General features: G+C 33.8%; 2 protein-coding genes and 1 long non-coding RNA gene across 3 annotated transcripts; all 3 read right to left on the reverse strand.

The window, feature by feature from the left end:
- Positions 1-18,396: 18,396 nt before the first annotated feature.
- Positions 18,397-20,052, reverse strand: LOC120284120. Its single transcript, XM_039290922.1, has 3 exons — positions 19,772-20,052; positions 19,504-19,648; positions 18,397-19,272 (listed from the first exon to the last, which is right to left on the reverse strand). The coding sequence occupies exons 1-3, from the start codon at positions 20,050-20,052 to the stop codon at positions 18,397-18,399; spliced, it is 1,302 nt and encodes a 433-aa protein (XP_039146856.1).
- A 3,721-nt stretch (positions 20,053-23,773) lies between these two features.
- LOC120250595 lies at positions 23,774-25,083 on the reverse strand. The gene is made up of 2 exons (XR_005533044.1): positions 24,999-25,083; positions 23,774-24,179 (listed from the first exon to the last, which is right to left on the reverse strand). It is a non-coding gene; the product is annotated as an uncharacterized LOC120250595 (long non-coding RNA).
- Positions 25,084-27,052: 1,969 nt separating this feature from the next.
- LOC120249714 (RNA polymerase II C-terminal domain phosphatase-like 1) lies at positions 27,053-37,162 on the reverse strand. Its single transcript, XM_039258321.1, is given in 18 exon segments — positions 27,053-27,401; positions 28,223-28,302; positions 28,679-28,744; positions 29,392-29,478; positions 29,566-29,798; positions 30,122-30,218; positions 30,826-30,879; positions 30,955-31,082; positions 31,767-31,830; positions 31,918-32,484; positions 32,646-32,705; positions 32,796-32,898; positions 33,064-33,134; positions 33,231-33,388; positions 33,603-33,813; positions 34,541-34,572; positions 34,575-34,998; positions 36,616-37,162. Coding segments are annotated over 18 exon segments (2,748 nt in total). The 5' UTR covers positions 36,880-37,162; the 3' UTR covers positions 27,053-27,352.
- Positions 37,163-72,089: the final 34,927 nt, after the last annotated feature.

Below are 72,089 nucleotides of genomic sequence, written 5' to 3' on the forward strand. Positions count from 1 at the left end.
CAAAAGTCCATGTAACAAAGATGAAAGTGTTGTATTTCTTTGTAGTTTTGAGCCAAACCAAGATAAGTGCCACGAGGTTTTCATTGTGTTTATTAACTTTATGTGCAAATTGGTGTACTTTTGGACTCTATTATTAGACAAGCTCATAAATGAGGCCATGACCTTTTTCATCATATAGTTACAAATTTAACCTCTAATGATTTATGCAGACATGAAAAATTAAATCACATGTGAAGTTATATATATTTTTGGTTGTCCTCATGACACTTGTATATTAAAGCATAATTAAAATTTTTATTTGGGTTTTTTCAATAAGTAGATTCTCCAGTTAGTTTACGTAATTTTTTATTTTGACTGTTAGTTTTTCTCAATTTGCAAAGGTGTTTTTATTTTATAAATATGATTTTTTTTTTACATACAATATGCAATTTTTACATTTAATTGCTAAATGTTTTATTATTAATATTTTTGAAGTATTACATGAGATTGAAAAATAGAAAAACATGCATATAAATTTTTATCTACTTGGAAAAATGCAAGTTAATGAGAGAAATAGACTAGTTTCATATGGATGTTTAAAAAAATAAAAAGTAAAAAAACCTAAAAATCCAATCTATGGTTATTGAAGCCATGCCATTGTTAATTCATTTTTCAGATTTAATTAAAAACTGCATTAAAAAAGATCTTCAATTTATAATTAAGCACCAATTGGCCTCATATGAAATGGTTGCATTATGGACACTTACCATCCTGCTTGTTATCATCTTTAGTTAATACCTAGCAGTAAGTATATAATGGTGTACATACAATTGAAGAAAATAAAATAATTTTGCTATTTTTTAACCTTTATGATATACTTAAAAGTTAATAATGTTATATAAATTCATTTTTTTTATAATTGAACAGCATTACCTGAGTGTTTATTCTAACTTTAACTTAAAATATTTTTCATAAACCTATAATTATTAAGCATTTTAAACTTATTTAAGTTACTTGTACCCATCTTATGCAGAACAAGGGAATGGCGTTCAAAGAAAAGCGATCAAATCACATTAGAATCATGTTCTTATTGTTTTAACTCGGTGTCATTGCTGACCAATCATTAGATCAGGGATATATATTTATGTATTTCAAAAATTAATTCCCTAAAATATATATAACTATACTCAGGATGTAAGGCTTTCATCTGCCATATAGTTCTTTGTTCTTTTTCAATTAGTTATGAGAGCCTTGGAGACACAGTGAGGAGATAACTCAAAAGTTGTTGCTATGGAAGATAATGGAATTGTTTAGCCTGCCATCGCGTCCTAAAGACATGATTGAAGCACAGAAAGTCCAAGCAAAGATGCTTGATTCTGGCAAAACATGCAAGACGTGTCCTCTAGAGAACACCCTCCACCTCCCTCATAGTCAGACATCACCGGCGCCGCTCAAAACCGCCTGGGCCCATCAACTCTGATGGATGATGCAACCCTTGCAAGACTGAAAGCCACTGTCTCTGACACAGTGCGAGTAGATGCAGACATTAAACTGAGAGCTCAAATACGTTTCCAACTTGCCCTCTACGGCAAACTGTTTGGAAAATCTTCACCGTTTGAAATGGTGAAAACCATTTTACTGGGTCTTTGGAAAACACTGGGGGTGGTTCACATCTCGGACATGTCTAATGGATATCTGCTAATAAGATGCGAAACGGAGGCGGCCAAACAACATCTGCTCTTTGGAGGACCCTGGTCGGTCAATGGTCTCACTCTACAGCTTGTCCCTTGGCAACCATACTTCGAACCAGCATTCACCAAACTCACAAAGGCCATGGTGTGGCTTCAGCTACACAACCTCCCAGTGGAACTGTGGGATGGAGAGTCCTTAGAAACTATTACTGAACCCATTGGTAGACTATTAAAAGTGGATGAGTTCACCTCATTTCCCTGAAGAGCTTGTTTTGCGAGAGTTTGTCTAAAAATAGATCTTACTCGGCCGTTGAAAAGAGGTTTCTGGTTGGAAGATGGAGAGATTAGAGTGTTTGTGGTGATACTATATGAAAGGTTGCTGACGTTTTGCTTCAATTATGGCTTGGTAGGTCATGGTGCCTCTAATTGCAATCGCCGACCCGGAGGCTCACCGGAGGACCAGACAATGGGGAAAGTGTCCGATGGAGGTAACCTGTCCAAAAGTTCTTGGTCTAATCCGAAGAGCTCACAGGTCAGGCTGGTAGCAACTAGGCCATCGGAGGACTGGGCCCCATGTGTGGATGTAGAAGATGGTAAGGAATATGATTTTGGATCTTGGATTCTTGCCACTCGCAGGAGAAATAGAGAGTGTGGCCGTGGAGGCGCCGGACTGTCGTCGTCACGTGGATCTCACGTGTGTCAAGCTAGAAGGGATGAGAGTTTTCCAACCGTTGGATCGATTCGAGAGGATGTTAATCTGACCGTTGGTTTGAATGGTAGGCACATGGAAAGCAACAGCCGTTTTAGTGGGCCACGTGGAGGGAGTAGGTCATGCGATGGAGGCCGAGGAGGCTTTTCACACCAGTCATCCGACCGTTCTTTCTCTACTATGCATACCAGAGAAGAAGTCGCTGCTCTTGGAATTGGTGCGCCTTCACCTGTGCTGACACATCGGGAGGAACATTTGGTGGAGTCCCCAAAAGATCAGGGCATGGTGAAACTGGATAGAAAAGGCAAAAAGCTTTTAATTGAAGCATTGGGCTTTATTGCTGGGCAGTTGCTTTATAATGTTATGTCTCGAAAAAAGGAATTCACAAGAGGGGCAGCTTCTTCTCGTTTAGAACCAGAGACCCCACCTAAACTTCTCATGGGAAATAACAACGCAGTAGAGAATAATGGAAAAGAAAATGACAAACACCTAATGGTGGTGGAGAGACTAGAAGAGGTTCTCTCAGAAGAAGAAGAGGATTCAAAGGTTTCAGATGACTCCATGGAGGAGGACTTTGAGGATTTTGAAGATGATATTGAAATTAGTGAAGAAGTAGAAGACTCCACAACTCTCGGTAAATATCAGGAGGGAATTAGGAAGGAGACCCTCGCTCGGAAAGGAAGCATGTTATAGTTGATTACTCAGAAGAAAGGACGACATGGGGAAAGTGATGACGGGGACCCTATTTGGATCTCTCGGCCTCAACACTCCTTTAGATAGTCCCTGTTTTTGTTTCTCTGTTTTCGATTTTTTTGTGTTTTATTATAATGTCTTTTACTTTTCTTGTATTGATGATGATTGATAACCTAAGCATTCTTGGATGGAATTGCAGGGGCTCTACAGGTAAAGATAAGGTTAACAGACTCAGGGGTCTGATGAAAGAATCCAGACTAGATATCATTGCCCTAGTGGAGACTTGGGCGGATGATACTGGAATTTCCAGTTTTTGCGATAAATTTGCCAAATTTTGGAACTGGGTAGCAATTCCTGCGGATGGCTATTCTGGTGGAATTATAATTCTCTGGACTAAAAGAATTGGAAGGATTTCTCCTGTGGCTCACTCCCATCGTGCCATTCACTTAATCATCTCTTCTCTTTCTAAACACTAGTGGATCCTTTTAGTGATTTATAATGCGCATCATATCCAGTTGCAGCAAAAACTTTGAAAAGAATTGACTCAGGTATCAAAGCTCAACATTCCTTGGATCATGTTGGGGACTTCAATGCTATTACTTTGCCTAATGAGCACAAGGGAAATAGCTTTACTTACTACACCAAAAAAGCTCTCTCCATCTCTAACTTTATTTATGGCAATTCTCTGATTGATGTTTGCTATTTTGGAGCAACTTTCTCATGGTGCAACAGTCAATGCGGCCTCACTAGACATTGGGCCCGTCTTAACAGATGTTTGGTAAACGATATGTGGTTAACCAATTCTAACACCATTCATCTCAAGTATTTGCCTAAGATTTTTTTCATATCATTCTCTGATGTTGATCAAAATTTCTCATGAGAATATTTCTAATCGCAAAATTTTTCGTTTTGAATATTACTGGTTAGAGCATGCTAATGTCATTTTTAACATTTGAAATGCTCTTATTTTTAAAGTTCATTCCAATCCAATGCATGCTTTTTACCATATTTTGGCTCGAGTTAGGAGAAATGTTTGCTCTATCAAGCAATATGGTATGGGTGCTTTTGACTCGAAAGTTAAAAATATTGAAGTTCATCTCCAGGCTTTAGAGGCCAGTGATAGCAATAACTCTTGCATTGATTTTGATTCCTTTAGAAGCCTGCAAAATAAGTACAGAGCTTTATTGAGACAAAATCACAGCAGGTTAGCTCAGAGATCTAGATTAAATTGGATTACTAGTGGAGATATGAAATTTGCCCTCTTTCACAGAAGCATTAGGATTCGTAGACACCATAATTTCATTTCTAGTATTCTCGATAACATTGGTGGGTGCTATAATGATAAACGGCAAATAGAATCAGTCTTTCTAGATCACTTTTCTAATCTTTGGAAGAACTCTAATTCTAGATCTCTTGGTTTTTTCCTGGAGACTCTCCTTAATGATATTCCCACCCCTCACTCATGCTCAATAGATTTCTTCAAACAGGACAATGGTAGAGGTATCCCTTTGATTAATTGGAATACTATTACCACAAACAAAACTGAGGAGGGTATGGACATTCAAAATCTGCTCATGGTTAAGCACTCATTGGTGGCAATGAATCTTATCTACTATCTTAATAAGCAGAACTTTTTCTGGGTGGATATCCTTTACATGAAATATGGTAATCACAACTTTTGGACTCATAAAGCTCCTTCTGCTTGTTCAACTTTTTTCAAAGGTTTAAGTAAATCTACTGATTTATTAAAGCCTTTTTTATAGATGAATTGTATCAATCCCTTAGTTACTTATGTTCTTTAGCATCCTTGGATGTTTGAAATTCCCATTGCTTACAAACCTATGTTTTTGAACATGGAGCTTAATGTTGAAAACATTCAGATCTCTGATCTTTTAGATAATTTGGCTTGGAACATTCATGCCCTCAACATGTTTTTTGGCAACAATTGGGATTTGCCTATTATTAGTCATGGGAAGATCAATCCAGAGGAAGTTAATTATTGGGTCTGGCTTCCCAAGACAAATATTAACAGAATATCTTCTACTATTTACAATTTTATCAATAGTAGACATTCGGAAGATCAGGTTTGGAGTGGATGGGCCAATATTTGGAAGCTAAATGTTGCTCATAGGACAAAATCCTTTATTTGGCTTTTGATTCAAGGTAAAATTACAACTTATGACTATTTGTATCACATGAATCTGGGCCCTCCAGACCATTGTCTATTTTGTGCCCTTGTCACGTAAACAAGTGATCACCTTTTCAGACTTTGCCCTATTAGTTGCAAGATTTGGAATATGGTGGAGGAAATCACAGGTCATAAAATCAATATCGTTGATCATATTGCCATGAGAGATTGGCTAAATTTTCAAGCTCAAGGAAACTCCAAATATATGGCTTCTCTAATTGCAGCATTTATTTGGTTCATTTGGAAAGGCGGGTGCGATTGTATCTTCAGACAGAAAAATCTTGATGTGCTGCAGATAGCCAGTATTGCAGTTTAACATCTCAGGGAGTTTTCAATGTGTTAAGAGAATAAAAAATTGATGACTTATTTTATGTAAAATAGGGCAAAACCAGGTTTTATGGGTATCTTCATTACAACAGCTTGGAATGTAGTGACAGGTAAGGGTGGGATAGGATTCTTAATTATAGACTTTAATGTTAATGTTTTTTGTGCAGGTTCATATTCCATCAGTATGGAAAACAAATTGGCAATGGAATTACGGTGTTAATCACAGCTATAATGATAATCAAAGAATCCAAGGATAGATGCTCTAATATTCATATAAGTGCAAATGAACTCTGCAAGGTGCTTCAACAGCAAGTAGATATTTACAATGGAGCCAAAATTGAAAGATTGGAGGAGGTCAAATTGTTTCTTCAGTGTCTGAACTATCCTCAAATTGAACTCATCCCTCATGCGTGGAACAAAATTGCTGCTTCTCTTTTGGTCATGGGATTCAAGTGACTCAACTTTCTCTTTACCATAGAGGGATGGAAAAATCAAAGTGGCTCATGAAACTGATCAATCAAGCGGGTTTTTCTCCTTGAGTCTTATTTTGTACTCTCTTATTTTCTTCAATTTGCAGTTTTTCTAGTTTCCCTTTTCTTAATCTTTGTATTAGTGTTTTTTTGTCTTTAACTTTTTGTTTGTAAGTCTTTTTACGTCTAATAAAATTTAGCAACGGTTGTAGCTCCCCCCACCCCCCACACACACAAGGAGATCTATGCAGCTCTTCATTAATTAGACATCCCTAGCCTTGAGCTTGGGAACGAGACATCCGGGAGCCTTAGCTATCTCCAACACCACAATTAGGGGGTATTTGGTTAGTTGTATTCCAAAATGCAGGAGAGTCAAATTCAGTGTTTGATTGGCTATATTTGAAAAAGCTAAATTTCAGAATTTTGTGTTTGTTTAGAAGGATTTGTAAATTTAGATTTTGAAAACATGTGTTTTGTTGGATGTATTTCTAGTATAGGAACACCCATGGTGAGATTACCCCATTTTGAATAATCATTAAGTTTAATTAATTATAATATGCACTAAATAGAATTTACTAACAGTAACAAAAACAATTTTGTATATAATTACTTAATTTAATAATTAATTATATATCCATTACAATTTATTGTTATTTTTAATAATGAAATTAAATATATCACATAATTTTTTTTATTAATTACAAAGAAAAACACAAATTGTATTTTATTAAATCAAAAAATTTGTAAAAGAATTCTTATTACATTATATTAAACTAACATATGATAACCTCAAGAATTATTTTAAAATTGAAACATTTTTCATTCTACAATATAAGCAATCCAAAACAATCAAAATTAAGCAATCCAAAACATTAAGATATCTCATGTGACATACTCAATCACATGATTAAAAAATTAGGCAATCCAAAAGTCTTTTCATTCCACATGATACAAAAGTAATAAACATTAAGGAGTCTCGCATAACATACTCAACACATGATTCAAATGTACCAAACACACAAGATATGTAAATACATATATATGATAGACTCACTCCCATATAACATATTCAATCCACATGATTTAATATTGCTACCCATAGGTAAAAGCACAAATTAAACACATGCATGACATGATCTCCATCACAACTTTCAAAAGCACTAGTCACTTTGACATCAACCTGAAAAACCCAAATTAATTCAAAAAAATAAAAGTTAAGTCATATGCAAATTTAATTTAGGTGAGATTAAAAAGTGATAAGTAGCCATTAAAAGGAAGAATTTCTTACCATTTTCATTTTGTGTTTAAATAATGAAGTTAGATACCTTCAGGGACTTTTAGACCATTAGGTCTTTCTAGTGTATCATGAAGAACTAAAAAATCACGAGCCGATCCTTCCCAACCAGCAAGAACATAAGTGAAGTGTAGGACAAAATCTATAGCTGCAAGGACATTTTTTGTGTTGGGTAAGGTTTTCTTCCTCAAAATGCTGCTATATCAGATGATGGGACAGAGGCATGAATATGTGTTCCATCTAGTGCCCAATACAATCCTAATGTCAAATATTATATGTTAGAATTAATCCTTAAATAATATCAAACATTTGAAATATAATACACTAATACCATGAAGTAAGGATACAACATGCTCCTTGATGCTATATATGAATGTGTTTGTGTAGCCGGTGGCTTCACATATTCATTTTGCAATTCACCGATTGCAAACAAGATATGATTGAAGTATCTACTAACGGTCTCGCCGGACCTTAAGAAATTATGCACAATGATACGATTGCGTTGATTGTGCTCTATCGTGTGTAAGAACATCAAGAATTGCTCCTCCATGCTTAGAAGCAATGTATCACATAGTAGTCTTTTTCCACATAATATTGAGCATAGGTTGATAAACGTGGACTTGTTCATGTGAACCATGTTGATACTAGTGGTATCATTTCCATCTAATAACCGAGATAAATATTTTTCTCTTATTTCTAGTCTTTCACGTGATGGTTCTCTACAAATTTTACATCTTTTGTTTTGCACCAACAACAACACAGTATAAGCTATGACCAAAATTGTTACTTGTAATAGATATAATTCCCCATCCTCTTCAAAGTGATCCATCTAATACAATAGCAATGGAAAATAAATAAATTTTGGAGTGTAAGACAAATAGAAAATATATTTTATACAATGAAATCATTAACTTCTTGATATATAGAAACATTAATCCTTTACAGGGACTATTAACTAGTGAATAACATATAATAAGATAAGATGTTGCCATTTCTAAAGCTATACAATAATTCCATCATATCCATCCTAATTGTACCAATAATTAAATTGTGTGTAAGTTTGCATTGGTAGGTGTATCTTTATTTTTCATATGAGGTTCTCAACATTCCAATGAATGCTTTACAAATTATAGTACCATGTTTGTATTGGTGGCTTTAACTATCAACAATTTGAGGGATTCTTCAATTATAGTATTTATGGTGTTCATGTATGGCATTTACATAGATTTTTTTTAAATAATTCCAATCGGATTATCGATTGGAGTTTTGGTAGGATTAAAATTTTTATTTTAAATTAAATTTTAATTATATTCATATTTTAAATTAACCTAGTCACTTCCATAAGATTTATACAAATAAGTGGTTAGAAGAACAAAATCAAAGCTTAAATAATAATTTTAAATAACCAGCTAATAAATCTTATCTAATTGTTAAACAAACCATGCTATAAAATAAAAATTTATAAAACATAACATTAAATAAGAGAATAGATGCCATTAACCGAGATTAAAAAATATAAAAAATTCTAACTTGATGGTTCGGTTATGGTGAAGGATTATGACCAGAATGGCGGTGAAGGAGAACAACTTTGTTATGGAGAAGGAGAACAACCAGAACAGCTCAGTTATAGTGAAGGAGAATGACAAAATGGTTCGGTTATGGAGATCAAGGAAACGGTTGGATCTGGAGGCGCACATCAGAGAAGTATATTATTATAACTGAAAAAATAAGAAAAAATTTATAATTTGATTACCGGTGAAGGAGAACCACAACTAGATTGATTCCGAATTTGGAGATGCGAGAAGGAAATGACCGAGACACAAGCCAGATCATTGCTAAAATAATGGAGAAAAGGAAAGAGATCAGCCTCTATTCTGGATTTGGAGATGCAAGAAGGAAATAACCAGGTCACTGCCAAAATGATGGAGAAAAGGGAAGTGATCGGCTTGTTGTGTTCTATCCCCATCGTCCTCACGTGTTTTATCCCCATCGTTCTAAGACATAAATCCCTCACATGAATATCACATGAGGGATTTTAGAATTCGGAATTTTGTTTTCTGCCAAGTTGGCGTAAAACAAAATCCCATAAATTCACCGTTTCGCTGGATTTGGATTTGCCTCAGGAAAATAAAGTTCTTCTAAATGAACAATGGATTTTGTGATGCATAGGATTTGGTTTTACATGGATAAGAAAATCATGCCAAACAAACATACTCTTAGTGACAATAAGGTTCGAATCTTCATCAAAATTCATCCGTACTTTAGAACTTGAAGAAGGAAAACCTTATATCCGTAACACCACAATCAATGACAATGAGGTAAATTATCATTAAGGTTCATCCTTACTTCAAGACCTGAGGATGTGGGAGGTCTAAGCAACTCACTATCCTTACAGAACATAATTACAAATAGGATTTGAATAACTATCACCTAAAGGCTGAATCATTGATTTTAAAGGCGATATGCATGTTGAAGACTTCCTCGATTAGGTAGCCAGGATAATGAGATTTACATATGTAATGGGGATATTAACAGAAAAGATAGTCAAGAATATAAGCTGAAGAAATGTACTACCATTAATTGAGATCACCTTTAGAAGAACCAACTATGATAAGGGAAGCAAGCCATCCGAGTTTTGAGGAAGATTAAGCAAAAGCTATTAGCAAGGGTTTTGTCATCTAACTACGAGTAACTTTTCTTTAACATGTAATAGAATTGTGTGCAAGGACAATAGTGAGTGTTCAACTATACTACCAAATTTTATAGTTTGTTGGCACACAACGTTATGACAGAGTTAGAGCAATAGAAGGTTGCTTGATGTTTGCATAGACTCATGCTAATAATCAAGGATTAGATTGGTTTGCAAACCATGAGGACTATGGAAGAAACTCATAACTTGGCATTCAACGTCAAGATGATGAAAGAATGAGGAGACTATCATTGGCAACAAGGCACTCTTCTAACGCCATAACATTGTAGGCACCATTATAGTAGGAAATGCTAACAAAGGTCGGGCACCAAGGGGAGCTATTCTTTTCCCTTATAAGGCACTAGAACTAAGAACTTGAGAGGTGACATTAAAGAAGCCCTGAGCCCTGTTGTATATTAGAGGCCATCCTGAAGTCTTAAACCATATGAGAGGCTACTTTTAGAAAAGTTATTCCTATGTGGTTGCTAAGGGCATCGATCTAATTAGTGACCCATGAGATACCTTGCTAACCTTGCTAAACCTGTGGAAGCTTAGTAGGGGGTAAAGTAGAAGGAGACTGTCTTGTAGTAATAGAAGAATATGGAGAGAAAACATTCAAAGGTGTAGAATTCACAATGGAAGAAAGGAAGTGAATAACATGTGTTATTTAAAAATTGTTGTTATCTCTAAAGCACAAAGAATTATCTCAACAAAACAGGATCTTCCATTACTTCTACTCTATCAGCAAGAAGGTTTATAACTTAATTATTGATAATGATAGTTGTGAGAATTTTGTGTGTTTATGGTTAATGCAACACTGCCAACTTATTGTTAAATCACATGCAAACTCTTAACATTATGGGATAGATTAAAAAAAAGGGCCCTAAATTTATCCCTCTAGGGGTGTAAAGTTTTGATTTCCATTGGGAAACACGACAAGGATGAGGTGTTGTGTGATATTGTTGACATGGGTCCTAGGCATATTCTATTAGCGTTTTTTTGGTAATATGTTGTGAGTTTTATTTACTATGATAGGGATTACATCAATGTCTTTTCATGGGACATTGATAAGGTCGCAATGGTACCATATCCGGTGTTGAAGACTAGTGGAGAAAAGGTGAAGCCATCAATACTAGCACTATTCACTATGATGCCTCAAGTAGAGGCTTTTACCTTAACTTCCCCAAGGACAAGGCCTTGTATTGTGTTTACAATTGAACACTTCCCTCCTACAATGCTAGAAACATTTGGCATGCAACACCTACTTGCAAAATTTAATAATATCATGCTGATAATCTACCCATTGACCCTTGAAGCAAGTGCAACACCATATAAATTTCATATCAGGTGTTAATCCAGCCACTCTTTTTCAAGTCACATGAATCCAAGAGAAACTAAAGCCCTGAGGGAGAAGATTGAAGAATTGTTATGAAAAGAATTTATTTATGAGAGCATGAGTATATGGGTGGTACTTGCCTTATTGATTAAAAAAAACAAAAGATGAGACTTGGCGAATGTGTATTAATTGTTGAGCAATAAATAGGATTATCATTAAATATTGGTTCCCAATTCCTCAATTGGAGGATATGTTGGATCTTTTGGTTGGGGTCATAGTCTTCTTGAATATTAACCTTTGCAATGGGTATTACCATATTCGCATCTAAGCAGGGGATGGGTGGAAAACCACTTTCAAGATGTAGAATGGTTTGTCTGAATGGTTAGTCATGTTATTCTACAAACATGATAAGTTCGTACATGAAGTTGATAACACAGGTGTTAAAATTCTCCAGTAGTAAATTCTTAGTTGTTTATTTTAATGAAATCTTCATTTTTAGTAAACATCTCAGAGGAACATGAGCAATACCTTAAGGAAGTGTTGCAAGTTCTCAAAAGGTATCAACTTTTTATTAACCACAAAAGTGCTATTCTATGACTGCTAAGATAGTATTCCTTGGGTGTTTTATCATCAAGGAAGGAGTACATGTTGGTTAGGAAAAAAATTAGAGCCATCCAGGACTGACCCATACCAACAACTATTGGAGAAGTTCGAAGCTTCTTTGGGTTTGCATCATATTGCTAGCGCTTTATAAGAGACTTTAGTAGTATCATAGCACCTTTAGTTGAGCGCTTGAAGAAGGAACGATTATAGTGGAGTGCTACATCCCAGTCAAGTTTTTTAGCCATCAAAGAGCAGTTGATATTACTCAGCTTTGAGTACGATGCTAGTGACGCCAGGATTAAGGTTGTGTTAATGTAAGAAAAAGGCCAGTCACAGTTTTTAGTGAATAACTTAACAACACCTAATGTAAATTGTCAACTTATAATAAAGAATTCTACTCAATTGTTAGGGCTCTTAAACATTGGGAACATTACCTTATTCTACAATATTTCGTGCTATACATGGCCCATCAATCTTTTAAACATTTGGGAAATTGCAAATTAGCTAAATGCATGCTAGGTGGATCACTTTCTTGCAAAGGCATCTTTAAGCACAAGTTGGGGCATCAAATAGAGTCATAGATGCATTGAATCAAAGGTTTACCTTGGTTGACATCACTAGCAATAGAGACTATAGGGTTTGAAGTGTTTAAAGGGTTGTATCTTAAAGATGATAATTTTAGGGAAGCCTGGAGTCAAATGCTTAAATGGAGGCATGTGGGAGGGCTTCCATGTGTTTAGATGGTTACTTATTCATACATAATTAACTCTTATGTACCAAGGAGTTCCTTGCGTGAGAAACTCATGAAGTACGTGCATGGAGGGGGATTAGATGGACATCTTGGGTGTAACAAGCCAATTGCCACCATTGAAGTAGGTTACTGCTAGCCCCATTTGAAGAGTGTTGAAGAGGGATGTTGGTAAATTTGTTAGTCGTTGTTATATTTTCCAAACAGAAAAAGGGTATGCACAAAACACTGGGATATATATGCCATTACGTCCTGAGGGTTAATAAAGAGTTTAAGGAATAGGATCTAGTGTTGGTGCATCTCAGAAAGGAGAGGTTCTCATAGGAACGTATAACATCTACGGTTGAAGAAATTTGGTCCTTTCAAGGTCCTGAAGTTACTAATTATGTGGTAGAGCTACCTAAAGAAGTAGGGATGTCCATAACCTTCAATGTGTCTGGTCTGCTTAAATATCATCAGAAAGTACCTTTATATTTAGACAAAACTAGGGGTTGAGTTCTTTACTAGTGGGAGGGACTGATGCAAAACAAAGGAATGATCTTCAAAATTAAGAAATCTGCTCACATTAAAGTTAGGTTCTAGTTGTTCTGACTTAGTTATTGTTAACTTAGTGTAAGACCAGAGATAGTCATGTATAATAAAAATTAACTCCATATATATATTTGGTAGACCTCGAGAGGTAAGGTTTTATATGGAATTTGGTTGTTTGTTCTTTATCACCATCACTCACTTGATATTTTATAGAAATAATAATTCATTACATGATATTTGGAGTTTGGATGGTTTGATGTAAATGAGTAGTTTTTTTGAAAAATAAAAATATGCTATTGGACTAAATGAATTATTATTATTATTATTTTCTTGATGTGGTGCCTTATTATATGTTCAAGGTGATGATATAAACAATTAAGAAAAAAATTGAGAGCCGTAATATTGCCAATAAAATTTTCCAACTATGAACCATAATATATATATATATATACACAACTAGGACACACAATGTACAAAATTAAGAATGACAATATAATATTGGAGAATTAACAACATTAATATCATTTTCTCCATTGAAACAAATGATGCATAATAAAGTAGGCATAATTAACTTAGCACAGTGAATAAGTTAATTCTCCAAAACAAAAGTAAGTGTTAGTTCCGCCGGTATGGTTTGTGAGTTTTTAGAAAACACTCAAGCACTCATAGATCTCGCACAAACCATCATAGAAAGTTCACACAATTAAAACAAGAAGGAGACACACAAAATTGGTAACCTAGTTCGGCGTCCACTCGCCTACGTCTGGGGGGCCAAGCCCGGAGATAAACAATCCACTAAAAGAGGTAAAAAATAGATGAGTACAGACACTTGTCACTCACACTCTCAACAACAAAGATCACTACCCTTACTAGATTGTTTGGTGCTCACACACTCTCCTCCAAGAGTTACTCAAGAGTCACACCTACAATCTACGAGCAAGGTAGCTTATATAGACGCCTCAACATCCCAAATATAGCACATACCTCTTTTAGAATCTCCGCGACTACTAATTTAAAAACCTGTCGAAATTAGTTGTTGCAACTCCTGTTGTAACATGAATTGCAACATGGCCCTGACTGCTGACTTGACTGAGTTCTGGTTACGTTGCGGACGACCTCAAGACCCATCAACCTCCCGGTCATGCTTAGTCCGAGTCGATGCAGCCAAATCTCCCAATCTCGACTGCCGGCAACTAGCCTACCTCCTCAGTTTCTCATCACGCAGTCCCCTCGCAAGGGGCGCACGTCCTTGTGCGTCTTCACGAAACTTGCCAAACTTAGTCTTCAATTCACCTAAATTTGGTCTTCAAAGATTGTCCAAACTTGATCTTCAATTCACCCAAGTTTGGTCCTCAAATCTTGCCGTTAATAGATTTCAATCAATCCTCATCAAGGATTCTTCAAATCATATATTCAATTAATCTTCATTCACACCATGAATAGATCTTTCCTTAATTAAGCTCTACCAAATTTAGTATTCAATCAAATCACTCTAAGTATGGTCTTGATATGATCTTGTCTTTCATGTTTCCAAGAATAGCTTCACCATGATCTTCAAGATATTTGGCTTGCACTCCAAGTCTCCATGCCATGTCACCATGCTTGCCACGTCATCTGCCTTGGTGTCAAATCATGCCAATTTAAATAGTGCGGTTGCACTAACAATCTCCCCCTTTGGCATAATTTGACACAACTGCTTTTACACCCAGACTGACTCCTGTTACAACTTCCTGTTACAACTTGACTGGGACACAGACTTTACAAAAAAAAATCATCTAGTTGCTTACAAAAATATATGATTATACCAGCAACTAGTGATGTACAACTTAAGCACAAACAAATACTCCCGATCGGTTTGGAACTCGTGCATTAGTCAACTTCTCCCCTTTGTGTCCGAATAGATGCCAAAGTCTTCACCGGTTGTTGTAAGTCTTGTTACAACTTCTTCTACAACTCCTCCCTGCCTTCGAAATCCCGGTCATCGCCTCCCCGCCTCTTGAACTCCTTCTTCCTGCTGCAAACGACATTAATAAACTGTAGCAGATGCAGGTCGTTTGCAGTCCCCAATAGAGATTTAAAGTTGGCAAAGACCAATTTCACCCTCGACTTTTTCAAATCTTGTAGCGTCAAGGGGTTTTGGTAAAGATGTCCGCCAATTGCTTTTCTCGTTGCAACATAATCAATAACAACTGCTCTTGTTTTTCTACCAAATCTCGTATAAAGTGGTGTCGAAGATCAATATGTTTGGTACGAGAATGTTGGACTGAATTTTTTTGGATATATCAATTGCACTTTTTGTTGTCACAAAAAATATAGTCAATAACCCTTGTTGTAAGCCATAGTCTTCAAGCATTTGCTTCATCCACAATAATTGAGTACAACAACTTCCTGCTGCTATGTATTCAGCCTCTGCAGTGGAGAGTGAAATGGAACTTTGCTTCTTGCTATACCATGTAACCAAGTTGTTACCAAGATAGAAACATCCTCCTGAAGTGCTTTTTTTCTATCATCAATGTTTCCCTGCCTAATCTGCATCACTATACCCCCGTAAGATGTGAGTTGGAATCTTTTGAATACCAAATTCCATATTCTGTAGTACCATGAACATATCTGATGATACGTTTAACAGCGGTCAAATGAGACTCCTTTGGTGTTGCTTGATATCTTGCACAAACTCCAACACCGAAAAGAGATGTCCGGCCCTGCTAGGGTGTGAGATAGAGTAAGCTTCCAATCATGCTTCTATAGAGACTTGGGTCTACATCTTTTCCATGCTCATCTTTTTGTCAACTTCGATTCACACTCATGGGTGTTCTCATATGTCTAGCCTTTTCCAAGCCAAATCTTTTTCACCAAATTACGTGCATACTTGGTTTGAGAAATAAAAAATTCCTTCTTTGCATTGTTTGATTTGGAAACCCAAAAAGTAGTTCAGTTTACCTACCATGCTCATCTCAAACTCTTCTTGCATTAGATGAACAAACTCATCCACTTGCCTTTGTGAGGTTGAACCAAATATGATATCATCAACATAAATTTGTGCCACCATAAGATCTGATTTAGACTTCTTTATGAATAAAGTCTTGTCTGCTCCCCCTCTTTGGTAGCCCTTCTCAAGTAAGAAATTTGTGAGCCTTTCATACCAAGCCCGAGGAGCTTGCTTCAATCCATAGAGAGCCTTCTTCAATTTGAATACATGATCTGAATGTTGAGGATCTTCAAAAGCCTTTTGGTTGCTCCACAAACACTTCTTCACTTAGAAAACCATTAAAAAAAGCACTCTTGACATCCATTTGATGTAGCTTGAACCCCATACAACATGCTCATCGCTAACAATAATCGATAGATTCCAAGCGTGCAAGCTGGTGCAAATGTTTCATCAAAGTCAACTCCTTCAACTTGAGTATATCCTTGAGCCACTAGTCTTGCTTTATTTCTGGTGATGTTGCCTTTATCATCAGTCTTGTTCTTGAAAATCCACTTGGTTCCAATAACATTCACATCTTTTGGCCTTGGGACCAATGTCCACACATCATTTCGAATAAACTAATTCAACTCTTCTTGCATTGCAGCCATCCAGTATTCATCAACTAAAGCTTCTTTAATATTCTTTGGTTCAATAAGAGAGATCTAACATGTGTAGCCGACCAATTCTCGATAATCAATTCTTTGAGTGCTTCTGGTTCTCCTTCCTTCAGTCACATTACCAATCACATTCTGAATAGGATGATTCTTCTTTATTCTTGAGGATGGTTCAAGACTGCTGTCTTCATTATCTTCTTCGGTGTTAATTTCTTCTTTATCTGATTCTGAGATAATTTCGCCTGTTGTAACTTCAATTGCAACATCAATCATAACCTGCTGTCTGTCTGAATCCTGAGCAGTTTCTGTTGTTGCAGTTGGTGTTGTAACCTGTGTTGCAACTTCTTGTTTTTCATTTGCTGATTCATAATCCTGAGTGATAAGTTTGTTTGGCTCTCTTGATGCGCCCTGAGTCTCCATATAAGTGAAATCATCAACTACAACATTAATGGTTTCCATCATCTTTTTGGTTCTTGAATTGAACACCCGATAGACTCTACTAGTAGTGGAATATCCCATGAATAATCCTTCATCACTCTTCTTGTCAAACTTTCCTAGCTGATCTCTATCATTCAGAATATAACATTTGCTTCCAAAGATGTGAAAGTATTTGAGATTTGGCCTTTTGCCTCTCCAAATTTCATACGGTGTCATGTTGGTTGAAGGCCGAATGTATACTCTATTAATGATGTAGCATGCTGTATTGATTGCTTCAGCCCAAAACCTTGTAGAGAGTTTCTTGGAATTTAACATAACGCGAGCCATCTCTTGGAGAGTGCGATTCTTCCTTTCTACCAAACCGTTTTGTTGTGGAGTTTTTGGAGCTGAAAATTCATGACGAATCCCATGTTCTCTGCAAAATTCTGCAAACTGAGCATTTTCAAATTCTCTTCTATGATCACTTCTGATTCTGACAATCTTCCCAACTTGGCACTCTTTCTCATTTTGAAGTTGCATGCATAACTTCTTGAAAGCTTCAAAAGTATCTGATTTCTCCTTGAGGAAGTCCACCCAGGTGTACCTAGAATAGTCATCAACACACAAAAAACATATCTTTTACCTGACAAGCTTTCTGTCTGTGTGGATCCAATGAGATCCATATGCAAGAGTTCTAGCACTCTCGTTGTACCAATGTCTTGCACCACTTTGTGAGAAGCACGATTTTGCTTTCCCAGTTGACAAGGTCCACATACACCATCTTCCTTTTTCGTGAGCTTGGGCACTCCCTTAACAGCTTTCATTTCTGTAATCTTCATCAAGTTCCGGAAGTTCAGATGTCCAAGCTTCTGATGCCAAATTTCAGTGATGTTGCAAGATGTGTTATAACAGACTTCCAATTTCTCTAGCAAGTAGCAATTGTCTAAAGATCTTAAACCAGTTAAAACACACTGACCAGCTTCATCATAGACCACACATCTGTCCTGAGTAAGTTTTACCACTAGATTTCGATCACATAGTTGACTTATACTCAGAAGATTTGCCTTTAGTCCTTCTACATGCAGAATATTTTTCAGTCTTGGATATCCAGGCACCATCAATGTTCCTTTTCCAACTACTTAACCTTTCTGACCATCACCAAAAGTCACATGCCCAATTTGACATTCTTTGTAATTCATCAAGAAGCCTTTGTCTCCTGTCATGTGTCTTGAACAACCACTGTCAAAATACCAATTGTCTTTTGAGGATTTTTTTATTGAAGAGTATCCCACTAGATCTTCCTTTTTGACCCATATCTTCTTGCTTTCTTTCTTCTTTTCTCTGGTATATAGTGTCTGCTTCATACTTTTTCCTCCTTTTATGTCTTTCTTCATCTTCCAACATCTTGGACGAATGTGCCCTTTGACACCACAGTAATGACATGTAGGAATCCATTTCTTTGCTTTTCCAAATATTCTATCTTTCTTCACCTCTTCCTTCAGTTGGTAGCACTCGGGTCTTATATGGCCTCTTTTTCCACAATGAAAGCATATTGGGACTTGTCTTCTATGTTGTCTTTTCTTCTTATTATACTTCTCTTGTTTATTTTCTTGAGCATTTGATAGAACACAGCCTGCTTCAACTTTGCTTTTCTTGCCTCTTGATGTCTCTTCTATATGATGTTGTGTCACACTTGTTTGAAAAGGTACCTTCTCAATCTTGGCTCTTCCTTTGTTCATGTTGTTTATGGGTTTCTCAGCAATGTTCAGCTTTTCTTGACATTCTTTCAACTCTTTTGCAAGTTGTTTGTTCTGTATGACCATTTCATCAAGTTTATTTAACATGAGTTCATACCCATGCAGAAGATCGGTTTCAGTAACCTCTTCACAAACAATTTCTCCAGGTGTTGCAATTGATGTTGTAACAAGACTTGCAAAAGCACTGAAATTTCTAAAATCTCTGTCAGTTGGTAAAGATGTGTGAGTATTGACTGCATCTTCTGCTTTGTCCTCTTCCTGAATTTTTCTGAAATATCTGCACAATTTCTTGGCCAAAAGGGCAATTTCTCCTTCTTCGTCTATGTCTTTAGTCTGTTGCAACTCTTTTGGGCTTGTTGCTTCAATTTTTAGAGCTATATCTTCTTCTCTTCTACCTGGATTCAGATTCATCTCATACGCTTGTAGAGATCCCATCAACTCATCAAGTCTCATTGTTGTGATATCTTTTGCTTCTTCTATTGCAGCAACTTTAGCATCAAATCTTCTTGGAAGCGATCTAAGAGTCTTCCGGACTAGCTTCTTATCCGAGTACTCCTTCCCGAGATGGTAGGCTTGATTTGCTATATCCATTAATTTGGCATTGAACACGGCTATCATCTCATCTTCTCCCATCCTGAGATTCTCAAACATGGTTGTTAGCATTTGAAGTTTAGATTCTCTTACCAAGTTGGTGCCTTCATGAATGGTTTGAAGAATCCCCCAAGCTTTCTTGGTACAATCACAAGTTGCAACATACTTGAACTGGTTCTCATCTACTCCTCCGAAAATAGCATTGAGTGCTTTTCCATTGGCATTTGCTTTGAGCATATCTTCGGAACTCCAGTTACTCTTTATTTTCACTGTCTCGTTCATGTTTTCATCAACTTCGATTAGAGGAGACCATCCTTCTTCTACGGCTGTCCATGTATTCTCATCAAGAGATTTAATGAAAACCTTCATGCGTGCCTTCCAGTATGGATAATTTGACCCATCTAGCAACGGTGGTCGAGTGACGGAAGCTCCCTCTTTTCCGGCCATCAATGGAACTTGTTAGGACCTCGCCAACTTTGCAACCAAAGTAAACACGGTGACCAAGGCTCTGATACCACTTGTTAGTTCCGCCGGTATGGTTTGTGAGGTTTTAGAAAACACTCAAGCACTCATAGATCTCGCACAAACCATCATAGAAAGTTCACACAATTAAAACAAGAAGGAGACACACATAATTGGTAACCCAGTTCGGCGTCCACTCGCCTACGTCTGGGGGGCCAAGCCCGGAGATAAACAATCCACTAAAAGAGGTAAAAAATAGATGAGTACAAACACTTGTCACTCACACTCTCAACAATAAAGATCACTACCCTCACTAGATTGTTTGGTGCTCACACACTCTCCTCCAAGAGTTACTCAAGAGTCACACCTACAATCTACGAGCAAGGTAGCTTATATAGACGCCTCAACGTCCCAAATATAGCACATACTTCTTTTAGAATCTCCGCGGCTACTAATTTAAAAACCTGCCAAAATTAGTTGTTGCAACTCCTGTTGTAACATGAATTCCAACATAGCTCGACTATCGACTTGACCGAGTTACGTTACGCTTGCGACGACCTCAAGACCCATCAACCTCCCGGGTCATGCTTAGTCCGAGTCGATGCGACCAAATCTCCCGATCCCGATCGCCGGCAACTAGCCAACCTCCTCGGGTTCCTCATCACGCAGTCCCTCGCAAAGGGCGCACGTCCCCTGTGAGTCTTCACGAAACTTGCCAAACTTAGTCTTCAATTCACCCTAAATTTGGTCTTCAAAGATTCTCCAAACTTGATCTTCAATTCACCCAAGTTTGGTCCTCAAATCTTGCCGTTAATAGATTTCAATCAATCCTCATCAAGGATTCTTCAAATCATATATTCAATTAATCTTCATTCACACCATGAATAGATCTTTCCTTAATTAAGCTCCACCATATTTAGTCTTCAATCAAATCACTCTAAGTATGGTCTTGATGTGATCTTGTCTTTCATGTTTCCAAGAATAGCTTCACCATGATCTTCAAGATATTTGGCTTGCACTCCAAGTCTCCATGCCATGTCACCATGCTTGCCACGTCATCTGCCTTGGTGTCAAATCATGCCAATTTAAATAGTGCGGTTGCACTAAGAGTAAGTATTTGTACCAATTACTCATCAAAATTACAATGGAGAACTTTAAATGTACAAAAACAGAAATTTGTTTTTTCCCCCTCCTTTGGTTTGAAAGCACAGTACGAGCAAATGATTAGCATGACTTAAAGCATGACATCATTCATAACAGGAAGTTACAAGAAGACTTTTTCTCCCATGTTACAAGCTAAAATTTCAAAAAGAAAAATAAGTAATAAACCTCTCAAAAAATTCTATAATCACATATTATTTATCTTAAAAAATATATGATTGTATATATACCTGAAAAATATAAATAATTATGAATATATCCCTACTGTTAGATTCCATTAACAGAAATTAATCAAATTTTGTTAACTATGGTTATAACTTAGATTAATTTATGCAAAAGATTCAAAATAGCCTTTGTACAACTTAACCAGTATAATAAAAAAAAAACTTTTCAAAAATATAATGGTTATTTTATATATTGGTTGTTTGTAAACGATGGTTTTTCAACTAATTTGAACCCATATTATTCAGCTGTATGTATGCAATTATCTTTTATTCACGGCAAATATACAATTTTAAAATTATTTAGGGGTACATCCACAAAAAGGCCAATTTAAAAATATACAACTAATTATTGTTTGCTAAAGTATTTCAAATAAAAATATATTTATTTTAATCCATGCATTTGTTTTTTTCTTTTGGACCATCTCTATCTCATTGGATTAATTTAAAATGTGAATTGTGATTTCACGGACTCGGTTCGGTGGGAATCACAGAGGTTTTAGTTTTTTAGATTTATTTTTATTTATTTTATTTTATGGTACTAACCTCTCGAGGAGGTTCGTAACCCCAATGTTGGAGTACCTCAGTATTAAAAAACTAGGGTATTATAAGGTTATGTTTTGGTTCCATTATGATTCTCATAGAACCGAGTTTGTAGGATCATAACTTTTACAATGAATGATGCATTGGCAATAAAAGCTTATCACACTGACAGAAGCACCCAAATTGAACAAATTCATTCCGTTCAAAGGTAAAAAATAAATATGTTTTCTTTTGATGGGCCAAAATCAAGATGCCAAACGGGCTGCACTAGCTGACAATACAGGGCTTTAGAATGGACCGGGAATTGTTTGTGCCAAAACAGGCCTGGCCTGCCTTTCCACCATGTTAGGTCGACATGGCCCATCCATGTGGACTCATGTTTTGCTGGGCCAGTCAACGGGCCAGCTCATTTAATCATTTAATTTCAAAATTTTTTTTATTGATGCCTAGGAATTAAAAAAAAAAAAACCAAAATTTCAATAAATAAATAAATAAATAGACATTGTACTTTATTTGAAAAATATAAAAAATATCGCATAAAACTTTTGTTGAAAATTTCGATTTGAATTTCAAAACCATTTATCCCAAAAAATTTATTATAAAAAAATAATTGTTTCAATAAAAAATAATGATGTTTTTACTGAATAGATTTCTCGAATGATGTGGATATCAAGTTTGCATCCATGTCAGCATCCACGTAATTTTTTCTTTATCTCTTCTTTTTTTAAAAATAATTAATTAATTTCTCCCTATTATCTAAATCCTAAATTTAAATAACCCTTTAAATGATAAACCGAAAACCCCCTCCCTAAACCCTAAATTGAAAATCACAAACCCCCGTAGGGGGTTTGTGATTTCAAATTTAGGGTTTAGGGCAAAGGATTTAGGGTATAGGGTTTAGGGCTTAAGATTTAGGGTTTAGGGTTTAAGTTTTTAGAATTTTAGGGTATAGATTTTGTAGTATTTCGGTTTAAGATTTTAGATATAGTTTTATAATTTTAAATTAAGAATTTAAGGATTTTTAAGGTTTAAATTTGAAGTTTATATAAAAAAAAAAATAATGACGTGGATGGAGATGTGGATGATAAGTTGGGTATCTACGTCATTTGGTAAAAATAGCATCGTTTTTTCAAAAATGTTGACAAGAGGTAAAATGGTTATTTTTGACTTTATTTAAAAAAAAATGCTGGTATTATAGTGGCTTCATTACCAATTAGTGGTGGACAAGGTGCAGGATCAAACTACTGCCTTGCACTAAAAGTAATGTAGCATAGTATTGTAATGGTACTGTAGTAATATTATTCATCACAGTTCTCCACATGGTATGGTTCATGATACTATTTAAATGAGTCCAGTGAGTCTTATGTGGGAGGTGTTGTCACGCCCCAACCTTAGCCGGGCACGTGGCAGTCGCTACGACAATAAGGAGTGGACCCTACAGCGTCACACCTCCTAGTCACCATAAGACTCCAAGCAACCCTGCTAACACAACTTACTAAAGAAAGATACAAGGTCCACAACAGAACCAGCCAGGGTTCCAAATACAACCAAAAAGTATAAATATAGGAACAATACACAAAACTCAAGTCTAGTGGATCCATAAAGTTTACATGCACACTGCACACTAACCTAAACAAGGGGAAAAGAGTAGGTCACTTTGCTGCTTACTCAGCACAACCCAGTCCAACGTCGCAGTCTGAGAGAGAAGACATGAGAGTAGTGAGTAACAGATGTCATCCAGTGAGTGGTGACGGCATAGATATAACAGAGTAATAAAGTACTTCAAATAATAGCAACCACCATAATAATAACATATAAAAGGAGTTCCAAATATTAAACAGATTAACAGATAACAAAATATTTTAGAAATAGTACAAGTAAGTAACATTTTCCAACATATTGAGCACCATTCAAAATACAAGCTGGCCTCAAATAATTCCCAAGCTAATCGTGGCCACGACTAGCTATGGGACCACCAAGGTGTTTTACAACCTTTGAAATTCACAATGCTGCCTTCTGCCACTGATATTCCAGTGTGGTGACCCCGGGTTTCTCACATAAAAGACCCCTCTGTCAATGGTTCTGCGCACCTCTTGACTAGGGTATACTTAGGGTTGACCATGCTGCCTCCTATCAGGCCGAACCGTGGAACCCCACACTGCAGTGTCGTACTGAAGTCCGCTGTCACTATCAAAAATCCAAATGCCACAATGCAATTATTTCTAATTCCAACTCGAGGAATCAAGCATATAATGTGTAAATAAGGAAATATACATCAATCCATATTTCATTTGCATATAAATACATTTACATGTAAACATGTTTCTTTCAAGATAAATATGCATAAGTATACTAGAATCATTTTTTCCAAATAACTCCATGCTCAAAATATCTATATATATATAGCAAATGAAATATGATTTCACATCAAATTTATGATATAAAACATATAAAGAAATACTATAATACTCTTATTAAATCTATATAATCAACAATTAAACCACTCATAGAACTAGTCGTCTCGTCTCGAGACGCGCTCACTGGTCGGCAATTTCCTTTCCCTTGGAAGATGCCTCGCCACCTAGAATCAAACAGGGAATCTAAGAACCCATAAACACAAGAATGGAAACTAAAATGCACGCGAATGCAATGTTACATGTCGAACATATAACTCTAGGGTTTTAGAGGAAAATGACGTCATTTTGGACCCAAACGACCTCAAACCGAAGTAAAACTGTTCCAATGGAATCCAAGTAAGAAAGGCTTCGATTTGGACCAAAGAAATACACGAAAAGGCCAAGGTTTTTCGGTGCTATAGTAATTTCGGGTTTGTTACAGTACTTTATGAAATTTCTTTACAAACATTCACACAAATGAATAACGACACTGGCTTCGATTTGAGCCCCAAAACAACTCAAACCAAGGTTTATTTCTAGGTTTTCAACAATTTCAAAAATGATGAAATATGAGGAAAATATGAAGGAAAACCTTGAATCGAAACCTTACCAAACTCAAGAGAATGAGAGGAAGAGAATAGAAGCATTGATTCACTGAAAAGCTCATCGAAGAATTTTGTTTTTCAAAAAGATGGTATTTGGCCAAAAGGAAGAAGAAGGAATGAAAACAAAGAAGAAGAAAAAAAAGAATGAGAGAATGAGAAGCCAACCACGTTGCTTCTCATATCCACATTCAATTCTCTTTTTTTTTTAAACAAAAGAGAAATGACCAAAATGTCCTTAATAATAGAAAATAGAAATAAATGAGTCCAAAAGACCGTTTTGCCCCTAATTTTTGACTGGATTTCACACACAACCTACTGTGCAATCATGTAAGGATGCCACTAGTGCTAAATGACCATTTTAACTCTAATGCATGCACAAAAAATATTAAAAAAGCATGATGTCAAAAATCAGGACATGGTACCACATGTGTTGTATCGCTCTCTTTCATGATTGTTTGGTGAGAGAATTTATTAGTTTGATTTGATTCTGAAAAATTTTTTAGGCGTGCAGGTGATAAGATTTTTATTGCCCTATGTGGCATTTGATCATATTAATAAATTCCTATGTGATTGATAATTTATCATAACTGATATATCACCATACATGTCCTTTTTTTAAAAAAATCTTTTAATGAGGCTATAATTATTGCAGTTGTTAAAAAAAAAAGAAAAAAAAAACGTTCATATGGTTTAGTCTGCCAAACCATGCGGATGACAACTTTGAGGCCAAAACAAATTAGAAACTTATTAAAATGTATAATAATATTATATAATTTGCATAAGTTTCAAAATTTTATGAAACATTCAAAATGAATGCCCATTATATTTCTCTCAACTGCTCTCGACTCTTAGCGTTTTATTTGCCAAAAATTTAGCATTTTATTTGCCAAAAATTTATTCAGTTTCTAATTTAAACTATATATATATATATATATATATACCAAAAGAATGATATAAAGAATAAGAACAAGAAAGAAAACTTCCACTACTTTCTTTTGCTCAAGGTTTATCTTGCTATATTATATAGTTTTATAATACGAAAATATACCTTCTCATATTTGATTTCTCAAAAATAAATTTATTCAATTTTAGTTCTCACTTAAAATGCAGCTAAAGTTGAGATTTCAAAATTAAAATCTATTCTAAAATCGAACTGAGTTCAAACAAGCGTTTTCCATCTAATTTCATGTCAAGCCTGAAACCCGAGCACGCACTGCGCCTATCTCTAGTAAACTACTGCCATTTTTGCAGCCCTTGTTAAAAAGAATATTATAGATATACAAGTAAATAAAAGTTTTATTGAGCTATAAGAACAATTACCTAATTTCCTAGAACATAGGAACCATTACCTAATTTCCAAAAATATAGGAACCATAGATTAACTCATTGATAACTACCGGTGTTATGTGTGGAGAATAACTCTTGTTTTCCCCTCTAGAGTTACATGACAGAAAAATTTATCCATAAAAGATCAGTCAATTCACTATAACTAATATATCTCTATACCCATTTATCTTTTGCTTAGTTGCTTGTTGACTTTATAAAAAAAATTTCCTAAAACATTTATTCATGTCTGTACAGAAATTTCACAGTAAAATAAATTCTTGACTTATTAATATAGATTGTTATAGGCACATGAACTGAGCCTGGTTCACACCATTCACTGGCACAAAGTCAAAATGAAATTCAAGAGCTACCTCTCTCCAAACAGACGGAAAAAATCATAAGCTGTAGCACACTTTATAAAACAAAAAGGACTTTTCTTCATACTTTCTACATGCAATTAGCACTAAAAGAAATAGATCCTGCATTTCCAGAATTACTTCCAGAAACAAAACAACTCATGATCCTCGCAAGTGTCTTCGAACAAAATCATGCATTTTCTAACCCAAGAAACAACCTCACCACATTTCATTTTCGAAGAATTCTTTTCAGGCATCTTCACCCCGCACAAACAAAAATAATCAAACCCATATTTCATGGGTGTCCGAAGAATCTGTCTTGACCCATATTTCATGCATGTCCGAAGAATCTGTCTTGACGAAAGCGGAGACCCCTCGCGGGCAGCAAACTGTTTCACCAATTTATCGAAGATATGAGACATGTTGTGGATAAATCTCAACGCGGTTAGGCATATCAATGTGCACAAGAGATTCCCCTCTTTCTTGAATTTGAATAGATTGTGACATTTGATTAGTCGTTTAAATGGAATGCCGCCTTGATCCAGCCTGAACTTCATGCATCTCCAATGGCAGGAACAGCCATGCCAACAAGTTCGGCAAACGGGCAGAAAAGCTGACCGTGGTTATCAATGCACTGGTGTATTGTTTTTGGAATATGCTTCCTGGTGCAGTGATACTCAAGTAAACTCTGATTTCAGCCGCTTATTTGGAGATGCAAATGGTTGCCTGAATCCATAGGAGGATGTCGAAATGAGAAGAAAGGTAATAAGTTATTCACAGAGAAAGAGTATAAATATAACATATTACAAGCTATATCACACTGCCATTTATTGAACATAGAAATATACTAAAACTTTAGCCCATTTATAGATTAGAAATTTCTACAATTTAGTCTTTTTGGCTAAGAGCTCCATCTGTAGAGTTTTGTGGACAAACGAGTTTTTAATACTTACAAATCACGATTTGCCGCTGGAAATCACCGTAAAAATGTGGTTACCAGTGTACTTAAAACTACATACAAACTCCAATGCGAAACCATGTTGGCCAACATACAAGTGATAATCTCAAGCAAATAAATAGTAATGACTTCTAAACCACTTATGTAGCAAGTATGGTGAGACAGTCACCATAAAACTTTCGATATGGATTAATTTTACTGTAGGCTTCAGCATCAATGCAGACTTTCGAGCATGCAAGTGATAATCTCAGGTAAATAGATGCTATTTCCATGATACTAAATGGATTTCACACTTACATGCAAATACAATGCAGTTGTGTATAATCATGAAAAACTATCCATACTTCTTTTCCGACAAAAATTTGGGCAATTGATTCAGATTAAATTGAAGATTTCACTAAAATCTATCAAAGAGCTCTTTTATATTTAGAAGGTGTCTCCTGAGAAAGAATTTCTCTTAGGCTTCTACTTTTCATTGATGTTTCTACCAATTCCATGTTATAAACTGTAAAGTATGATTCCACTTCAAAATTTGCACCTAAGAAAAAAGCATAAAGCATAACAAGATTGACATGGAATGTCTATGTACCTCGGAGAAGGAGAACATGACTTTCTGTTAGTGAACTGACCAAGCATGGACTTCAATGTCCCAAGAGCCTCCTCTGCAGCCTAAGAAAATATTCTTAGTTGATAATGAAATAAAAGATTCCGAACTAATCCAACCATGAAAATTCCATCATGATTCCATATTAAGAAACCATCATAATGGAGTCTTTCAACAGCTTATACAAATTAAATTGTATCAGGAATTTTCCAAAATTGATCATATAAAGACGAAAAGTCACCAAGAATGTAATTTTGACATAAAGTTTGGTACGAAGGCTAAAGCTTATAAGTGAATATGTTATATATGATAAATTCCTCCAATAAAGCTAATGCCATAGAATGATTCTATAATATTACGCATAAATCAGTGTCAATATACATGAGAGGGCAGTTATATTACCATACATTGTCAAGAAGAAAAAAACAACAATTAGGATACCTTAAATTTAGCTTCTTCCCATGAAATTCCACTTCCCATTCCTAATATCTGTCCTGCTACTTCAACCTAATAGTTCAAAATAGATCATAACAATAAGAAACATATCAAAGCTATCACAAAATTTCAATGAGAACAATTTTTGCAAGAACTTAATTGTTTCAAACAAGCTCAGAGTTTGAAAGAAACCCTGTTTATGAAAAGAATATTGAGAACAGATCAATTCTAAAAGTTGCTCCACACATATCATCAGTATATAACCAAATCAACAGTAAGGAAATAGAATTCTTTTAGCATAGAGGCCACATATCAGGGTTTACAATTGGGGATGGAACTAGATAGGATTGAGGCCAGGCGATTTGAGCCAGGATCCAATAAAGCAACAGACAAGAAGTAGCATCACAAAGTGTTAACTGCTCCGCCTTTAGAAAATTCTGAATCAAACCAATATTAAGTAATGCGAATTTGTAACACAAGTAGAATTCCAAAAGAACAACGTCCCCTCAAAGTCATGAACTTTTACAAAAGTCTACCTAACTTAAACCTGACCACGTCTTTTCCCTGACACAATTAATAAACATGCCTTTATAGATCATAAATAAGAGACGGTGCTTTGTCATAAGATTCTAAATGTTTCTTATGGCAAGCAGCAAGGCCATTTGATATATAAGGCATTAGAATAAGAAATAGCAAGAAAAACTGTTCTTGAAAATCACCTGCGCATGCATTTCTCCTTGACTTTCTGATTCTGAAGAAAGTGAGAGTGGAGAGTGAAAAACAAGATTAAAACCTTCCATAGTACACTGGAATATCAGTTTAAAGATCAAATCAGTACTTATCCATAAACCCAATGTTTTCATATAAGTTACATGAATACTGTGGCATCATACTAGTTCTTTGAGGGCAGCAATAGATGCTGTTGCTTTCTTTCCCTCCATGACCTTCTGGTCCAGAAATCGATGATCATCTGTCGTACTAGTAACTGATAAATAGTTATCCCATGTAAATACTTGATGCCCAACTGAGTTTGGATCATGGAGAAACCCATTTTCTTTAAATGGTGGGAACTTATTCAAATCAGCATGCTGGGAAATAGCATCAGGCAGTGAAGACAAGTAATTATCTGGGATAAAAAATTTGAAAGTCATTAAAAAATATTATCACCAGAAAAAGCATTGAAGGTTAGCATATTGAAAAGCAACTACAAGAAGACAAAAAACATATAATTATATAAATAAATAAAATTGCAGTGGCAGATCATCAAGCATTTCTTTAATTCTAAAGCTACTAAACTGGCAAACACACAGGAAAAAATTAGTTAAATTGGAACGGCAATAAATATTTTGCCATAGAACATCATGCAGTCAATTTGGTCAAGGCAGGCAAGTTTCAATGTGATAGTCACAATAAAGACATTTAGAACAGCAAAATGAAGAAAATACTTACTGGCCAATGCATGAATAGAGGCCTGAGCTGCTTGATGCTGGGCTTCTCTCCTTGTCCTGCCAATTCCTTCGCCAAGCTTTTCTCCAGTAAACCAGGCCTAAAGAAGAATAACAAGATAAATATTTTTTCCTAACAAGTAAAAATTAAACAGTTCATTTGACGTTAAATGGTGTTGATTTGCAAGCAATGGATGGATGGATAATAAATAAATAAGGATTATCAAGGAGTAAAAACCCTAAATTCCCCCACCTAATTATAGCAGATAGTCTCATTTAACAGATCATGCTTAGAATTATAAGAGAAAATTCAGAAATCAAACACCTATTAAAGAATTTTTTTTTCTTCTCTAGGATATAGGAAAGGTACAGCTGACACGCAACAGTAAACTAATTTGGTGCAACCACTAATGGAAAATATACAATAGCTATCAGCCTATCAGTTAGCATAAAGTCAATGAAATCAAATTTTAGTGGTAAAACAAATTAGCTACTGTATGAATTAATATTTGTACCCTGAACTTTCAATCGAACATAAACATTAAGTTCTCTATGGACATAGAATTCAACACAAAAACTCATACTTTAACTTGGCTGGCCAATCTGACAAAATGATAAAAATGGCCATATTTCTGTATTAATCTACCAAAGCAAACCTACATCAAAATTGTGCCACCTAATCTAGATATGTTTAACTGCATTCACTACCTCAATAGAGAATTGTAATTCTGTAGCATCACACAAAGCTGTCCGGTATTCAACCTACAGATAAGTATAACATTTGCATCAGAATAAATAGGCAGAAGTATACCATTAATATGAAAACATGGTGGTTACCTTGGCTCCACATTTAACTGCAATTTCCTGTAGGACACTGACAGGATTTTCTGGATATGGCACACTGGCAGAGGCAGGTCCTAAATGAGCATCCCTGTAATGATTTCGAACAATAGGCATTTCCTCACCTTCAATTTGAAAATGTTAAGAAGTGATCATTCCAGATGAAAACATTGCTTATAAATGCACATGAGAATACAATTACTTAATTAACCATGGAAATCACTTCAGAACTCATAGATGCTAAATGCTTATTATGTTAGCCAGCCTAGAGTTATGGTTTACGGTTTGCATGCAATAATCAATTCACATTCTATTTTATAGGCAAGCTCTCAACTTGGAATCAATATGCCAAAAAACCAAATAAGTGGTGGAACAACACAACCAATTCTCACTAGCAAACAAATACTTAAAAAACAAATTGAAAGATGGTCTACCTACCAACAAGCACCTGAATAATAATGATCCATTCCCATTAAGAAAATCATAAGGGTTCAAGAAGATGCTGCCTCTCCTAAATTTAGGAAACCAGTACCAAACTTTAATTTGGAGCACTAACCCCTCACATACTCTGCAGTCAGAAACCACTTATCTACTTGAATGGACAAGACTCGAGAATACCAAGAACCCATGGAATAAAGAAAAGCAGAGAACTAACATCTAATAGTTTGGCAACTAAATTTTTGTGCAAGACACCAATATCACCTTTCATTTTCATGGCATTGAATACGCAGTTGCCCACACTAGTCTAAGAACATTGCAGGCTCAAATAATTCCAAAAATAAAATCCACTGATATGATGACAAACATACCTAGAAAGGCATTGTAGTTTGACACTGCATGGTTTAAACGCAAGCGTTCATCATTACGGTGTACCTAAAATATGCAGTTAATGGATATTTAGCCCATCCAAAATCAGCACTTCTAATCTAAATGGCAGTTGCTGTTAAAAATAGCATTTACCTGTAACGGTGGTCTGTGGTTTTCATTAATTGCTCTGTCAGAATAATCTCGACCATGATAGAAAGAAGGACGAAATCTTTTTCTACTAAAGCGTTGAGAGTCTGGTTCAATTGAAAATTCATTGGGTAACCTTCTGCGGAGCCTGGGACTTATCTCTTCATCTAAAGGGAATGAACTTCCTCGTGATTGAACAGAAGGACCGGATACTTGAAAAGGAGGCCTCCCCGCATAGGGTGCAGGTGGTGGAGGTGGGTCTCTGGTGTCTTGTCCATGCTGTAAAATAAGAAGCCTTCGCCTCGTGTCAGGATCTAATTCTGATTCTGGAACCTCACCCTCTTCTGTAGCAGGAGAGCCTTGCAAGCTTGGTTCTGAAATAACAGGTTGAAGAAATGGCTTTCCTGATGTACAAGGCTGCAAGCATTGGTTATTAGAAGGAGCCATCGTCATTTGAGAGTTTGGCAATGGAACTGCCCCAAGTGGAGTCATAACATGCTCATAATAAGAGATTATCCTTGGCTCCAGACCATTGACCAGTGAAGGAACAGATTGGAAGCTGTAGTTTGGATCCTGAACAAGAAAGACAATCAGTAAGAACAAATCTAATCTACAACAGATGTGAGATTTTCAGAAAATATACAATTAATTGCCAGAACTAAATATTTTTTTTCCTAAAAAAAATGCTTAATCACAGATGTCAATAAAAAATATTGAGGATGCCACATAATCACCTTCAATCTCCTCTGAGCCTCAGGATCATCTTTATTCCCATCAAACATGGAAGTATCATCCTAAATCAATACCCACGGGAGCGCTAAGATACTTATCATCTAAAATAATAACAAGAATAATAATAAAAACATAGGTTGCTTGAGATTTACCTCTGGACTCAAAAAATTGGAAACATCTGGGGCAGAAGGAAAGTTCATTTCATCTTCATAGAAAATATTACTAATTTGTGGCAAAATAGCATCATCAAATTCTCTGCCAATATGGAAAACCATGGTTCGTCATGCTATAGCAATGAATTTATTGAAATAGAAATGTGTGAAGAAGTTAAAACAGTTTTGTCATTTTCACTGAAGAGGTTAAATAGTGTGTGAAGGAGCCAAAAGCAACAGTGGCAAATAACAAACAGAATAATCTCACCTGAAAAAGCCACCTCTGACATTGCATGCAATATTTCTCGCTACACAAAGAACTGGGATGGCATTGTTTGCCTGTAAAAGAAAATACACACAAACAAGGGGTCTATCAGCACCATTAGATGGGCAAGAGTGTTTGCATGACAAAGGTGATCATGCGCTTCTTCATACCTCTGCATGAGGAGTATAATATGGAGCAAATGCAGGAACAACATGCACGCGAGATTGATCCTTTTCATCCCAAACTTTCAGACGGTCATCAATAACCAATGCCATACTTGGGTGGCAAACTCCATCTTTAAAGACACCAAGCAGTGACTTTCTTGAACCTATCAAAAACAAATTTTTCATAATTGAAACATAACAAATTAAATACACCAAAGAAGTATTCAACATAGACAATATATAAACATAGGCATAACAAAGTTATTAAAAGCAAAATAGTAAACTAGAGTTAAATATGCAGATTAAATAAAAAGAGGGCACAAAAAATTTTAATCTTCTACTATGATAAACAAACAACAAAACTTTTGCAGTGCATACCAGATTTCACACATACTATTCTGTCCAAAAGTTCCCTGTGGTTGATTAAGTTTGATTCTGGGTCAAGAAGCCTCCACATTTCAAGAGCATAATCTCTTTCAGCCATTGTGCAAACATATACCTGAAAACGTTTGCGGCCTCTTGCGGTTAAGTAGCCTCGCAGATCTTCCCATGCTGGCCTTAGTCGTACAAGGACACTGGTATCGCGTATCTATAAGACATTCTACCTTTTAGTTATGTGCATCAAATAGATGTATAAACTAGGAAAAGTAAACATGAATGCCAAACAAATCTATCAATGCAAAAAAAATCCTAAAGGAAAGTAAACCAGTGCAACCCAAAAGACACATTAACCATTTCAATCTGATTTCATAAAAGAAACTAAGAACCGTTCTGTGACCTAAAGCTGAAAAACTACGAAGTTGTATTCTTCTTCACCACCAAGAAACTATAATTGGAAGGTAATATGCTGAATCTCTGAACTTATAAATTGGAAGACTAATAAATGCCCAGGAATTATTCTTCCCATGAACATTTACAGTTGGTTCGAATCAAGCAAAGAAAACAAACTTCAACTTCATTGAATGGAGAGGATATGGTCAAATTGTGATCGAATGCAGGTTATATCACGAGCATAAATGAGAAATGCCAGAAAATTTGCAAATATAGAAGATAATAGCAAACATATACCCCTGGATTAACACGAGTCAACTGTCAAGATGATAGTTTCCTCACATAACCTTACAAGTAGGTGCCCACAAATTAATCTTCAAATGAACATTTATAGTTGGTTTGAATCAAGTCAAAACACAAACATTCAACTTTATCGAATTAGTAGAAGATATGGTCAAATGGTCAATGAATGCAGGTAAAATGATGAACATAAACGAAAAACGCCATAAAACTTGCAAACAAAAAAGATAACAGCAGACTTATACCGCTGGATTGACACGTGTCAAGATGATATTTTTGGGCGACTGATCAACTGATGATTGTCAGACAATGGAGGGACGATCTCAGGTTGTACTATATACACCTTCCCATTATCAACTACTTGATCATTCTCTATATACTGTTTCAATATAGCTTTGTCATCCTGATAGCGTTTGAGCTCAGACACCAAATCAGTGGCTCGCTCCTGATCCATTTCATTATTTATTTTCCGTTGGAGACCATCAATTCGATCCTCAAACGACCGCATGGTATTGGCAACTATAAGTGTCTCATCAAGATCAAACACAATCCCAAGGCACCTCAGGTTCAGCATGGCAAGGCATGAATTGTACAACCCTGGCATGACACTGAAACCCCAAAAATATGAGCAGTCGGTGAGGTTCTTTCTGGTAGGCATTGCCACCAAATGAATTTCTTCCCCTTCCAATTGTACAACTGCAGTCTGCAAGAATAAAAGAAAAATGTAAGAAAATTGAGTTTTAATATTATTGCAGACAATTTCAATAGGTCCATAAGATTCTGATAATTCTCACAATCATATTATTTTAAATAAATAATCATCATAGTAAACAAAACATATTCCAGTGATTACAAAAATGTCAGAACTGAATCATATTCTAACAAATGACTAGCATTGAACAACTTCCAGAACACCAAAACCAACTAGTGCTAGATGTTTATAACCTATGAACATCATAAGTTGTACATGCCAACACTAATAATGGCTCAAATGCATAATTCTTGTCGAACTTCTTCTCTCACCAAGGAAATCACAATATAAAATATATAAGATAAAACAATAGCTGCACTAAATATTTCTGACATCATGAAAAGCATCTATCCAAAGACATAAATTATATGAACTAAATCCTACCAGTTCAACTACAATAAGCCAATAAGCAGAAAAATTTCCAGTGCACCTATGACAGTGTTGGTTATATACATAATTCCTTCGTATTAGGTAGACAAAAGTGAGAAACATTCAGATTTGCCCACATAACAAACCGAACCACATAAAAAATTCAGTTGCAATTTTCTGCAGTTATTTCTAAAATTTTCATAAAGATTTTAGAAGAAATTAAACTTAAAATCTGCCGCTACTAATTGAAATTAAGCAATGTATACCCAGTCAATCAGATAGAAAAAGAATTTTTCTAGTCCAGGCCAACACTGATGTTACTGGATGCATGGTTCTTTCATTTCAACAACCATCTCTTATTGCACCGTGTTATTGTTAACTAGCCAACTTTGATATCTAGACGCAAACCAAATATATTATGTAGATCCCATTGAACCCAAAAGCTTAAGCTGATATGACCAGAAACCTAGGCTTGTATATTCCCTTAATATGTACTACTCTATTTTAATGTACAGACAAACCAAACTCTAAGCATATTATGTGAGCCCATACTAATAATTACTCTAGTAATTATCAGGCATATTATCTCAGCCATACTATTGATTACTCTAGTAATTAACAAATTATCATAGTAACAAACTAATTATTTATTATCAAGTGCCATCAATTCAACCCCATTATTATCAGGAACTATTTATTTCTTTATTTCTTTATTTATTTATGTCCAACCACAAATCAAATATAACCTCATAAAATGTTTTATCAGTAAATTTTCAAAAGATATTTCTAATCTTTCCATGAGATTTGAATAAAATTTAAACTAAAAAACTTTTCAATTTTTCTGATTCAGTTCAACCATACAATTGTTGGTTAGATACATTCCTCGGTGCTTAAATTTTCAGAAGATATTTATAAAAGTTTTCATCAAGAGTAAATCCAGTAAAATAAATTGCTCTGGTTAAAGTTATGATCCTCAAAATTTAACTAGAATTACTCCAAATTCAAAGATTTACCAAAATGGTGAAAACTTTGCAGTATATTCCCTCCAAAGGAATCAGTTCATGCTTAGAATTTATGCAACTTGGCAGTGACTCCAGTTGGTACTTTTAGGGTTTTTCATCATCATCATCATCAACAACAACAACACCATGCTGACGATGCTGATCAAAAGGGTTTGTTTTAGTTTTTGTTTTGTTATACCTTGTTCTCTCTGAGGCAAGCTGCGTGCATGGAGGAGAGTGGCGATCCATCCGGCGATGACGGCAGCGATAAAGATTCCATTTTGAAGATGACTTCGCCGGAGGCGATGCAGAAAAAGACCGCCAGCGGCGGGCATCGGCCGCTCGCCGGCGAAAATCCGGCGATCCTGATCTCTCGTAGTCCTTGGCAACTGTACGAGCTTTGGGGGTGGATTTCCACCTCCCCAATTAGGGTTTCCCCCTGAAAAACAACCGATTTCACCATTTTAATTTCCAAAAACAAAGAACAACAAACCCTAATCCAGATCCTTCTTCCTCAAAATCTCATAATCAATTAACCAATTCAGATCCTTCCTCCGTTGATCATCATAATTTTTCCCAGAAAAACCTAAAGACCACCAAAAAACCCTAAATTTTTTTTCTCGGATTCGTTAATAGAGAGAAAAATAAGAAAATTTAAGAGCAGTTTGTGGATTTTTATGCGAAAATTAAGAGAAATATTTTTATTTGGATTTCTAGTTCTTCCGCTGCCGAAGTTTTTGAAACCCTAGAAAATCGAGAAGAAGATGAAGAGCCTTCGAAGCAATCGATGGGTATAAATATACATCCAAGAAAATCAGGGGCTTTTATGTAAATTTCAGGAATATTTGAGTTCGTGTAGGGATTAGCTGGAAGTTTGGATTCATACGTGTGCACGTGCGTAGCACGTGGCTTGACGTTTCTTGTGTGAGATAAGGTTGGAATTTGAATTAATTAATTATTTTTTTTTTGAAAATAGAATCAAGTTATATTTAGATGATTAATTTGAGTTTTTTTTTTAACATTAGGTGACAAGTACCACTTTGAGTAGACTTCAATCAAGGGACTCGATATTAATAGATAATGAAGTCATTGATAAGTTTTTTTTTTTAAAAAAATAGGTGCATTATTAATAAAAAATTAGAAATTATGAAAATAGGTTGGTTATTGATATGAATTTTGAAGAAATTTATATAACTATGTTGTTGAAATAAATTCTTATTTGTTATTTATTCTATGTTCAAAAATTAATTTGAAAATTATATTAAAAGAATAAATTTAAGTTGGACATTTATCTTTTACTTTTAATTATAATGAGTTGTGCAATTAAACATTAACTTAAATGAATGGATATTACAAAATTGGCTAATATTTGAATTGGTTTAACATAAAGAACGAAGACTTATGAGTAATTTGATTTTTCTTAATTTTTTTTGATATTTTAATAGTTTTATCAATATTGACACATGCCCATTACGATAATTATATTCTAATTTATATATTCTATAAATAACTGTTATTTATTCACAATTTTTTTATTTTATAATTTTTTTTTAACAAAATGTGACAGCCACAAAGAGATACACAACAATTTAAACATGATGATCAATACATCTGTGATTTCATTTTGCATGAATCACAATTTGAACCCCATCTCTTTACAGGATATTTGGTGATAAAAAATAAATAAGTCATTGGCCTATTTCATAATTTCGATTGCTCATATAGATCCTCATAAATTTTATAGTTTTTTTTAGGTTAGATTTTTTTTTATATCAATATATAATAAAGAAACTTTATTCATGTATTATTATTATTATTATTATTATTATTATTATTATTATGGTGTACAATTTTAAGTTTTCTTGGCAACCCAACCGGCAACCCCACCGACTAACGTAGTTTGGCGAATGTCAAAAGTTTGGTCCACAAGGAAGCACCTAGAATTTGTAAAGCAAAAAAAGAAGTGCTCTTTATTCTTTAATAGATAAAAAAATATTAAATTTGATTTGTTTTTTTAGGCTATTTTTCAACTCTTTTTAAAGTTCTTCATCGTAACACATTCACATTCCTTCGTGCTTAAGCCCTACAAAGTCATATAATCTTTCTTTTTCAAAGTTTTAAAGTCGTTTTAACTTGTGAGTTTAAATTTCTATTAATAATTAAAAAAAAAGTACTTAAAAACCCCTGTAAAGTTTGCACTTCATAATAAATTCCTCCAAGTTTACACTTCCCTTCAAGGTCCCTCTTTTATTGGGCTATTCTTTTTTAATCCATATTTCTCAAACGGTGTTAAACATGTAATTAAATGGTATTGGAAATTATTTAATTACCTCTAAGTAGAGAAACATAAACCCAGGTGCATTGAATGATATTTTTGCCCTCAGAACAATAAAACACCTTTTTACAAAAAATACCTTTATTATTACTTTATTGATTCTCTTGCCTACAACAACCTTTTCTCATATTGAAAAATGACATAATTGGCTATGAATTATAATTTTTTAATTAAAAACATGTTAGAGTTTGAAAAAAAAAATAAACATCTTATTATTTTTATAATTGACATTTATTTAAGAATAAAATTTCCTTTTTATCGCTTTAATTGTCACTAATTTTTCTAACTTGAGTTATACCTCTCAAGTTTGAAAACTCAAATAAAAGTTTTTTATTTTTAATTATTGACTAAATTGATATTTCTCTTATTTCCCTTTCATATTTTGAAATTATTTGTAAAATTATTTTACCAACATGATATAAAATTAATAAAAAACTTGACCTTTTTATTTAAAAATTAAAAATAATCATTTAAGGAAAAACCACTCACACTCCTTATTTTAGAATATAATAATGTCAATAAAACCGCAAAATAATGCCAAAATCTTAGATAATTATATACATCTACAATCATTTTCTGTGCTTGCAACAATATTCCTTATAGGGAAAATTAATGATAGATTCTGAAAGTTTCAAAACTTCCCAAACATAGCCTCCGACATTGAATATCAAAAATTAATTATATATATATCTACAATCATCTTCTACTTAAGTCTCTCATCTGTTTGAGAAATGATAAACCAGAAGGCGATGTGCTTGAACTGCTACCATACGAGGGTCTAGTATAGGGTTAGGTCTACCATAAGGTTCAAAAGAAGCCCGAAACAGGTTTCCTCCCAAAGAAGAAGAACTATGCAAGTTTAAGTAGGCTGAACCAAATCGAACAAGCAGCCATCTCGATCTACCCGAACACTCGTGTTGACAAGTAATTTTTCTCTCTATATGGTATAAATTTTTTTATATTAATTAGAGTTCATGAAACATATGTGTATTATTATCCTCTCATATGTAGGTTTAACGTTTTCTGTTTAAACATTAGGTTTTCATGTGTATATTTAACGTTTCCTGTGTAATAAATAACTTTCATGTCTATAACATTGTTATCATGTGTAGAATATGTGTTTTATGTGTATTTTTATCGACTCCTATGTAATGATGTCACATAGTTCAGTCATTTGTAGTGATGAGTATGTGTATATGACGACCACCCGTGTGCACCTTCAGTGTAAAGGAAAGTACACCACGACAGCCAACATGAAAGGGTGGGTCGTTGCCCTGATCATCTGGTTTTATAAGGTGACGAGCAGTGTCAAAAAACTCGATTGGGACAACCACCTCATATAATGTGTTAGGGGGAGACCAATTTCATATAGGCCGCATCTATATTCCCTCTATTGAAATCAATCAAAGGAAAACATGTAAGTGTGGCATCTTTCTGTGCGAAATGATTGCTAATTTTGTGTAATGAGTTGTTTCATGTGTATTGTAATAGTTTTATGTGTATAATACCCAGTATTTGTGTAATATATAAGCTTCATGTGTAGAATTCTTGCTTACTGTGTAAAATCCTAGCTTCCTGTGTATAATCCTTGCTTCTTGTGTATATTCCTAGTGTCTTGTGTAGAATCCCTGCTTCTTGTTTATAAAATGTAATTAAGGTGTAGTGTTTCATTTTTATGTGTATATTATAGATTAGTTGTATATGATATACTGACGACATTGTATTTATTGTGTGTTTGCTTTGCAGTACTTTGAACTTGTGCCAATTAATGACAAAGAGAATTTTTGATGAATCTACTAGCTTTTAAGAAGCGTGTTGTTGTCAAGCGGCCCTTGTTGCTTGCTATGCAAAAACTGTAATTCACTGCAGAGCAGTTATTATACATGATGAAGGATGTCATATACAGGACTGTCCCCAGCAAGATTCCGAAAGCATTGACTGTCCGGAATTTTGTGTGCGCTATATAGAATAACTTTTGAATGGGAAAACATTAGACATACCTCAATCAGACGTCCTATTCCTATGGCTCTGTTACATCGCACGGATACTCATTGACAGTATGCGGAGAAAAATTGTTCCTATTACAGATAAGAAAGACGTTGTTGGGGATGAGAACGATGCAATGAAGGAGGTTACCGCACTCATACAGATGGCTCCCCAGTAAGAGGGCTCTGTTGGGTGAGATTGTGCTAACGGTTAGGAGACCAATGCTGCAATGGAAGATAACAACGTCGTCGAGGCGGGTGTGACGGATGACAAAATGGTGTACTTAAACGGCGCACCTACGTCTGACACCTAATGTATGGTCGTAAACAATAGTATAAATACTTTTTCTTTTTTTGTTTATAAATGACAACATTTGTATATGAATCCGAATGCTACACAAGAAAATCATATAATTCATACTAACATGAAGCGCTAAACAACAAAACGAAAATAATACACAGGAAATGTGAATAATACACATTAAACATAGGTAATACACATGAAACATAAATACTGCTCATGTAACATACATAATACACATGAAATGTAGATAATACACATTAAACATAGATATTACACAGGAAATATATATATAATGAACATGAAATGTAGGTAATACACAACAATAACAAAATATACACAGTTCAGGATAATATTACACAGAAGCCTTTCGTTGTAGTAAAAAAAATAAATAAATAAATAAACCCCACTTGCATTATGCAGAGCCTGCTCAGTCCGCTATGACTAAATTACATGATCGACAATTATGTATAGACTAATAGCATCGACTACAATGTAAATCATGGACATCAATACCATGTGACTCAATTCTCTTTCTTCTTAGACACCTAACAATACTAAGCGCCCTAGTAGGAGGATGTTGGGAGAGAAAAGTCTAGACATCAGCATTCATGCTGTCTAAGAAGGACTCATTGTGGGGTAATGCATAACACAATATACACAGGAATCATTAAACAATACACAGGAAAAATTAATAATACACAGGAAGTGGTAATTGTACACAGGAAAGGTTAGAAATACACATGAACACATAAATGAAAAGAAACCAACACTAACAGTCATTGTTGTATTACGACGGGGTCAAAAGGCTTGAGTTTTCGTCCGCGAACCCACTCACTTCCTCGATGGTGATGTCCACGACAAGTTTGTTAAAAGTATGGTATATATGACACATATGTTGAAAGTCCACATCCAACTCAGTTGGGCAAAGCGTTTTGTATGCGTCAGGCACCATGAACTTCACTCTTACTCGAGAAAACGTCAATGCCCAATGCTCACATATCTCACCAATGACTATCTCCCATGAGCTCAAGACAGTGAATTGAAGCACACATTCTTCTCCTTTATATCGCGCCACGGCACAGAAAGTTTTCATTAATGATGAAACCTACATGAAATTTGAAAAACCTACATTATGAAACCTACTATGGAGGATTTTACCCACAACCAAGAAAATGATGAAAAATAAGAAGAAGAAGTAGAAAAACAAGAGGATAAAAAAAAGAAAAAACCTTACTTGTTCATAGTTTTTTTCACCAACCCAAAGCAAGAAGAAAAAGAAGATGATGAAGAAATACGAGAAGAAGGAGAAGGAGAAAAAGAAAAAGTCTTTGACAGAGAGAAGAAAAAGTCTGACAATATTTAATGTGACATGACTTGGTGGGAAAAACTCCACCAACTTTTCCACTCCAAAGTAATGAACATTTAAGACTTTTCACATACCACTAAACGGCAAGAACTAAAAAGAAGTTGGCTTAAAAAAAGAGGGACTTAATGAAAAATGAAAAAGTCAGAGGGACTGCAGTAGAAGTTTAAAACTTCCTAGAGACTTATAAGTAATTTTATCCAAAAAAGATGACTAAGAGACTTGGTTTACTTTGAAAATGATTTATGGTCTCTCAGACATTTAAAAAAAATCCTTTTTTTACATTTTTTTTCTTTTTTATTTATTTACTTATTTTTAACAAATATGCCAAACGAAAATTACTTTTATTCATCTACAGATGTTTAATTAGGAGATAAAACACATGTTGAGTTTTTTTTTATTTAGAAAAAGTTTTTATTTAATAAAATTTGATTTAATTAATATTAATAAAAATTAAATATTTATGATTAAAATTTGGGGTTTATCCTCTTAATATATTTATGGTTTATCTTTTTAGATAAATATTCTTTAAACAATAATAAATATTTATTAATATTTTTGTAAAAAAATTATATCATATTTCAAATTGTTTTGTTGGGAGAGTATTCGAATATTATTTATTATGAAACAAACATGATGTACATTCTTTATGCTCGTTTTTTTTAACTAGTTTGAGTTTTTATAATACCCAAAACCTGATGTAAATAATTTTTAAGAAACCCTTCAATCTGAGGATGTGCATCCATATAAGTCTTATTCTCTCTCTCTCTCTGTTTTTTGTTTCATTGGTGTTGTGAGAAATCAATAATATTTATCAGTTGTTTATTGATTATATCCAGATTTTCAGAGTTTGCTATAAATGTCTAATCAAATTAATTATCTGGAACTTATTGGGGTGGTTGTTGTAGAAATATGTATATGTAAAGGATTAAATTATCAAAATACTCTTGATTTTATTATATTTTTATTTTGGATTTTTTTAATGTTATTCAATTTAAGCAACTCTAAATTTATCATATTTCTTTCATACTTTGGTCTACACTGCATAATAATCCTAATTAAAAAGTTTTTATCTTCAATTTATCTATCTCTACAGACACATGCAAATTTCTTTTATAAAAATAAGCAATATAATTAAACAATAAAATTGGTGAACTATTAATTAAAATGAAATAGAAATTTTGATTAATTATAACGATGCTTTAATCTAATTAAATTAAATAAAGCTAAAAATTAGAATATATATTTTATTTACTGGTAATTGCCAAAAACACCTTGGAAGTTTGCAATATGCATAAATTATCCCTCTAAATTTGAGTATCCCTAAAAGCCCCTTCCTTTTAAATACAATGATTTTCAAACCCCCCAAGCATGTATCGGTGGTTGACAGAGTTAGTGTTAAATTTTTTGAATGAAATTGTCCTTGCCTGGGAAATTGTGGCAAGTGCGACATTGTGTGACCATAACTCCCTTGCCTGCAATGATTTTTCCAGTTGGAGAGGAAGCGGTTTTTTTTTGGTAATCCCTAGAGAACACCATTACTGGCGCCGGTTTTTTTTCTCTCTTCACCTCTTCGTCTTTTCCTTTTCCAAGGTTGTCATTGTTGGACATCTTCTGTAGGACCGGAATTTCGTTTTACCACTGGATCGTAGGAGAACTCTTGCTCAACTCTTTGGTAATTCATTAGTTTACAGTCTAAGGTATTGAGACGAGGTGGACGCTGTCGAAGAAGTTCTGCAGTTTCCATTTATTTTTACATTCTGTGGATTTTTTGGCCATTTGATTTGTAAAGTAGTCTGTTAGAAAGAAAGATTTTTTGATTTTATGGGTGTGATTATTGAATGATATTGTAGTTTACAGGGAGATTTTTCGGCTAGGGTGTTTTTTTATTTTTCTCTGTATACACGATCGAAAGCGATAATGTTGTGATGAAGGAGATTTTTCGATTGTTATGCAATCTCACATGTGTGTGTTCTTCATGGTGCTGGCTAATGTTTATAATGTATGTTTCCCCTTTAATTTGATCTGGTTGTATTATATAGTATTTAATAGTATCAGTCAGTTTAATAAATGAGTTTACCATTTAATAATATGGCTTCCTGTTTAAGATTACTGAATGTTGCTTAATGTATTGCTCTTCTCGTAGGCTTGTGCTTATGGCAGTCAACCTTGTTAATGGTGATGCTATTTGACACCGGTAGTGGAGACTATGACTGAATTGAAATTTCACATGAGTGGATGCATAAAGGACACCATTTATAACACTCACTGAAATGGAACCTGTATTACAAGAGAGGGCCCTTCTTGATTCTCTATTACAAAGGTATAATGATCGCACCAATAAATTCAGGATTGGGGCAAGCTTGCTGAGTTTCAGGCCTAAAGATGTGGCTCTCATCTTGGTCTGCGATGAAATGGAGACGTAGTCGTATTTCAGAAGAAAAAAGCACACACATCTTTTGAAGATAAGTGTTTATCGAAAATCTATGAAAGACACAGAGACTCCATCAAGAAAGCCCTTGACAAAATTGTTCGAAAGAGGGAAGAAGAAGATAATTTTGTAAAACTCCTTATGGTGTACCTTATGGGTACTATCCTCTTCCCAAACACCTCATGCTCGTACCGAATTAGATCATTAATTATATCAATGACCTACCTGGAATGGAACGATATGCATGGGCGCAGGCAATGCATAAGTGGCTTATGGAGGACGTTCCACAAACGGCCGCTTGAGTTCAAGCAAGATGCGCTAGGAAAAAAAACTAACATAGTGTACCTAACAGGTTGCGCAGTCATACTGAACATATGGTTTTATGAGCTCATCGGCACCAGCAAGAAGTTACGTTTTGGTAAGACTCCACGGATACTATGTTATGGTGAAAATAGTTATTAGAAGCAAACATCATTAGGACCCATGTTGTCATCGCTCGAAGGAAATGAGGTAATAAATCATTGACAATATGTGTTATAATTTCACATTGTACATTAACGTTTGTCTGGAGTGACATTTTTGTGTAGAAAACTTTGTTTCTCTATAAGTTTACATGTTATCATGTAACTGTAGTCTTTTCTATTTAAGATGATGTTTTAGTGTTCAACAATATTGGTTATTGTTTAAGTTTAGGGGTTACCGTTTACTAATATTAGTTTTTGTTTAAGAAACCATTTATGCGTGTATGTTAATGTTATATTTTTTTGGGTTTCACTGAGATTGTGTTGTTTACAAATGTTAGTTTCCTGAACTGGTCACTGCGAATAAGGAAGAAGAAGGCTTTGTTCGGGGCACTAGCCATGGAGATGACATTGCTCCCACATCACTATTTCAAAGGAAAGATGAGAGGCCAACCTCTTGAAGGCAAGTTTGACGGCGTTCGCCATCTAGCAGCCCAATCCGCGCACGCACTTCTTGCCGCCATACACGGGAAACATCGAGACCCCATCGCTTACATCTGCTAAGACTGATATCCAAGAAGTCAGCGCTGTGAACACTAGCACTCATTTTCCCCTTTATATCTAGCAATAGCACACAAACTCTCTATAGTAAACTACACAAAAATAAATTGTTACTCTCTCTCACCGAGATGATATTAAAATGGGTCTTATATGAAAAATAAATTGTTACTTTCTCTCGCAGGGCTTCTCTTGTGAATCAAGATGAGGGCAAGGGAGAGATGGTCGCCTTCTCGGGCATCTTACAGAACTTTGGGAGGAATTGAAAAACTCCAAAACTCCAAGACTCCAAAGTGATAAAAGTCTTTCAAAATTTGTTTAAGAAAAAAAACAAGGAAGGTAAAAATGTTGGACATGAGATGACTCAAAGTACAATTTTATAAACATAATGTGATTAGGCAGTTTTTTCCACCATTGTCAAGGGCAACAATGGAATTTTCCAACATGGAACCAATCGGAGTGAGCTACAAGGGCCAAAAAGGAAGTGAAACAATAACGGAAGGGTTGTCCGGGGTATTCATAATTTACAAGGGGCTGTTTGGGAAGTTCTGAAAGTTTTGGGGAGTAAAAAGTAATTTTCCCTATTTACTTATGACAATTAAGATAACATGATCAAAATCAAGATTTTTGAGTGATATAAATAGAGGAAAGTAAGATACTCTTCTAATTTATACATTTTACAATTTTTTTTCTTAACTTTCAGGAGTTGAGGTTTATAAGTCACCACTATTATGTTACGGACACTCAATATATTTGCATCGAGTTCTTTGCATAATATTAAAGATTAAATATCATATTAATTTTTTCATATTATTAAAATAATTTTAGTTATTCATTCACAATTTTATTTTTTTATATATATCAGAAATTGTTAATATAATTTTTTTATTTTAGTATTTTTCAAAGTTAATTAAGTCAATATAAGATTTTTTTTTTAACTTGGCTACGTAATAATAATAATTTTGATATTTTATTCCACTTTCAAGTTAATGGTCCAATCAACCGTTTGTTCATAATTTTTATCTATTGATTTTTAAATAAATTTGAAGTTAATTTCATATTGGGAATATATAAATAGATAGTAATAATTTATTATACATAACTAATACATTAAGTTTAGAAAAAGAAATACAAAACCCTAATCAATCCTTCTTCCACTATAGTTAATCTATCCTTTTTGTCCCTCTATTATAATTTGTACGGAAGTCCTTATATTTTTCCATTGAAGAATATCAGTCCCTCCCTCAATTTAATGTCAGTCAGCCATCAGTCACTTTATTTTCTCGTTTAAAAGTTATTATTGCAATGCTAGCGCTTTGGGGGAAAAAAAAGGAATAAACCTCCATACAGTCCCTGTACTTTTCGAAACAAGCCCTTATAGTCCCTATACTATATTCAGTGTCTTTGAAATCCCTTTTACTTTTCAAAATGTGCCTCATTGGTCCAACGAAAAACGGTCATCCCTTTTTGCCATTTTAAATCTCATCGACGTGATCGCCACGTGGTTTAAGTTTATAAAATCTTAAACATAACAGATGATGTGGCTTTTTTTATAATAGGGAAAACCATTAAAAAAAGTTAAAATAAATAAATAAACAAATCAAATCCTAACCACTTTGGATCCAAAACCTAATCCAACTTTCCTAATCTCATCCTGATCACCTCCATCTTCGACATCCAGCCATCTCTCATCTCCCCTCCCCTCTCATCTACTCTCTTCTCCCTCCCATCGACGGAGCGAACTCATCATCGGAATCCAGTCGATCCCTCACCGGAATCCTACACATCCTCTTCGGAATTCGGTCAAGACCATCATGGCCCAACAAAGCAACAACCTGAAACTATTGACAAAATCATCGGTTGGAAGTGCAACATTTGTATTTTGTTTTGTTCTCATAATCACAGCTATTTATTGTACTCATTGTTTTCAAATTAATAGAAAAACAAAACATTTTATTAAAAAGATCCATCAATTCATTGATGCTCTATATTTTCCAGTCAATGTGCATACATACTGAAGAAAATGAGTGATTAGTTGTGTTGAACAGTTTCAAAATTACACAGCAAATAAGGTCAATGTTGAATGCCACTCACTCATTCAAAAAAGGAAAACACACACACACACACACAAAAGAGAGCGGTCGAGGAACCAGCAAGCACATCAATGTTGATGATCATGTCTTGTGCCAATTTCTTCTGCGAAACTGTCTTGTGTTGACAATTCTGGCACTTGAAGTGCTATAGAGCTTTGTTGGCTTGCTTGTTCCTCAATATGTGCACTTTGTCTAGCTGATTTCTCATCTCTTGTTGCCTGCCAATTACAAACCAAAGAACAAACTTTACTAATGTAAAGGTTGCAAGAGTTGGTAACTATGCAGAAACCAAATAGAAGTCATTACCATTAGCTGATTAGCAGTAATGAATGAGCTACTATATGGTGATTCCCTCCCAACTATAACTCCACCACTATTGGAACCCTTAAAACACACAAGAAAGACAAACAAGGAATGCGATTAGCGAGTTGTATTTATTTTTAACACAAAAATTAGGAAAGTGAGAAATATTTACTCTAAAAAAATGGTTATTTTGGCTTGATAACCAGTGAATTTTCCTTTTTTCTTAGTTGGTACAGAGATATGTCCTTTGTTCTCCTTTTCCTCTAATTGTCCCTGCTTTTTGTCCCTTTGATGGCTCTCGCATCACTCGCTTCAACTATTGGTGTGGACTCATGTTGTGTGCCATCGGATACCATCTACATGAGCAGAAAAATTAAAAAAATAACAAAACAAAATAGAATCAAATTTTGATGATAAAGATTTTTACAACCTAGCAATCAAATAAAGACAAAAAAACTTACAGCTTTTTTTGGTTTTTTAGGGCGACCCAGACCTTGTTGTGGCTCTTCACCTTGGCATAGAGTGCACTTCATGGTCCCTCGCCTACCCTAGAGAGTTTTGCAATGCTTTTTTTCTTCCTCTCTAATGGTTCTCTTCTTATTTTTTTGGTAGGTCTATCTGGCATTCTCTTAGCAATTGGTGGCAACAATGCTCCTTCTTCATTTGTAGGCCAGAACTCTCTACCCCTCAATGGTCTAATTGCAAATTGGTATGCACTTAAATATGTCTCTCTACTGAACCATTCTGATAAGTAATTAACTGGGTTTGCACCACAAAATGAAATTGCTGCGATGGCATGCTGGCATGGTATGCCACACTTATCCCATTTTTTTACAACTGCAAGAATGGTTTGCAAGCTTCACAACATACCCCTGTTTTACATGCTGCACAAGATCATCACAAAACACCTCATGACATGCTCCCCCATTCCAGTCCACTTGCCATCTTACACTTTGCCCCTTTTCCTTTTCAAGTTTTTGAACAATGTTAGGTCCACACTCAAATTTCCAGTTCACAGCATATGATCTCTTTGTGACTATTCTATTCATGGTGTATTGTCTGATTTCTTCTAGTAAAGAAATTATTGGCTTGTTTCTAGCTTCAAGAATAACCCCATTGAAAGTCTCACACATATTATTGTCCACAGTTTCACATTTTACTATATCATTGAAATAAGCCTGGCACCATCCTTTAATTGGCCATTTATCCAATAATTCAGTTACAACTGTCTCTCCTCCATTCACACTTCTCATAGTTTGAAGTTGCTTGTCCAGTTCAGGCTGATTGGTTGCCCTAGCAGTCATCCAAAAGTGCATCTGAAGTTATTTGTTCTGGAACTTCTTTCCCCACCTAGCATAGATGTGCCTAGCACACATTCTATGCTCAATAAATGGCAAAAGATCATTTACAGCATGAATGAGACCCTAAAAATAAAGACAAGAAAGAAAATTAAAATTAGATGATGATAATAATGATGATGATGAAATAAAAATAATGAAGTGAATTTAGAGCAAACCTTTTGCATGTCACTAACCAAAGACCATCCAAGGCCTTCTCCCATGCATAGATCACTCTTCAATTGCTCAATAAACCATGTCCAACTCTCTGTTGTCTCTTTCTCCACTATTGCCCATGCTATAGGGAACATTTGGTTATTCCCATCCCTACCAACTGCAGCAAACAACTGGCCTTTCATTAATCCCTTCAGAAAACAACCATCAAGTCCTATCAACCTCCTACAACCAGCCAAAAAACCATCTTTAACAGCAGCAATACAGATGTATATCTTCTGAAATGTGGGACACTCATTTGTATTCTTTCAGAAACAATACTCGCAGTGCTACCAGTATTTTAAAGTCTTCCTTGAATTGCTTTTCAATTTTTTTAAGTACCAGCCTTCTAGCATTTCTACAAACTTTACTAGTTACAAAAACCCCAAGCTCTCTCCTAACCATTGTCTTCAATTGGTCTGGGTCTTGATGAATGGGCACCCACTTATTATGTCACCAAATCTTTTAGCAATAACATGTGATGTGACCCTCCTATTTTGAGTGGTCTTTAGGATGCATGTGTGTTCTGCAACATAGTGCTTGACAACAAACTTTTTCTTTCCACTCGCACCAAGAATGTAAAAATTAACCATTTACATCCCTTGCTAATCGCATATTGCCCCTAACTCTAACTCGCATCATTCTTTAGATATTTAAATTCAAACCCTTTTTTTGTAGAAAAAAATCAACAAGCTCACTCTTAAATTGTTTTTAGGTCTGCAAAAACTAAGGTTTAAGCGTAAATCATCCAACTCGACCATTTAGATCATACAGCTTTTCTTCTTGACTTGTGTCTTTTTGCATGGTCTCGCATCGGATCCCCGCACTTGTATCTTCATAGCTCCCTGTGGTCATCCGATTCAAAAATACTCACCTGTCATACCCACAAACTTTTCCATTAGGATCACACTTTTTTTGCAAGATTTGCATCATTTGTCTTAATTGCATGCCTTTCAAAGATCTTCACATCTACCGCCATTAACTTATCTTGTATTATTTTTCTTATCAGGACATATCTTGTGACATTTTTTCTACCTTGATCCCTTTCCTCATCTACATCTGAATTATCAACATCAAGTTGGGCATTCACCAATCTTTCTTCCTCATCACCACATGAGTCACCGCCACTTTCACTACTACTATCATCATCCTCATTCTCCCCGCATTGCATCTACTTCCACAAAGATCTTCAACATTGTTTTGCATAACATCTACCTCTACACCAACATTCACATTGTTCATCTCTGTTTTTGATTCCACATCACCCTCATTTGACATATCTCGCATCTAATTCCACAACATCGCCCTAACTCCACATTACCCACTTTTAGTAGGCATTAACATATTTGGCGCCTTATGTCAAGCATAATGTTAGATGTCTCCACATATACATCTACAATGTGTTGTCTCCTTAACTTTTCACTAAAAACAACGATAGCTATCATCATCGAAATATTTCTCAAACTTCCCTCATTATCCACAAAAAAACAAGCTCAATAATTTTTTTCCAAACAATATCCTATCTCTTTTTAAGTCCCCTAACGGATCCCAATAGCATAATTTGTCGGGATCTACGAGTGACTTCCACCTCCGACCCATTGATGTAGGAAATCCCTCTTCTTTCAACAATGTACCTCCATTATGGTACCGATAATGTATTGCTCCATGACACTGTGTACTAGAAGGAAAAAATAATTAATCACCAGCTAGCTTCTAGCTTGGAATATATCTATCTCTATAATTTAATCATAGGCATGCACATGTACATTTTGGTAATAGGAGCAAGAAAATTGCATTAAATAGCTATGTCAACAGATCATTATATAACATCATAAATATGGAATCCTGCCAAGACTGAATTAAAAATACAACAAATTGATATATTAATGCCAATGACTTAATGGCCTTGTCCTAATAATAAAAAGCCCAACACAATTAATCCAATGCCAAACACAATTATTAAACATCATTTATAGGGACCATTGCAGAACATCATAGATCTTCTAGGATCTATACTTTGTTAGAGATTTATAGAACATCATTAATCCAATAACAAATAAAATGATTAAAAAGATAATAAGCATCTCATAATTTAAATTATTGATGAAAGTAAAGCAATAGATAAGCATTAAATAACAATTTCGTAATACAAATAAAAAACATGAATTCATATACAGATCTTCTAGGATCTTACCCAAAGAAGGCACTCCAGTGAATCCCAAAGAGAATTGACCAACTTATAAACATAGACCACCAATGAGCATAAATGGCATTTTAGGAAATAAAAAATCATGCAAATGTTGGGCCATGATGGTCTTGACCGAATTCCGAAGAGGATGTGTAGGATTCCGGCGAGGGATCGACTGGATTCCGATGATGAGTTCGCTCCGTCGATGGGAGGGAGAAGAGAGTAGATGAGAGGGGAGGGGAGATGAGAGATGGCTGGCTGTCGAAGATAGAGGTGATCAGGATGAGATTGGGAAAGTTGGATTAGGTTTTGGATCCAAAGTGGTTAGGATTTGATTTGTTTATTTATTTATTTTAACTTTTTAATGGTTTTCCCTATTATAAAAAGCCACATCATCTGTTATGTTTAAGATTTTATAAACTTAAACCACGTGGCAGCCACGTCAGTAGATTTAAATGGCAAAAGGGACGACCGTTTTTCGTTGGACCAATGAGGCACATTTTGAAAAGTAAAGGGATTTCAAAGACACTGAATATAGTATAGGGACTATAAGGGCTTGTTTCGAAAAGTATAGGGACTGTACGGAGGTTTATTCCGAAAAAAAACCAAATGACCGTCTGAGGGGTTGAAATGGAAAATAGAGGGACATCTTGTGGACAAATTATAATAGGGGACCAAAGGGCAGACTGCCTATAATGGAGGGACTAATTAGGATATTAAACTAAGAATATAATAGAATTAAATGTTTTGATAGGGTTATTGAAAGAAAACATACTTATTTAAAATTATTTGGTTGTATATTTACATAAAACTAAAGAGAAATATTGAAATTAAAGATTGAAGAAAACTTATATGAAACTACAAATCCTTCTTTGGATCAATTGAATCTATTAACCTTTCTACTATTCTTGAATCTTGACAATTAAGTAATTACTTCATTTTTCTTTTAAAAATTATTTGTAAAATTTCATTCTATATTCCAGAGGTTTAATTAATTCTTCTTTTGCCCATACAGCATATGAAGAAATTGGCTTTCGAATTTGGTTTCTTTTCCTAAAGTTAATTTTTCATATAAGTGCATAGTTCATTTACATCATTACTTTTTCTATTGTTTTCCAAATTATTTTTAATATATTCTAAATTGACTAATATACTTTCCAATTTAACTAAATAAACTTCTACCACAGTTAATTTTTATAAATAAAATCTATTTTTTCTATTAATTTATCTAGATTCATAATAGATTTTAGGTATAATTTCCAAAGTACTTGTTATCTGAGGAAAAGTGCAAACGTCTTCCTTTTCTAGAAGAAGAGAAGTTACTAGACAAGCACACTATAGCAACAATGCAAACAAGTAGGGCATCTATACAACTAACCATGCATGGAAAATACAAACCATTCTATAAGTGCAAACTAAAAAAACAACAAGCAACATATAGGTATATTATAAAAATAAACATCTTGCATAAGATCAATGACTAAGGATTGCAAATAAAAAAGTGATTGAGATATCAACCAATATTGTAAAAAACTATAATAACATTACAGAGCAAATTGTAGAAAATTAGCAATATGACATTCCATGACATAATTCAAAATAGAGGCAAAAGCACACAATGATATTTTTAGCATAAATAACCACCAGAAGCTACAAGGGATAAAGAAACACAAGTACAACAACTGGTAATATAAATAGCATTGTAGCCAAAGAAGGTTTCAAATATCATGTGCCAACCCAAAAAACAAAAAGACAAAAAAGAAAAGCACAATAAGGAAGATGAAAGACAAATCATGGATTTCATCTTATAGAACATGCCATCAATTTGCCATAACATGGAACATAGCATAATACTAAACCAACCAAAACCACACAACAAAAAGATTGGAAAGTCATTGGCAAAGAACTAATGTTAAAATTGTGAAATATTACTTTAAAAAAAACAAATTTTGATTAATTATAATGATACTTTATTCTAATTAAATGAAAACAAGTTAAAAATTAGAATATAAATTTTATTTATGGCAATTAGTATAACATGATCAAAATCAAGATTTTTGAGTGATAAATAAATAGAGGAAAAAGGAAAGTACGATACTCATATATTTTACAATTTTTGTTTTCTTTTTACGTTGTACTTTTAGAAGTTGTGGTTTATAAGTCACTCACTGACACTCAATATATTATTTGTATTGAGTTCTTTGGGTAGGGTATTCATATCCGATAATATTAAAGATATGAAAATATCATATTAATTTTTTCATATTATAAAAATAATTTTAGCTATTCCTTCACTAATTTATATATTTATATATATTAATTGGTAATTGTTGATATAAATTATTTTTTATTTTTAATGTTCTTCAAAGTTAATTAAGTCAATATAAGATTTTTTCCACTTAGCTACTGATAAGTGCTTGAATGAACATTTTTTTTTTGTATGTTTTACATGCATAGAGCATCATTTTTATTAGGTTTTATGACTCATAAATTGTATTTGGTGTTCCTTTGTGCAAATAGGGTTGTGAAGGCTTTTAGAGAGAAAAGAAAGCAAAGAAAGGTCATGAAGGCACAATTTGGGAGTATTTTGTGCGACACAATGATCAAGGCACAAGCGGTGTTTGTATATATATATGGGGGTGTGCCAATTTCTGAAAGAGTTCAAGTTAATTTGTGAGTTGGAAGGGCATAAAGGCAATCACATCTTCATGTCCCGGATTGTGTGAAGACTTCAAGAGCCTTCCCAATGGTGTTTAGTCAACAAGAAGCCTCATGATCTACCACATGGGCTTGTTAGGTTGTGTGGCCTTAGAAGAAGGAGAGTTTTGGAAAAAGTTACTGTTTACGGCAGTGTGGAAAATTCTGCAACCCACAAAGGTGTCTGGCAGTTCATGACAGGTCATAATTTCTGATTATAAAAGGCCGCTTTGCCCAATTTTTGAGAGACCTTTTTACGGCTTTTGAGAAGCAAGACGGTTAGGGTTTAGAGAGGAGGTCTTTGTGACTTTGGGGATGTTTCTTCACCAACTCTGATTGATTTCTCCTTCGTCATAGCATCAAGGAATCCATCAGGGACCCTAACTTCGGAAAGGAATATATCAAGATGTTGAGACTACCCATAAGGCCATTATCACAAATTCAAGGGGGTTTATTTCCATGGCTTTTACAAATTTTTACTCTATTATTTGTTTTGTAACTTGCTCTATGAAAAGTTAAACCCTAGATAGTATTTAGGCATATGAACCTTAGGATTCTATTCTTTGTATCGATTTACATTGCGTTTTCCTTTTAATCTGAGTTTAGTTGAGTTTTAATCTTGTGTTCTTAATACTTGCTTGCTTTATTGATCTATTGATTGATTGGTTTGCATTGATTCATTTACCTTAGTGAGAGGGGTCTTCAATAGTGTTAGAGCCTCAAGATTGAAGAGGGTTGAGAGGGCGAGTCATGAGATAGTGGAGTGTCCCTTTTCTCTTCCAATTGGTGTATTTTATCTCTGTATTACCTAAGCTCTAAGCAACCATATATGGTGTGCGGTGTTGAGATTGAGAGACTTCTCCTCCGAGACCTTGTAGGGGGTTAGGGACCTTTCACCTAGAAGTGGGGCTAGGTCTATTCTTAGGTATCAGATGCATTCTTTGGAATCCCTAGAGTGCTATGCGGTCATATGTTGTGTGAGATGTTGAGACTGAGAGATTTCTCTGCTCAGACCTTGTAAGACACTAGTATCAGTGATCTGGAAATAGGAACCGATTATCTTTGGATTTCCATGACTTAATGAACTCGGTTTAGGAACACTTTGTGAATCTTGTGCTTAATGTTTGAATCCTAGGGGGAGTATTGCCCGAATACCTCATTTTTATTGATTGACACCTCCCCTCATTTTACTCTTGCTTACTTGCTTGTGACATTCATCTTTTCATGAATTAGTTCATCACATCATACACTTGATCATTCGACTAGCTAACTTAGAAGTAGCTATTACTAATACTCATGTTCCCTGTAGATTCGATTACCTGACCTAGTGGGCACACTTTATTACTTGAGCGACTTGTGCACTTGCGGACACACATAAGGGGTGTGTCAGCTTCATAATAATAATCTAACAATTTTATTCCACTTTAAAGTTAATGGTCCAATCAATAGTTTGTTCATAATTTTTATTTAAAAGTAATTTGATTTTAAGTTAAATTTAAGTTAATTTCATATTGGGAATATATAAAGATAGTAATAATTTATTATACATAAAATAATACAATAATTTTAGAAAAAAAAAATACAAAACCCTAATCAATCCTTCCATTATAGTTAATCTATCATTTGGTCCTTTTATTATAATTTGTCCAAAAGTCCTTCTATTTTTTTATTGAAGAAATGTCGGTCTCTCTCTCAATTTAATGTCAGTCACTTACTCTATTTACTCATTTAAAAGTTATTAATTCAACACCAGCACTTTAGAGAAAAAAAACAAACAATCGTCTAAGAGAGGGACTGATATTTCTCTGATAGGAACATCTATTGGACAAACTATAATAGGGTATCAAAGGACAGACAGACTATAATGTAGGGACTAATTAGGATATTAAACTATTTAAGATATATAATATATACAAGAATCTTCTCTCCCGTTTTCCCTTCCCCCAACTCTTTTCTTTTCTCCCAAATGGCTGTGATATTCCTTTACTGTGTGTTGGTGGCCATGGGGGAGAAAATATAGGTGTAGTCATCCTCTCTCACTCTCCTTCTCCAATGAGATTAGAAAGGGAATATGCAACTATCTTATTTTAATATGTATATAATAGGAAAGACGTTAATATATGTATATATATTGAGTGAAACCCATCATTTTTAGTGATGGGTTTTTACTTTTTGTTTATTTTGAATGATAGATTTTAATGCCTAAGAATCTTTAATGTTTCATAATTCTTTTACTCTCAAATTTTTTTTGCACTTTTAGAAGCTTCAAAGATTAGAATTCAGTCTCCTTTCTCAAAAATAAGTCATGAGCTTCTATTTATGTAATTCTTAGCCATTTGTTCTAAACAAAACAAATTCTCGAAACTGTTTTCTTATGCAGGGAGCTCTTAGATGTTATAAAATTTTTTTACAATACACAACTCTCACGAATGGTGCTTGCATGGGTTTTCTCCTTTAAAGTTAAATAAAAGGCGAGAATTTTAGCGGAGAACCTACAATCACAAAAAAAAAAAAAACAAAAAAAACAATAGGCAGAGGCAGAGATGAGCATCGCTCATGTTGCTTTGTCTAAATTAAAAAACCATAAGTTAGAGATTATTATCTTTACCCTGCTTCACATTATTCAATCTTGTTATGAAGGCTTTCATACCAAATATGTAAATTTAATCTTTTGCATTTTCTTCTACCTGAACAAGTGAGCCTTACAAAAAACAGGCAAGAAATTTGACATATGAACAAAACTTTAGTGGCCAAACATTTAAATCACATATGAATACTTTACCCAAAGAACTCGATACAAATAATATATTGAGTGCCCGTGAGTAACTTATAAACTACAACTTCTAAAAGTACAATGTAAAAAGAAAAGAAAAAAATTGTAAAATGTATAAATTAGAAGAGTATTTTACTTTCCTCTTTCCTCTATCTATATCACTCAAAAATCTTGATTTTGATCATGTTATACTAATTGCCATAAATAAAATTTATATTCTAATTTTTAAATTATTTTCATTTTATTAGAATAAAGTATCATTATAATTAATCAAGATTTCTATTTTATTTTAAGTAATATTTCAACAATTTAACATTAGTTCTTTGCCAATGACCTTCCAATCTTTTTGTTGTGTGGTTTTGGTTTAGTATTATTCTATGTTCCATGTTATGGCAAATGGATGGCATATTCTATCAAATAATTTAGAAACTTAGTTGTTAAAATTAGAAACAATGCTTTCCAATTTGGACTATGTAAAAAATAGTATAAAAGAATAAAATCACAAAATTGATAAAGATAAGTTATGTACTCAAGTAAAAAATTTACAAAAAAGATCTGGCCAAAAAATTAGAAAACCAGTAAGTCCTTTCAAAATATGGACTAAAGAAGAATTAGCAAAATCACCCGAGTATAGATTAAATTTCTTAGAAATGAAACATTTATTTAAAGCTACTGAATATTACAACGTAGAACTTGTAAAAATAAGATATTTTTCTATAGAAAAAAACTCAAATCTAAATAACTTAAAAGATAAAATAACACATCAAAAGTACTTATGGCTTAATGAAGTTGAAGATTATTTAGCAGAAAATATAAGGATAATTAAAAATGGATCAAAGGAAGAAATAGGGCTATTAGAAAATTGGAAAATAAAATTATCACAGAAATTTAATAAAATAGAAACAAAATATGTCTAAAGAAAATGCAAAAAAAATTTAGAACATAAAACTATAATAAAAAATATAAATAGGTTTTCTTTCTTAAATCATATTAGATATGTTAATCAAATTAGTAAACATCATAAAAGAAAAGAAGTGACACATATAATTTAAGAACAACAAGATAAGGCTAAAAAAATAAATATCAAATTAATTCCCGGAGAAGAATTATATAAATATGGAATATTTGAATTAAAAACAAAATTATATGAATACTATGATAAAATATAAATATGATGCACAAGTGATGATAAACTAATAGGATTAGATTTAATTATGGAAGAATCATATCAAAAATTGATATCCTCGCACTACAAGAATTAAGACATTTAGTGGCAATTTTTCTGTAGCAATTTATTATTTTGCCACAAATGTGAGATTTTTGTGACAAAAAAATTTAATTGACACTATAGTTTAAGTTAATTGTGATGATTTATTTTTTTTTGTCTGGTAAATATCCTGTAGGGTCACCAAACTACGGCCAAATATCAAAAGGGATACCAACTTTTAATTTATATCTTTTTGAGTACCATAATTTGATTTCACTTCAACGGAAGGGTACCCGCTTATTTCCGGTGATAATATTTTGACGTGGCCACCGGAACAACCACATAGACCAACTTATGACAACTCAGTTGATGACGTGGAAGCGCCAGCGAGGCTGTTTTAATCCCCATCACCCTTTTTAATCCACATCACCTCCGTGAGTGTCCACATCAGCATCCCGCCCACTCGTCTTCCTTCCTCTCGTCTTCTTCGTCTCCTGCCCTCTCTTTTCATTCTCAATCGTCTGTTTTTTTCCTTCTCCTTCTTCTTTTCCTCTCAAACCTAAAAGCAGAATCACAGTGAAGGAGACACTACAACGGTTGGAGGCAAATTCTAGTGCATGCAAGGTTTACGTTGCAAAACATGGAGGCTGATTGGGCAATTAGGCCTGTAGACCTAGAAGATCCTGAATACCGTAAGTCTTCTTCCTCCTATGTTTTTAAAAGCTATCTAAGCAAGTATGGTTGAATGTGGATGGAGATATATTGAAGGAATGTAAGTTTGGTTTGAAATTTGGATGAAAGATTGCTCCCAATGTATTTAGGGTTAATAATTATGTAAGTGTATATCTCGGAAATGTAGTTGATTTGATGTGTTTTGTGTTTGTTTTGCTTCGATTTAAGCCAACAACAATTAGGGTTTTCCAGGGCTTCCACTTATGAAACTAGCATCTCTGTAATGAGGTCTTCTGCAAAAAGAAGTTAACATCTATGTTGTATGTGAGGTTTTCTAGGTTTTCCAGATTTAATGAATAGTTTATCATATTTAAACTTACACGTTTGTTCTGATTATATGTTCTGGTATGCATCCTTATAATATGCATATCTTTCTTATGAGTTTGCCAATTTTGATTTTAGTCAATTTGAGGTCAGCAACTTTGTTATGATAATCTGGTACCCATTTGAGATCAGAATCTTTGTTCCAGTACCACTTTTGGATATGTTAGTTTGTAATAGTATCTGATATATCTATGAGCATGATGAATCTGAGTTGCTGCCATTATTTTGCATGATAAATCTAAGTTATACAATGGTGTTTGGCTCAATTTAGGTATAATTTAGCCATCTCTAATATAGACATTTAATATTTGTTTTCCAGAATTAATGAATAGTTTATCATATTTGAAGTTTACATATTTGTTATGATAATATGTTCTGTTTTGCGGTAGTATATGTATATATTCATTTACTATATTCTGTTTTGTTTCCATCAATTTTGTATGCAGTAGATTAGGTATAATCATTCACTACATTGCTAAACATTTTAAAATTTTCTGTTTCAGCACGAAATTCAGATTACTTCACAATTTGCATGTACTACACGTATGGTGATGTACGTAATTGGGCTGACTATAAAATAGCAGGGTATATTGATTACCTCTGTGCTGATAAAATCTCTTATATGGAAATTATTAACATGGCGAAGGAGTTGAATCTACAAGTGGATGGTATCACGTTTTGGTGGATGGAGGTGACTGGATTCAAAAAGGCACTGGTAGAAATTAAAAATGAAAAGGACGCTCTTGCAATGACAATGATGGTTGATCGTAGGAGGCACATGAATTTGTATGCCAAGTTAAGTGATGGAGGATGTTCCAGTAATGCTGGCCAAGATACAGTTGAAGTTGAAGCTATTAGGAATGAAGGAATTGCAAGTGACGAAGTTGAGACATTGAAAAAGGATGGTGCACAAGAATTTGACACTATAGTTGGCTCAAAGGACATAGGAAAGGAAATAGATGAAGAAAGTGAGTCAAGTGAGTTACAGGCAAGTGACATGCATGATTCAGATTATAGCTTCCACAGTGAAGAGCTTGATTTAGAAGAAGACCTTGAAGATGAAGAGGCTAAAGAAGAATAACCTGAGGAGGAAGAAAATTTAGAAACTAATGAAGATGGTGCACCAGAAACAGCAGGAAAAGAGGATGGTGCATCACACGCAGTTGGAAAAGAGATTAATTATGATCATGATGCTTCCGGAATTAATGACTCTGAAGATCTAGGATCATGCTTTAGCACTGATGAGGAAGAATTAGATCCTGCAAGGTCCAAGTTTCCTGAGTTTAATAAAGAATCTGATATGGAAGATCCAGAATTCAGAGTTGGTATGAAATTTAGAAGTTTTAAACAATTCAAAGAAGCTGTGAGAAACTATGGGATAAAAATAGGTATGTTATGAAATTTAGGCCAAACAACAGTTACAAGTGCAAAACTTTTTGCAAGCGAGGATGCCCTTGGTATTTGTGGGCTTCTCCCATGTATAAGGATATAAATACCATTCAGATTAAGTCTACCAACCTGAAACATGAGTGCACTAAAGATCATAATATGAGACATGTAAGTGCACAATGGATAGCTAATACTTATTTGGAACAATTTAGAGCTGATCCATCTTGGAAGATTGAGGGAATAATCCAAGCTGTCAGACTTAACCAACAAGCCGAAATATCGAAGCTTAAAGCATGGAGGGCCAAATGCATTGCTCTTAGGTGAGTGAGTGTTTGTAATTTTTTTTTTATTTCTACCATTATGTTATTTCTATCATTACATTTGCTTAACTGTGCCATATATTTTTCCTTATACAAGGATAGTGGATGGTGATGAACAGTCACAGATAGCAAGGGTTTATGACTATAGTTGGGAATTGTTGAGAACTCATCCCATGTCAAAGGTGAAGGTTAAATGTAATGAATGGGGGTTTCTCATGCATGTCTCTAACTAATTGCAATTTATTAGCTTAACATGGAATTGCACTGGAATTTATTGGGGAATTATGACTAATTGCAATTCTTATGAGTTGAACTTGCATTTATGCTTTCACTTTGCATGCATGTATGTTTGTTTAGGTCCACTTAAAACTGGATTCTTGGAGGGTTGTAGGCGCATAATATCTTTAGATGGGTGCTTTTTGAAGGGCTTATATGGTGGCCAGCTACTCTCAGTTATAGGGATAGATGGCAATGACAACATATATCCCTTTGCATGGGTTGTTGTGTTAGGATTATGCCCTCGAATGCCAACGAGGATACTTGTATTAGGGCATTTCATTTGTATTATATATTCTTATTTAGTAGGCATTTATTTTGATATTCATATAAATCTTGTGATGACATTATAATTAGTTTTGAATATTATAGTCCATGTGTATTAAGTTAAAAACTTCTACTCTTTGTGGAATAAAGAGGAGAGCACTAGAAGGGTTTGGTACTTATACACTTAAATAGTTCAAGAATCGGAGAACCTTTAATTGGGCATTAAAGGTTCATAAGGATTTGTATGACATATACTTTGACAAAGAGTGCTAGTTGAACACTATGGAATAGTGGGAGCATATGCCATAAATGCATCATTGGGGAATTGGTGTATTCGAACATGACTCGCAACAATCCAATCACATGGGTTTTACTCTTTGACGATCAATGATTGGGATTGTTGGTTATGATCATATGAGTGGACCTTAGACACGAGGTATCATGATCACAATGTACTTGTGACGCCTAGTCCGTTACTAGAGTTGTTAGGCTCAGTTCACCTTTTGGTAGGGCCGACCTCGAAGTGTGACTATGTCGGGCAGTGTAGCGCTGTGAGTGATCACCAAAAAGGAATTCGTTCTCTCGAAGTAAACGAGTCAGTATCCTATGCGACTATAAGTATGTGAGATTAGAAGACCTTGGCCAAGGCAGTCAAACTAATCGTGTGGGACACGAAGGGTAGTTTGGTAATCTCACCCTACTATAGTTATTTGCATGTGATCGAGTTCATTGAGTTTGACAATTACCATGGCTCTCACTCGGTTGGGATATAAGAACGAAAGGTTTATACACATATGGTAATCATAATCGGAAAGGTTCATAATGATCTATTCATTCGTGTTCAATTGGGCTACGACGTGGGGCCACGGGGCTGGCTAGGTGTCACCCACGTCCCTTTGGTATCCTCCCATTGCCAATCGGAACGAACCTAGGGAGTCACGCTTACGAGGGATAAAGAATCAATCTCGCTTTTTGAGTATGGGGGTAAAATTGTCAATTTATAATTTTTACTTCATGGGATGAGTGAAATTGTAAATTAGTCTAGGGTTTTTTTATCTTAAGTTTAAATTTTTGATTTAAATTCGATGGAGTCGAATGGATAATCAAAAATTATGAAGACTCAAAGATAAAAAGTGGTTTTAGTTAGATTAGGACTCATATTTCTAATAGAACTTCTATGATAATGTTTATCATATTATGAAGGTTCATATTTTGAATAAGACTTCATAATTGAATGATGTTTATCATATTATGAAGGTTCATATTTCGAATAGAACTCATAATTGAATAATGTTTATCATGTTTTATGAAGTTTCTATAAATATGACTCTCTCCAACTATAGACTCAACTCAATTAATTCTCTAGTGAGAAAAATCCCCTAGCTCTCTCTTCCTCTCTAACCCTAGCCGCTATTTGGAGAAGAAAAGGAGATTGTCTCTTAATTCCGGCGTGTGATCTAGAGGCGTGGAACTTTCGTTCAGCGCTAGGAGATCTACGACAATCCGAGAGATAAGTTCAGTAGCATCAAAAAGAAAGAAAATCATTAAGAGGTAATTTTCTAGGACCTTTTAATTAAATTACGGTGCTCATTAGAACAATTAGAATATATATTGCAAATATATTATTGCTTCCGCATGCCCTTTTAATGTTGTTTGATTTTTGCGATATTACCTAACAGTTGGGGCAAGAGAGAATTATGGAAATTGGCAATGGTTCTTAGAATTGCTGGTTGCAGACATAGGAATAAATAACATCCACGAATGGGCATTTATGACTGATAGGCAAAAAGTAAGTGCATTTTAACCTAGTGCATTAATTTCTAAAGCTGATTATATTTCTTTACCCATTGATTGTAGCTATGTATCAATCTTTTGTGTTTTATTAGTTATAGTTTATGAAATGGGTACATATAACTGCTTTAGTGTCTATCTTGTCAGAAACTTCTATGTTTGGTGAATGCCCTGTCCTGCTCTGTCATGCCCTATTCTGCCATGTCCTATTCTACTATTATTTAGTAGCTAATCATATTTGTAAACATGGCATGACTGCTAATGTCATTTTTTTGTTTTGGTGAATACCCTGTCTTGTTCTGCTATGATTTATTGGTTATGGTGTATGAAATGGGGAAATTATATAGGGTCTTATACCTAGCATTGAAAATTTATTCCCTTATAGTGAACATAGATTCTGCATAAGGCATATCCATACAAACTTTAAAAAGAACTTTAAAGGTAAGGGCCTTAAAGATCAATTATGGGCATATGTAAAGTCTAGCTACATTCTAGCTTTTGAGAAGGAAATGGAGAATTTAAAAGCTATATCTGTAGGAGCATACCAATATATGAAAAACATAGACCCTAAACATTGGAGTAAGTCACATTTCCAAACTCAATTCAAATGTGACATGCTTCTGAACAATTTATGTGAGTATTTTAATAGTTAAATACTGGAAGCTAGAACAAAGGGCATCATTACAATGAATGAAATGATTAGGACAAAACTAATGGTGAAAATAAAAAAAAAAACTAGAGATGCAATGCAAAAATGCAAAACCAAACATTGCCCAAAGATTCTCAAGAAGTTAGAGAAAATGAAGGAAATGAGTAACTTATACTACTCTACATGGTCTTGGGAGGAGGAGGAGGGGGGAAGGGATACATATCAGGTTCTAGGCCAAGATGGTAAATTTGTAGTTAACATCAAAAAAACGAAATTGCAGTTGTAGAAAATGGCAATTGGCAGGGATTCCTTGTAGTCATGCAATATCAGCAATTTACTATAATAGGGATAGACCCTAGAACTACTTGAATGAATGTTACCAAGTCTCCACTGTCCTTAAAACATATGCCCACATATTACACCCAACACATGGTAGGGACTATTGGCCTAAGAGTGATCTAACCCCCCAACCCACTTCCACCTAAGCCGATAAATAAGAAGAGAGCCAGAAAGCCTATGCTTAGAAGGAGAGATCTAGATGAGCAAAATATGGGTTTCAACAATGGTAGAGTATGCAAGAAAGGGATTGTAATGAGATGTAGTATTTGTAGAAAGCACGACCACAACAAAAGATTTCATGGTGTACAGGTATGTTCATTCTAAAATATTTACAAGCTTCATCTTTGTTTTTTCTTATGATCTAAACATATTTGGCATGGTTCCAGGGGGAAAGGGGCAAGTGGACACCAAAGTGGATATTCAGTTGGAGTTGGAACAAGCAATGATGATAATGTGGGCCATTTTTATGTTAAATAAATTCTGTTCATTTGCAATTCTGGATTTTATGTAATTACAATATTGTAATTCTTTATTTGGTTGAAGGCAATGATCATATAGAAACCATTGACCCCCAAGTTCTTCAGGACCATTTTGTTCAAGTTTCTCATTAAGTTTCTTTTGCAATTTATTTATTTATTTTTGGTGAAATCCAATTGTATGACAAGAAAGCAATAATCTTTCTCTAAACAATGTAAGGTGGATCTCCTTAGTAGAAACACAGAAATTGGGGAACTCGTACAACAGATTATAGTGGAACCTGTCTCACAGGTTTGTTTAAATTTTATACAACATTGTTGCTACTTTCATTGATTGCTATATCTCATCAAAATTAAAATTGAGCAGGCTACTACTGGGGTAACAGTTACAGTTACAGCTAAGCAGGCTACTACTAGGAAAACAGTTACAGCTGAGCAGGCTACTCCTGGGGCAACAGTTACAGCTGATACAAGGCCAAAGAGGAATAAATTGCAGACAAGGAGAGGCAAAAGAGGGGTCGATGCTGAATTGCTGGCAAGGGAATCAAATAAATCTCAAATGAATAAAACTACATCAACCTCAAGAATGAGAAGGAAAAGAAGAAATTTCTTCGCTTCTTATATGTTGTATGTATGCTGAATTGCCTCCAACCGTTGTAGTGTCTTCTTCACTGTGATTCTGCGTTTAGGTTTGAGAGGAAAAGAAGAAGAAGGAAAAAACCAGACGAATGAGAATGAAAATAGAGGGCAGGAGACAAAGAAGACGAGGGAAAGGAAGACGAGTGGGCGGGATGCTGATGTGGACACTCACAAGGGTGATGTGGATTAAAAAGGGTGATGGGTATTAAAATTGCCTCGCTAGCGCTTCCACGTCATCAACTGAGCTATCCTAAGTTGGTCCACGTGGTCGTTCCGGCGGCCACATCATAAAATTATCATCGAAAATAAGCGGGTACTCTCCCATTGAAGTAAAATCAAATTATGGTACTCAAAAAGATACGAATTAAAGGTTGATATCCCTTTTGATATTTAGCTATAGTTTGGTGACCATACAGGATATTTACCCTTTTTTTGTCACTAATTCAATTGCAATTGTGATGATTTAGAATCTCTCACAATTACATTGTCACTATTAATATATTAATAGTGTCGTAATCTTTTTGTGACTAAAGTTTGCCACTTTGTCACTAATATTTTCATTTGCTTTAACAATAATATTTTTCCTTGCTCAAAATTTTACTTTTTGTGAGTGTCTACTAAATATTGTCACAAAATCAAGATTACCATTGTGGTCGTTAAAGTCTTCTCTTTGGAGAAGAAATCAAAACCTTGAGAAAGCTAATAAGTAAAGTATGTTTGACATATCTTAGGGACCAAATTGGACAAATGTATATATACATTTAAAAAATATATTCAAAATTTAAAAATATTTTTTAAAATACATGATAACAATTAATGTAAAAAAATATTATCCAAATTTATATCGAATCCTCAATATTTATATTTTAAAAGATTTAAAATTTATATATCTCTGAGATATAAAACTTTTGTTTAATAAATTTTTTTTTGTGACTTTGTAAGATTATTTATTTTATTAAATATCTAAAAATAATCAAAACGGCCTTAAAGAAATACAACATATATATATATATATATATTTTTGTTAAAAAGCGAGTGACCATAATAATCGCCCAAAATTTCTTAAATTTGCAAGGCGTAGAAAACATGACTTTAACTTAAATCATGCCTAAGATTTCTAATATTAGAAAAAAATTTACAATTAAAATTAAAATTCAATGGATATTTACCAAAATCTCATAAAACAAAATCTAATTGATAATATAAATTTTTTTTGTAAATAAATTTTAAAAAGATAGAGGTCCCCAATGAAAATGACATATAAATAAACACAGATGGTGAAGCTTTGAGTAATTATGTGCCTATGAAGATCGGTGACAATGGTTTAGTGTCATTTGGTTCAATGACCAATAGTGACTCAATTAGCTTTAGATGTAGACATGCATATTGATAGTGAGAAGATTTGCTTCTTTTCTTTTTCGTAAGTTCTTTTGCTTATTTTATGTGATGGATAAGAGATAATTATTATGTTGCTTTATCTTTTTTATCTTCAAAGTTTGATTTATTGAATTCTTTTTAAAGATGCTTGTTTGTTAGTGTTTTCTTCTTTTGACACTTTGAATCATAGGTTCATAGTTGCAATATGTTATTTAGATTTTGATAGTTTGATTTTCTTTTTTAATGATTTTTTTATTTATTTAAAATAATAAAAGCCAAATGAAACATGGAACTTGGTCGATCTTTTCCCAGTTGAGAAGAAAATAATGGTATGAGAGTTGTTATTAAATTAGAATTTTTTTACAATTTTTAAAAATTGTTTTTATTAGATCTAAATATGCAAAATAAGCATCAAGAGGAGAGAATAACATTTAAATTCCATGAGAGGAGTATGCAAAGTAACATGGAGATTCAAGCGGAGTACTTCATCTCCAAATTTAGATTAGAGAATAGTTTATGATAATTTTCTAATTCTTTTTCTTTTTGAAAAAGGATAATTTAATATTTGTATTTTAGATATTAAAATTCCGAATTTCATATATTCAAAATTAGAATTTTGTATATTTTGATGATATTTATTTATTTTTATATAATACGAAATATTTTTATATGCTTGTGTGGCAATATTTTGTTACTAAAAATTTGTCTATTGTGAAAACTTATCTAAGGTATAACTTTACATTTATAAACTATTGTGACCACTTTGTTTGCCACTATTTAGTATCTTTTTTGTGTCAATAAAATTATCACAAATTGTAAGGTTTTTGTGATAATATAATTTTGTCACAAATACTTATATATTTTTAATAGCAACAATTTGGCCACAAATTTTTGAGTACTTATGACCACATAGTTTTGTCACAAGTATTAAACTTTTTTAATGACAACAATTTGGTCACAAATTTTTTGTGTAATTGTAACCATATTTCTAAAGTGGTCACTATTGTATTTGCTATGGAGGTACTTGTGACGACAGGTGATGACCTAAAAAATTGGTCACTACAAATATTAGTGACTAAAATTACTACTTTTAGTAGCTATTTTGGTTATCATTAAAAATATAATTTCTTGTAGTGTTAGGATATTCTTTAATCTATCTAGGCTTAAACTCACCGGCGAACTAGACTTTAGCCTTACCAAAGAATGAGATTCTGAGAACAAGAACTCACCGGCGTCATGTCTTCCAGACTCCGATCGTTGTCAACCTGGTTACTGGTGGAGGAGTGTTGAAGACTCAAATACCTGAAGATGACCGGATGGTCCATATCTGATCACCAACTCGCCAAGATGAACGGGAAAATCGAATTGAAAATTAAAGTTTATTAAATAAAAAATTTCATATAAGTATTCATAAAATTTATAATTATTTTTATATATGTTTTATTTCTCAGCTTTAGAGGGGGTAAATTGCAAAAAAATAAGAAAATTACAAAATATCCCTGATTTTTTTGAAATTTAGTGGTGGTAGTTGCCCCACTGCCCCCACTGTACATCCGCCATTTCTCTGTGTAACAGCTGAGTCTGCACAAAGTCTTCGTATGCTGTCTTCAACACTTTTTGTAAAATAATTTATTGGTTGGTGGGAATCTTTCTAAAAGTTCTTTTTGTTTTTGATGTTGGACTACCTACTGGGACATTTCATCAAAGTCAAAAATCATTTTTTGAAGTTGTATGGTGAGCTCTTCACTAGGAGAGTTAAGATTTTTAGTGTTAACGTTTATGTCACCCGGTTATTTTTACCACAAATATTAGGTTTTTTGTGTCAAAAAAGGTGACAGACGCTATTGTTTAACTTAATTTTGATAACTTATGTTTTTTTCACTATTAAAGTGGTATTTGTCACAATTTAGTATATGTCACAATTAAATTGTCACTATTAATATATTTATTGTGGCGAAATTTCCTTTGTGTCCAATGTTCATTACTAAAAGAATATAAGATTTTATGTCAAAAATTTCTTGATGAGAATGATGTGTAATTGTGACAAAAAATATTGTCGTCACTATAAATTTTTTATTTATTTTAAGAAAAGTGTTCTCCGTCACTCAACATATATTTTCTGGTTCAACAATTTTGACACAAAAATTCAACCATTCAGTGCCTACTAAATATTACCACAAAAATTAAATTTTTTAACCATGTTATTGGGGTTTTTATGCTAAAAACGTTAATTGACACAATAGTTTGGATTAGTTGTGACATCGAATTATTTTGTCACTATTACAATTTCAATTGTGACAATTTAGTATCCATCACAATTATACATCTTATCTTTTGTGTCGATAATTTTGGATACAAAAAAAAAAATCAAATACGTAATTATAGATAAAATTTAAAAGGTTTTTAAAATTAAAATTTAACATGATTTTATCAAACAGAATTATTATTTATAAATTCTTCAAAATAATCTATTAGATACTAAAATTTTTTGTTTATTACAACAAAATATTAACCTATTAAAACATTTAAAAGTAACTATTTCCAAATACTTCACATTGGTGTAGCCCCAGGTATCTACAATACGAAGAAGAATATTCCATATATATATACATACATATATATATATTCATCAATCATTTACCAAATAAACAATTATTTTTCGCATAAAAATACCAAAAGTATCCAAAAAATATTTAAAAAGGGTAAAAATATAGGCCTCGCTTTCTCCGATCTAGTTTTAATATACCATATAAATTATGCTTGTACTATAAAAATTACGACATTTTGAATTTTTTTTTCCTATAATACTCAAACATTTTGTCACAAATATGAAGTTTTTGTGATAAAAAAAATTAATTAACATTATTGTTTAAGTTAATTGTGATGATTTTTTTATCATTAAAACTATTATAATTGTGACAATTTAGGATCTCTCACAATTACGTTGTCACTATTTATATACCTATAGTGTGGTAAATAATATTTTCATTTATTGTTACGAAAGTGTTCTTCGCCACTGGCCATTTTATTTTATTTTTGTGTTCACATTTTTTGTCACAAAAAATTCAAATATTAATGTTTACTAAATGTTGTCACAAAAAACCCTAAAGTATGTTTGACATATTTTAAGATCAAATTCGATATGTGTGCATATATATATATATATATACGTTTTTTAAAAGAAAAGGTTTTCAAATTTTAAAAATATTTGTAAAAATATGAGATAAAAATCAATGTAAAAAAATATTCTCCAAATTTATTGTTTTGCAAGTTGTTATTATTTACTAATCCTCAAAATTGATATTTTAAGGGATAGAAAACAACCTTTTAATTTAGATTATACCTAGGATTCAAAATATTTGATAAAAATTTTAAATATTAAAATTAAATAGATATTTACCAAATCTCACAAAACAAAATCTATATAATATAATTTTTTTTAAAAAATTAAAAATTTAAAAATATATATATCCTCAATGAACTTAGCATATAAAAAGAGTGAAGCCTCAAGTAATTACGTGCCTATGGAGACCGATGCAACGATTCGGCTTCATTTGATTCAGAGAATTAAAGTGACTCAACTAGCTCTTGATGTAAAGGTATAAGTTATCAATGGTCACAAGATTTGCTTTTTTTTTTCTTATATTCTTTTGCTTAGTTTATGCAATGGATAAGAGATAATTATGTTTATCTTTTTTTATTCTTCAAAGTTAGGTTTATTGGGTTTTTCAATGATGACTGCTTTATTAGTGTGATACTTTGAATCTTAGGTTTAGGTTCATCATAGGAATATATCATTTAGATTTTTGATTATGCGATTTTTGTTTTGTGATGATTTTTATCTATTGGAAATCACAAAAAGCAAAAATTTAACATGGAACTTGTCTCAACCGAGAAGAAATGATGGCATGAAAAATTGTAATTAAATTAGAATTTTTTAATTTTTAAAATTATTTCATTAGATTCTTATTTTTTTTCCCTAAATATGCAAAATAAGCATCAAGGAAAGGGAATAACATTAAAGTCCAAACAAAGGAGTCAAATTCTAGCAGAAGTTGAGGTTGAAAAGAAAAAAAAAGATTCAAATGCATAAAGGAGTACATCTCCAAATTCAGGATAATTTTATATTCTTTTTTCTTTTTTTTAAAAAGATAATTTCATAATTATATTTTGGATATTAAAATCTCCAATTTTATACATTCAAAATTTGAATTTTGTATATTTTGATGATATTTATTTATTTATTTATTTATTTATTTATTTTCATATAATATTAAATACTTTATTTTCTTGTGTGACAATATTTTTGCTACTAAAAATTTGTCTTGACAAAAGTATCTAAAATATAACTTTATATTTATCACAAATAATTTATTATATTAGTGACAAAATTACCATAACATAATTTTTATTTTAGTGACAACATTATTTTTAAATTAATAATTACACATAACAATATTTCAAAGTAATATTAGTGACGAAGAATTGGTCACCAATAAAAATATTACTATTGACAAAAACATTTTGCCACTATTGTATTTTTTGCGTTAACAATATTGTCACAATAAAATAGATTATTGTGACGGCTTCTTCGTCATAATTTACCATTTTTCTTATGTCAACAAAATTAACACAACAGAACAAATTACTCTGAGCACTTTATTCATCACAATTTAAAATTTTTTGTGTCAACAAAATTTACTTAAATAAATAAGGTTATTGTAGCCACATGGCTTTGTCACAAATATTAAATTTGTTAGTGTCGTGAAATTGGTCACAAAAATATGGAGTAATTATGACCATTTGTCTAAAATGGTCACTCTTATATTAGCATCGGAGTTATTTG

This window comes from Dioscorea cayenensis, chromosome 19, assembly GCF_009730915.1.
Source record: "Dioscorea cayenensis subsp. rotundata cultivar TDr96_F1 chromosome 19, TDr96_F1_v2_PseudoChromosome.rev07_lg8_w22 25.fasta, whole genome shotgun sequence".
Classification (NCBI taxonomy): domain Eukaryota; kingdom Viridiplantae; phylum Streptophyta; class Magnoliopsida; order Dioscoreales; family Dioscoreaceae; genus Dioscorea; species Dioscorea cayenensis.

Coding starts and splice junctions, on each gene's coding strand:
- LOC120284120 (XM_039290922.1), bottom strand. CDS start 20,052: ATGGCCGGAAAAGAGGGAGCTTCCGTCACTCGACCACCGTTGCTAGAT. Junction 19,649..19,771: donor GTAGATGAGAACCAGTTCAA/GTATGTTGCAAC, acceptor TGAGAATCTCAG/GATGGGAGAAGATGAGATGA. Junction 19,273..19,503: donor CAAGAAGATTTGATGCTAAA/GTTGCTGCAATA, acceptor AGAAAAATTCAG/GAAGAGGACAAAGCAGAAGA.